Here is a 72,089-nt window from a genome sequence, read left to right as displayed (position 1 = left end):
TCAACGTTGCAATCATAACTTTGCAACATAGCTTAGTCACATCATGGCATTCATAGCATATATACACATACACATAAATGTAAGCAAGAGAGCACTTTAATTATAATTCAATGCTACCTCTTTTGTACTTAGTGACTTGTTCCCTTTAGATTTAGGGTGTCTCCTTGATGATTGGCAAAGTACCTAGCAAACCAACATCAATGCAAACCATTTACCAACCATTCAAACACATTACATAATACTTGATCATCAAACCCCCTTTTTCTTGGATTATTGACCTAATCATTTCCCCTTTGTTTTGGTCAATCTCTTGGGTCATTCTTACATGATTTTCTATGTAGAATCCAAATATCCAATCAGATTTTACAAAATCACATTCCTTCCCCATGAACATGATTTGGCTGAAAGGTATGTAGTTTAGGGTTTAAAATTTCATTTTTGATTCTAATGCTTCTAACCTCATTTTTCTCAAAATAACCCTACACAAAATCATCAAAATCCAATCCCTTGCCCAAGAACTCATCATGGCTGAAACATAGGGTTTAGGGTTTCAAAATTTTCATCTTTAATTCCAATGATTTTAAACACTTTTCCTTGATGTTTCCCTACATAAAAACACATTTTAAACCCATTAGAATCATAAAACACATTAAAACAATCTCTAACCCTAAGAAAAAGTCTTGGCCGAAATAGAGTATCATGAACCCTAACTTGATTTTCTTTCATAAATCAATCTGAAAAACATCCAAACATACCAATCCAAGCACATAATCAAAGTTTCTATCCTTCCGTAGTGTTTTCTCATGTTGGCCGAAATTCAAGCATAGTTTCCCCTTAGGATTAGATATGATTTTACCATTCAAATTGCATAGAAATCAAGTTCACACATACCTTGATTAATCCTTGGAACTTGATAGCATGGCGTTTGAATTGGTTTTGATAGTGATTCAAAGTGAGTAGAAACTTTGGCAGCACTTCCCCAAGTTTTTCCCTATTTGGCTGAAATATGAGAGGGGTAGAGGGGGCATTTATAGACCTTCATGAGCTGCTCAAACCTTGCCCTTAGTCAGCTATTTTTCTGCCTAAAAGCCCTCAAAATTCAGTCAAAATGGCAGAAAATATGGGCCACAAGATCTTTGCTTGCTCCTTAAGAAAAGTTGATCTTATGGTCAAAAATGTGCCACCAAACTGACATGTGATCTTGGGCCTTGGGGAGCACCTTTTTCCTGACTAAATTGGGCTAACTAATGTACAAATTTAGTTGGGAAGCAATGGAGTTGGTTTGGTTCAAATCCAATTACAATCTTCCATCCAATTTACCCCTTTTTAGCCCCATATTAGGAAATATAGCTCGGGGCCTCAAAAGACCTATTTCTTTTCATGAAAAATCCTCATTTATTCTAAAATTATGATTTGAAAATTTTGAGGATTTTTCACAATCTCTAACTATTTATTTCACATTTTTTTCAGAAATCATGCTCTTACCGATAGAATTTCAGAAGTAAATTCCCCATAAATTATTCCCTTCATTTCCAATTCTTAAAAATAATTTTATAAATTCACATATATTCCCAAGGAATTTATTCATATTTTTTATTGAATTATTGAGGCCCTTATATAATTAAAATAATTATATCCTCTTAATTTTCCATTATTTTCCTCCAAAATAATTATTTTTGGGGAAATTTCACCATAATTTATTCTGGGTCATTTTCACTCAAGACATCATATATATCTTGAAAACCTCTAATTTGACCTTTTTCTATTTTTGGGGAATTTTTAGAAAATTTTGAAAAATTTGCAGTTTTACCCCTAGGAGTCCAATATCACTAGTCCAGCTTCCTTCAGGATTCAAATTTTGGGATATGACATAGAAGATGAACTGTTTGTATGTTTGTAGTGGTTGTATGGTAAACCACAACAAATGTTAAAAATTTGTAGTGGTTAAACTATGACTGCTACAACATTTTTGCAATTTGTAGCGATTTTCTGATCAACCACAACAAACTGTTGAGTTATTCAATGCAGACATGACACGTGTCACAATTTTATAGCAGTTTGTCAGTAAACCGCTATAAATGTCAACATTCGTAGCGATTGGCAAGTGTGTGTGGGGAGGTTCTATCGAAATTTTTCTTGAATTCCACTGTAAGTCCAAATCGAATTCCAGCTACCCAGGTGCGAATATATGTTCATTTATTAGTTAATTTGTTTAATGGTTACAGCATTTAAATATTTAATTAGTGTCGTATTAATTTAATATTTATTTTAGTTTTCTTATTTAATTAACATTGATATTGTTTGACTTCATTATTATTAAATTCATATTTAAACATTTTGTATTATGTATTTTGTTTAATTAGTTATATGTGATTTAGATTGTTGAATTAGTTAATTGTGATAATTATATATCTTATTGTGTTCAATTTTTTTAGTTTGCATGTTATTTGTAATTGTTTAATGATTAAATTTGTTTATTTAGTAAGTAATTTTATTAGACATTAGGAGTGATATTATTTTAATTACATTTTGTATTATTTTATTTAATTTTAGAAACTTGAAGTTGGTTTCTATTTTTAAATTTTTATTTATGGTTTCAAATGTAATTGTAAAATGTTTACAATTTACTAAAGTCATGTTTAAACAATTTTCTATTTTGTATTGTTTAATTAATTATTTATGGTTTAAATAACATGGCTCGTCGACACGGTAAAGATCCCCTTGAGCCTACAAAACCCCCTAGCATTCTAAGCAGCCTGGGTCATTCAAGGAGTCGATAGTAAAGGATGAAAGGCCCATGATCAGTATGGAAGATTATAAGATCAATGAGCATTTCGATCTCAACCTGGAGAGTGATAAGGGCAGGTTCGAGGATGATATGGAGGAAGGTATGAGACTTGAAGGAGGAGGAGGAGGAGGAGAACCTCCACCAACAACAACAACAGAATCAGCCGTGACGACTTGGTGGACGATTAGGTAGTTGGGAAGTAGAGGTTATAGGTAAGTGAAATAGGATAAGTGAAATAAGTTATTTAATATTAATAATTAAATGTTATTGATATTATCTAATTATCAATTTAATTGTGCAAACCAAGTTGGTAATAGGTCCACGAGAAGACTAAATGTGAAGGACATGTATTACATAAAGGATACACATGGCACAATTCCTCTGAATAAGCATGTTCAGCCAATTGAGTTGGGAGGACATCTGTTCTACCAGTATCTGGCTTATCTAGGTAGACAGTACATGTTGTTTTCTATCTACAAGCCAAACTAGAAGAGGATGTCACGAAAGAACAAGAATGACGTCTAGGAGCTATTGAAGATAATTAATTAGTATTTGAAATTTAGGATTAAAAATTTTCCTTAAAATAATTATGAGTTACATTATGAGTTTGATTTCTTAGTAATTAAATCATAATTTGATTATTTAATTACGGAAAAAATTCATTGATAGGGATAACATGAAGACATATGATGTGAAAAAGTTAGGGGAGGGTTGGAAGAACAGGAGGGGCCACCTGTACAATGCAGAGAAAGAAGACAAGGCAAGGCTCCTAGAGGAGATGTAGGCAGACGTGCCAGATGGCATCCCTACCAACGACTGGGCATCATTTGTCCAGCTTAAGGTGACACCTAAGCAGAGGGTATGAATGTAATTTATTACATTATTGTTATGTTATTGCCATACAAGTTAACTAAATTTGTTATATTTTTATTGCAGCATCTTTCTCAGAAAAACATTGTGAGTTGCAGCCATCACGATATCTAACATACGGTCAGTTTAAAGATATTTACCTATAATGAGATTGTGAGTAATACTACAAATTTAATCAAATTATATTGTATGTGTACATATATATGTGAATTTAAATAATAAAAATGCTTTTTCGTTTTATTATAAATTGGCAGGGGTGGAAGATGTAGCAGGAGGAGGGACGAATGCCCACCTATAGTGAGATGTTGCCATAGCTCCACAGGCATAAGGATAGCACTCCTATATCTAAGCGGGTTGAGAAAATTGCTATTAGTATTTAATTACAATTTTATTGTTTATTTAGTGTTTCAATTTAATGTTCACATTTTTATTGTTAATATTATGTTAATTTCATTTAATTTAATGTTTAAATATTAAATTGATTAAATTGTTTTGGCAGGAGAAGATGACTCAAGTGCCGCAGAGTTTTGACAGTCTCAAGGGTCAGCTGCGGACCCCACCACCTCACTCAGGGCAGCCTTAGCCAGACTCGAGTACCCAGGACGACAATAGTTTAATTAGTATTAGCATTTTTTTTTATTATTTACAAGTTATTCAATAAAATTAAACATGAATTAAATTTATTAATTAAATTAAAACGCAACTATTAAATTTGAAATTGAAATTAATAAAAACAATATAGTAAAATTAAAATAATATATAATTCAATTCTAATTTATTAAAATAGAAATTATTAAGTTTTCAAAAAAGAATATTTATATTGGATAAATAAAATACTATTTAGTGGCATTTATAATTTGTAATGGTTATAAAATCGCTACAAATATTGAATTTCAAATGAAATTTCTCTCCAGTTCTAAAATTTGTAGCAGTTTCCTCAACTTCTACATAATGACAAAGCCGCTACAAATGTTGAATTTCACATCATCATTTAGGGCCTGTTTGGTTTGAGGGGAGGGGAAGGGAAGGGAGGAAGGGGAGGGGAGGGGAGGTTTTAACCTCACCTTGTTTGGTTTGATTAAATAGGAGGGGAGGGAGGGATATGTAATGATCCCTTGTTTGGTTCAAGAAGGGGAGGGGAGGGATGATAATAATCAATTTACCATTTTACCCTTATATTTTGATTTATATTATTTTTTTATAAATTAATTTAAATAATCTGTAATGAAATAATATATGCTAAAAAATCAAATTAATAATTCTATATTTAGAAAGTTACTTATTAGTTGGATTATTATCTTGTGGGTAATGTCAATAAAATTGTTAAATTTTTCATTTAAAATTGATACCCATACTATTTGTTTAATTTAAAAAAGTTAGCCTCATAATTTAATTTATTTGTTTAATTTAAAAAAGTTAGCCTCATAATTTAATTTAATTTATTTACATGATTGCTGTTAATATGTAATTAACAAATTTCTCATAGTATTGAATAGATTGCTATTTTTTTTTTTTACAGTAAAATGCTTTAATTGATGGAAGATGTTGCACAAACATAATCCAAAGATTATAAAATTAGAACTACAAATACTTACAACTTCAAACCTATCATGCAAATAAATAAAACTCTTGATAATAAAACTCTTCATAAAGAAATATGTCTTCATCATAGTTTATACTATTTTGCTAACAATACAAAAACTTTCAACACAGCATGCCCCTGATAGTGCAAATCAAGTCATCTCTACTACTAAAAAGCTGAAATTGTTAGCACCTACCAAAATATACAAAAAGCATCAGTACCTAGACATTACATTGGGCTTATATCAAAAGTCATCATAATCAAGTCATCATAATACAAAAAAACATCAGTACCCAGACATCATAACAACTATTTAAGAAGAACCATAAAACATCTTCATTATCACTTGCTTCCTTATTGCAAGTGGACATTGAACAGTTGTTCTAAGCTTATCAACATCAGTCATAAGGAACCAATATATGTCAGGTATTTTTTCTGTCTCAATCCCACATTCTTCAAGCATTTTGCAAAGTTCTTCACCGAACAGCTGTGGCACTTGCATCTTTGTAGTGGCAACTTTTGTTATAGCTATATTTCCTTGTAGTATTGCCTCAGCTCCTCTATCTAGTGCATCAGCCACTCGACATATTGCCCCAGTTAGTTCCTTTAAATTATTTTCATGCTCTTTGGATACTCCTTTTGTCCTCTTACTACAAGCACTATTAGCAATAGGAGAATTATCTTCTTCAGGTGATAATCCTTGTCTAGGTGAGTTATTTTGTCCATCTAACTCAACAAAATCATCATCATTTTGTAATGAACATCTACCTTGTGAAACAAGGTTATCAATATCTTTAACAGTTCTAGTGACCTCTTCCTGAGAACGACGTCTCTTCCTCCATTCACGCATTGTCTCCCCCTCATCTCCACTAGCTCTATCCACCCCATATAGTATTAGCATCTTCTCATAATTTGGAAAAGGATTGTTTCTCCACTGTGCTGCCTTAGGTTTAGCCTAAAAAATACAGGACATAAAAAATATTAGCATGGAGATGAATTGTGCATATTAATATTATATATATATGAAACTAGAAGAGTATTGTCCCAATAAGCAACATGTATATCTGCACGTATACCAGCAGCAATAATAATAGTACCAACAGCCTACAAAGTTAGAAATTAAATAAAAAAAGACAACATATATATAACACTTATACCTCAATCAGTGTATCCCAAACTTCTGGCTCAGCATCCCACAAATGAGTTGTTGGGTTCCAAGTAAACCCACTCAAACTTTTAAAAATATCATAAACATCTGAAAAATTTCTCTTTAAAGTCTTCCATCGGTTTTTGACCTTGTCCTTGTCAATTTGCTTACCAAACAAAGCACTTAAATATCTGACAATATTATCATAAGCAGTAGATGTAAAAGTGCCATTAACTTTGCGGCCCTCATTATATTCAATCATAAAAGCATCAATGAGGGCATCATCCATATGTCTTGTCCAGTTTAGTGTCTCCTTACTATTGTTTGGTGCCATCCTATAACATAAAAACATAAGCACATAATACAACAAACTGAATGTCTTAAATTGGAATTAAAAGTCTAAAATAAACAAGTAATACAACAAATTGAATGTCTTAAATTGGAATTCAAAGTTTACACTAAACAAGTAATACAACAAACTGAATGTCTTAAATTGGAATTCTAAGTCTAAACTAAACAAGTAATACAATAAACTGAATTTGACTGTAGCAATGCACATTAAACAACAAAGTCAAACTTTTACTAAGAAAATCAAACTCTAATCCTCAAGGTCATCCCCAAGATCATCACCAAAACCATGCTCAGGATTACTCTGGTAATCTGCCCACATCAGAGTAGAGCCGGGAATCAGGGCCGGCCCGGCCCTCCAAGGCCGGCCCTTCAGGGCTGGCGGGCTTAAAAGGGCCGGCCCTCCAGGGCTGGAATTTTAAAAATATCCCAATTTGCTAGGCCCGGCCCTTAAGCTACAGGGCCAGAGCCGGCCCGCGGGCTTTTGGCCCGTTTAAGAAAAAATACTATTTTTTATATTTATCATATTTTTTATAAAAATAAATCAATGAAATTATTAATAAAAAACATAAATATGAATAAAATTAAGTCACATATAAAATATCATCATATATAAATATTCATCAACATCTAAGAACATCTAAAACATTCATTAACAAGATAACAACATCTAAAAGTTTTATCTATAATGCAATTGTGCAATAAATAAACACTATTATTAATCTTTTGAAACTTCATCATCACTATAATTAATTACTTTTTTTCATAAGTATACTTTTCTTTCATAACAAAAATATCAAGTTTTTCTTCTTTATAAGAATTTTATTTTTAAATTTTACAATCTAACTATTATTTTACTTTAATGTGAGAAACATTGCTGTTGAAACTCATGAATTTCTAATTCAAATTATAGAATCACAAGTTATATAAGTATAAAAATATTCTATTATCAAATATATATATAGTTTAAAAATATCAACGCATATAATATAAATCAAATCATTATTAAAGTCCAAATTAACCCATTTTTTAAAAATTTAATTGGATAAATTATTATCTAAAACTAAATTTACTTTTAAAATGATAATAATAACTAAATATTTGAAATATTATTAACAATGTAAAAAATTAATAACATTAATATTATATAAAAAAATTTAAAAAATAAAAAAAATATAAAAGGGCTTAAAAGGGCCAGCCCGTGGCCCTCCAGGGCCGGCCCTTTTAAACCCTCGGCCCTCCAGGGCCAGCCCTCCAGGGCTTATGTTTCATTTTAAGAGAAAAATATCAAGCCCGGCCCTCATAATTTTAGGGCCTAAAAGGACCGGCCCGACGGGCTCGGCCTGTTTTCCCGGCTCTACATCAGAGTGGCTATATTTTCTCTGATAAGTTCACCTCGAGCAGCCTCATTATTGTCACTACTTGAAGCACGGTTATTGTCATTTGCTGCATTCTATTGAAGAAGTTCCCTATCAACTTCTCTTATAAGATCTTCAGTAGGGTCAGCACTCATAAGGAAGTTATGAAGAATTACATAGGCATATATTATCATTTTTTGAACTTTGATGCCATATGTAGGTTCAGTTGCATTCGACAAAATTGTAAATCTTTTCTTCAAAACACCAAAAGCTCTTTCAGTTGCATTCTGTAACTTTGCATGTCGAAGGTTAAATAACTCCTTATGATTTAGGGGTGGATTTCTTTTTGAATACTCTTTCAAATGATAACGAACTCCCCGATAAGGTGTTAAAAGTCCTCTTGTTAACATGAATCCAGCATCCACAAGATAATATTTACCTATCATAATAAAAGATAATTACTGTATTGGTTTTATAATCCCTAATGAATGTAAACTTAAGCAAAATTAGTAGAACATTTACCTTCAGGAATTTTAAGGCTATCTTCCCTTACTAATGCATTTTTAATAATCCGTGAGTCAGATGCAGTGCCTTCCCATCCAAGAAGCACATAAGTGAACTTTAGGTCAAATGTACATACTGCTAACACATTCTGTGTTGGGAATTCCTTCCTACCACGATATCGAGGAGCATCGACAGAAGGCACCTTGACTCGTATATGTGTTCCATCTATAGCACCAAGGCAATCCTTAAAATATGGGAAGAACTTACTCTCATTTTGAATTTCAAGGGGGATTGTTGACCCATTAGGTTGTACAACAAATTTTTCTTCTAACTCAATGATAGCCATCAAAACTGTATGAAGATAACGACTAATTGTCTCACCAGAACGCCTAAACCAAAAATTGACTTCATGATTTTTAGCACTATGTGTTAATATATAAAGAGTTTTTGCAACTTGTTCTTCCACACTAGACCACCTAGTGGGTTGCAAACCACCATCTCTTTCTAACATAGTACACAATTCTAAGAATGCTCTAGGAGACATTCTAATGATGTTTCGACTTGATGGACAACTACTTATTCTATTCATTATTTCATCACGTACCCTTTCTCTCTTGCCACTCAAACTATAACTTATTTGTGGAGGACAAACTTCATTATCATATACTTGTGCACTAACACATACAAGTAGAGCTATTATTTTTTGACGCAATTCCAGCCATTGCCGCACCAATAAGTAGTATTGAGTTTCCAAGTCCATCTAACAAAATAAGTAAAATGTGCATATTAATAACTGAGCAAAGCCACAAATAATAAAGTCATGAGCTAGTTGTGGTGGAAAAAAAAAGTCATGACCTAGCTATTTATGCAATGATTTTGATTAATGATGATTTATAATCACCAACCACAAGCAAAAATATGGTCAGCAAAAATTGTCATGAAGGTGAATCACTATGCTTGAAGTTAAACCCAAATAAGACTTGTTGATACTTCATATCAATCCATGGCAACAAAATGATTTCTTGCTGACAAATAAGACTTGTTTGTCATGAAGATGAATCACTATGCTTGAATCACTATATTCACACAAATTAAACTCGTTAAAAAAGTATATTGCCATCATCATACCAGGCTCCCTAACTTTGTAAAATAATAACAAGCTAATTAACTAGAGAAGTTATACGAACAGGAAATAACGATGGAAAACTCAAGCTAAGAAATCCCAATACAAGCAACCACCTCATCCTTATGGTGTCCGTAAGCCATTATTGCAAATTGTAATAGAGATTAATTTTGAAGCAGTGTTCTGCTAAAATAGGACTTGCAGCACAGTTTCTAACGAAAATAACAGGGTCAAACTAGGAAGAGAAAATAGCAGTAGATATAGCTAAAAATAAAAGTTTCCAGATAAAAATAGTCATGAAAAAAATTAAATATTCTTATCTTTTACAGTGAGCTTTCGTTTTCATTTAACCGCCTTATCACTGAGAGTTTTTTGTCTTAATCTAATCATACATAAATAAAGGAGTTAGTCAGTATTGAAGGTAGCAGAAGAAGATGTATCATGGAAAGCAGGAAAATTCAAACGAGAGACCAGTAATCGTATTTTAGACCAAAAATTAAAAACAGCAACAACAAACAAATCTAGATGCAATTGAAGAAATATACCGGGAAGAAATTGCTGGACAAGAAGAGAATAGATGATGAAGGCGCAGATCTGGAAACAAATGGTGAGGATGATAGGCAGCAGTGATGTTTTCTGGACCACAATCAAGCCGGCGGTGAAAGTAGCAGAAAAAGAGAGAGCAGCGAAAGAACACTACCGAAGCATCTAGTCGACTTTACTTTGCATAGAGGGACATTTGATGGAATATTATAAAATTAATGAGGGTAAATTAGTCAGGATATTTGGCCTCCCTCCAAAAAAACCCCAATTTGGAGGGAACCAAAATAGGGGGTAGGGAGGGGAGGGAAGGGGAGATTTTGGGTTCCCTCCCCTCCAAAATTTCTAACCAAATGAGGGGAGGGGCTCATTTTCCCTCCCCTCCCCTCCAACCAAACACACCCTTAGTAGCGGTTCATAAAACCGCTACAAGTTTGGAAATTTGAAATTTGCTGCCCTCTCGGTTTGTAGTGGTTATTTAACCGCTACAAATATTTGACCGTTGGCATTAGCAGCAATTTATCATTTTGTAGTAGTTATTTAACCGCCACAAATTTTTGACTCTTGGTATTACTAGCGATGCTTTTCATTCTATAGTGGTTAATCAACTGCTACAGATTGTCGACCATTGCTTTATTCCCTTTTAACTATCTTAAATGTTCCAAATACCGTTTACACTTCCATTTTGAGCTTTTCTCTGAAATCTTTCCCTGCTCTTGCTTGCATAAATCATGGATAAGTCATGGATCAAGTTATCGTGTATGTCCTAATGGTATTTACCCAGATTAACCTTGTTCTTAGAATTTGCTTCTACGCATGCAACTACTAATGGTAAACTTCTTTGTTCATGTCCTAAATGCAATTTCAATAAGTGGCACCCACAAGATATTGTTAGAGACCATTTAATTTTGAAGCCTTTCCCACAAAATTATACATTTTGGTCTTTCCATGGTGAACAACACGATATGATTACTCAGTCAACTCCTGTAATTTCCTGAGTAGGAGTCGAAGCAGAGGAGTCTGACCCTATTAATGACGCTGTGAGTGACGTATTTAGGATTCATGAACATATATCAACTGAAGAAGCACAGGGACCTAAGTCAGAGTTCTTAAGAAACAAAGTGGCTTAAAGTTTTTTTGATCTCATGGATGATGCAGACAAGCCTTTATATCATGGGTGTACAAAGTACTCAAAGTTATTATTCTTGGTAAAGCTATATCATATAAAATGCTTATTCCGTATCACAGACAAGGCAATGTCAATGCTCCTGAAATTATTGACAGATGTATTCCCTCATGTGGATTTCCCATCATCATTTTATGAAGCAAAGAAAATGATTAACAAGCTTGGCTTGAACTGTATGAAAATTGATACCTACTCAAATGATTGTATGTTATATTGCGGAGAGCATGCCATCAGGGGGATTTGTATAAAGTCTAAGACATCTAGGTACAATCCCACACGGAAGGGGAAAAAACAGAAGAAGAAACCTGCAAAGATTCTAAGGTATTAGTTGCTTTAATATTTGCTTAAATTTTTTAAAAATTATGTCATTATTAAACTAATAATAATTGCTTTAATTTTCTTTACAAATTATGTCATTAATAAATTAATATAATTGCTTTAATTTTTCTTTACAAATTATATTGTTAATGAGGTAATAATATCTGTGCTTTATTATTTTTTTAATTATTTTATTACTAAAGTAATATATTTGCTTCATTGGCTTTTTTAGAATTATTTTCTTAATAAACTACTATATATTTTCATATTTCAATTCTTAGGTACTTTCTTTTGAAGCCGTGGCTGCAGAGAATATATACGTCATCAGAAATGGTAGAGCATATGTGGTGGCATGATGTTCACAAGAATCTAGAGGGCAAGTTAAGATATCCATGAATTTCTAAGGCATAGAAAGCATTCAACTCAGAGTTTCCAGATTTTGCTACCGATCCTAGAAATGTCTGACTTCCATTAGCGACTGATGGTTTTAATCCCTTTGGTAACATGAGCACTAGTTACAGTATATGTCCTGCGGTGTTAATTCTGTACAATCTTCCACCTTGGATATGTATAAAAACGAGCTCTTTTTTGCTATCCATGATCATTTATGGCAAGAAAGCACCTGCAAATGATATAGACGTCTACCTACAACCATTGATTTAAGAATTGATCAAGTTATGGATGACTACTGGTATGGAAACCTATGACTCATATGAGAAAAAGCTTTTCAACCTTCGCGCAGTGTTAATGTGGACAATTAGTGATTTTCCCGGGTTGGGAACATTATCCAGTTGGAACATACATAAGGGGTTGGCTTGTCCTGAGTGCAAGTAACTCTGAACCTGTGTGCCTTCCACATAGTTGTAAATGGTGCTTTATGGGTTACTAGCGGTTCCTCGATTCGAAGCATAAATTTAGATTGCAACGGAATTGCTTCAATAGTAAACAAGAAAAGAGAGATCCTCCTCTTCCTTTATTTGAAATGGATATATTTCAACAGCAAGAGGGTGTTAATGTTGAGTTCGGCAAGATTGATGAAGTTGAACAAGCTGGATGACGTTCTCATGGCACATTTGATGGTCAGCCAATACAGTGGTAAAAAAGAAATATCTTCTTCACCCTTTTATTGGAAATTTAATTTGATCCATCACTGTCTTGACGTCATTCATATCGAAAAGAGTGTGTGCGATAATGTGCCATACACATTACTCAACAAACTTGGAAAGTCTAACGACCACCCCTTTGCTAGGAAAGATTTACAGGCCCTTGTAATTCATCCAGATGCTTGGCCTAATGATAGTTACAGGTTTTAACCAACTAAATTCATATTGACAAAGCAGAATAAGGATATCTTATTGTCAACATTAAAGAAAATAAAAGTCCCTGATGGATATTCCAGCAACATCTCAAGTTGTATTGATCTGCAGGCTCAAAAGATTACTGGGTTGAAAAGTCATGACTCGCATGTTTTCATGCAACAATTACTTCCTTTAGCACTTAGAAACATACTCCCTCCTAATATCTCTAATTTTGGTAGAGCTGTGTTCATTTTTCAAAATGTTATGTGCCAAGGTTTTGATACCCAAAGAGCCAAATCAACTGCAAAGTAAAATAATTTTGACACTTGTCATTTGGAGATGATATTTCCTCTATCCTTCTTGACTGTCACGGTTCATCTTATAGTCCATCTTGTTCGAGAAGCAAAACTTGCTCGCCCAATTCAATATCAGTAGATGTACACTATTGAAAGGTGTGTTATATTATCTCCATCCATTTTCCACATTTTAATCTCAATTATAGACAATTATTAATTATTAATTAATTAAACATGCAAATATTTAGGAAAATTAAAATCCTATGTCAAGAATAAGGCATGGCAGAGGGGTCAATAGCAGAAGGTTATGATAGAGATGAGGTCCCAACTTTCTAGTCCACATATTTTGATGACATCGAGACATCTTTTAGTTGCCCCCCACGTATTGGCGACTGTCCACTAGGTCCTTCCAGTTCAAGCGACTTCTTTGCTCTTGTTAGGAAACCAATTGGAGCATTTGAATACTTTAAGCTGACTCCTACCTAAAGGTTATAAGCACACAGATATGTCTTGATAAATTACACTCAAGTTGAATCTTTTCTCTAGTAAGTTGTATGCTAATTTTCTTTTTTATATTTAAAATTTCTTCATCATTGTTTTCTCTAACAAATAACACCATAGGGAAATTAGAAGATTTGTTAGGTGGCAACTACAAATTAATTCATAAACATCCGTTAAGGTTGACAAGAGAGTCCATAGTTAATTTCTGAGTTGGTTTACATGTCGAATACGTAAAGACAACAACCCCCACATAGCTGAACTCAAAAGTCTTGCATATGGTCCGTTTGATGATGCCAGGAGGTTTATTGCATACAATGTCAATGGGTTCAAGTTCCAGAGAGAGAGAGATGATCATTCAAATATAATTTTCTTAACAAAACATGAATTGGGGCGGCTAGTCATCATTCAAATTTAATATCTTAGTACCTAATAGAGTTAAGTTTTCCGCAGAAGTGGTTTCTTTTTCCATACTTGAAAATGATATTTGTGGGCATCAAAATTAAAAGTAAAATATCCTTTTCCTAAGTTTTATAGTTTGAAATTAAATACCCTCTCATCTTTATACTTTTACTTGATAGTCTTCTACCATATACTTGATGCTAAAAGCCTAACAAACAATAATATTTATCACAGTTTCATAGTCTTCATCCCAATAACGACTCAATCTCAATAATAAATTAAAAAAGATGACAACAACTAAATCTCAATAATAGCAGCTCAGTGTTGGCCCTAATAGCAACATGCACAATATATATACATACCTCAACGAGAGAGGATGAAAGATTGGGAACTACCACAAAGCTCAAGCTCACATCGAAGACCCAAAGAAATACCACAAATGAGCTTCACACAAATAGCAGATGACATTGAATGGTGCTAGATGATGGTGAACTTTGGAGGTTAATAGGAACCTCGATGGACAAAAGGAAGAGAGGTTCTACGATGTGAAGGAAGATGAGTATGTATGAATGTGCAGCTAGAGGTCAAAGCTAAGTGTGTGCGCTCGTAGAGAAAGAAGAGGTGAAGTGTTTGTTGAGAGAAGGTTCCTACGAAGCTCTTCTTTTTACCCCAGAGATTTTTTAGAATGGACAGATATTGTTTAATTAAGTAAAAAAAAAAATTATTTCTCCTCTGTTTTAGCAAAACAAACGAGAATATACATACCTTTGTCATCTGGTTGAAAAACAGATGAGCAAACTTGGTTTTCTCCTCTATTAGAGTTTTTCTCGTTTGTTTCTATTAATAGAGGAGAAAAGTGTTTATTCTCCTCTATTTTGTAAAACAAACATTAAGAAGGGAGGTAAAAAGTATAATTTGTTGTAGTGGCATTGATTCTATACTTAATCTTTTGACTTATATGAAAAAATGTACCAACAAGGCTCTCACACATTTTTCTACCCATGCATTATATCTAGACTATGTCTCATATCAAGACTTTGCCAATATAGAAGATCAAAAAAGATAGATCTTTTTTTCCCCCATGTATTCCTCTCACTGGAAGTCTTCTTCTTCTTTTTACCAAAGATCACATTAACTCTGTCCACTTCTTGATAAACTTCTTCTTCAGTTAATAGTATTAGAGCCATTTCATATTCTTGTGAGCAATTAAATGTCTTCTTCAACCTACACAGTAAGGGTAGTGCTGACTAAGAAACCTCCTATGATCAAGGTAGATTGTCCTCCTTTCATATTTGAGTTGCATATAGTGAGTGCCTTCCTTGCATATCAGACATGCTTAATACCCCTTAACAATATATCCTGACAAATTTCCATATGCTAGAAAGTCATTTATCGTGGTGAAGATCATGACACGTAAATTGAAGGTCTCCTATTTATATGTATCAAACACATCAACGCCATCCTCCCATAATTTCTTCAAGTCCTCAATCAAAAGTGGCAAATACACATTGATATCATTTTTCAGCTACTATGGCCCCGAGATAATCAAAGATAACATGATACTTTCTTTTCATACATAACCAAGGAGACAAGTTGCAAATTACCAAGAGAACCAGCCAAGCACTATGTGTGCTACTAAGATTATCATATGGATTAATTTTGTCCATACAAAGCCCTAGCCAAGGTTTCTTGGCTCACTACCGAATTGAGAAAAATTTTTATCTATTACTTTCCATTGAGAAGAATTTGCCGAGTGATGAAGTTTTCCGTCACATATTTTCTTATCTAAATGTCATCTCAAGTTCTTTGCTTCTGTGACATTAGTAAATAAATGCTTAAACCATGGTATTATTGGAAGATACCACAATACATTCAGAGGAAGAGCTTTGGTCATCTCATTATAATCACCACCGTCTTTCTTAACCTTGTATCTTGAAATGCCATATTTAGGACGGTTATTCAACAGTTCATACTCATTTGTGAACAATATGCAGTCATTAGGACATGCATCTATCATTTGTGAACAATATGCAGTCATTGGGGCATGTATGTATCTTCTTACATTCCAAACTCATCAGGCGTAAAAAAATTTCTTTGCCTCGTACATTTCTTTTGGAAGTAAATTCCTTTTGGAAGAATATCACTCAATAGTTTAAGCAATTCCATGAAACTAGTATTAATCCAATCATTTCCTGTCTTTAAGTTCATCAACTTTAACACGATTGTCAACCTTGTGTAATCATCTTTACACCCTGGGTATAAAAGTGTCTCTACATTACTACACAAGCTTCCACATGTGGGAGAAAACTGTGCAAAGGACTCAGACCTTATATCACGAAATATATCCGAAATCCTATCGCCAAAGTCATCATTCATAACTTTCTCCTTTCCAGATGGTGTGGTCTTTCTAATTTTGTAATGCCATATCCAATTTGTATACCTCAAATTTATCTCATCACAGATAAGATGCTCTCTTATCTCATGAATACTCCGCTGACTATTATTTAAGCATTTGACATAAGCCTTTTTTTTTTACTAAGGGCATTTCTTTGAGCAAACTCAAAAAACCTTTCAACCCCATCCTCATATTCTTTCCTAATTATCTTAGTTTTCATCCAACTAAGATCGCTTGTTCTACAAGGTCAATGAGCATAGTTATACTGTCAAGCTCAATTTTAACTGCTTAATTCAAATATTCAAATAAATAAAATAATCAAATGTCAGTCAATAAATTAAATTGACTAACACTTAATTAAAAATTAAAGGGAATGTCTTTTTTATTTTATAAAAATTTTGACAAAATTTTCCCTTAAATATAACAAATCCCAAATTATTTAAACAATGGACAAATCAACTACAATGTAATAAATAAATATAAGACAAACTTGAAGAACTATAACTAACACAACAAATTAAAGTAACAATTCAATATCAAACTAATTCAATGAATAAAGATTCTTAAAGCTAAAACTTCTGAATCAAAAATAAGAATACAAATAATATCCATTTGTCATGAAATTTAAAAAAAAAATTTATCATCAATCAAAGTTCATAATGAAAAAAAAATGGCCAAAACACTTAACAGATTATTTATTTGTAAATTCTTAGATTTATTACAAAAATTTGGCAAAATTTTGAAATAAAATATCAAAAAAATTATTTAAAAATTTAAGAATTAATCAATTTTGAACATTCAAACATGTTTCTAATGCTATGTATATGAAGTAATTGAGGTTTTTTAACTCCAAATACCACCAACCAACATCTCAAGCATATAAGATATGCAAAATAAACAATGCAAGACATCCAAAATATAAAACCAACCAACCCATTTGAAATATAACAAATTTCTATTGTCAAAACATCTAAGACACAAAGAAAAAACCAAAAAGCATGAAAGAAGAGAAAACTAATTCAGTAGGAGACGATTAAGACACGAGAAGAGGCAAAATGGATGGCAGAAGATGACAGAAATCAACCACGATGCTAATGGAGGACCAAACATGACAAGAAACAGTGGGGATTTGTCGGTATTGCAATTTCAGTGGTGGGACAGAGGGGAACCATAGCACATTGAACTATGAAACTGTGAAAAAGAAAACACGCAATAGGATTATGTTTAAAACTTTCCATAGCAGTTATCAAGAAAACTGTCATGAAAAGTACTTTTAACTGTAGTTATTTAACTTAACCACCATTAAAAACACTTTCCATGGTGGTTCTCTTAATAACCGCCGTGGAAAGTTAACTGTTATGCTATTTATTTATAAAAATGTGATCGTCTTTTTTTCCACAGAGTCTTTCTTTTTAACCACCGTTGTTCCTCGACGTTATATGTCTTTTTTTATAGTAGTGTTACTATCATTTTCTTGTCTTTTTTCCTAAATGGCAGATTTTATTCGTTTAATTAAAAAGAAAATAAATACTTCAGTTTTTATAGAACAGTTATAGAAGGTTAGAAATTAACTTAGATCAATCACTTTTTTGTCTAGCTAATTGCTCACTGTCTTACCAATTGAAAATTGTAAGAACCTAGAGAACAAATGACTGACCTAGCTTGCACCATTGTACTATATCTTGAAATTCAGTAATTTTTGATGGCATCTACAACTAGTGTTAATAAAATGGTATCGTTGCTAGGAGTCAAACTCGAGTCACTAGCATGACAAGGCATGCTTCACTGGAGCACAAACGCGTCTCAAGCGCTTGAGTTGATGCTCGGGAAACTTCGTACCTCTTGCAAAGCTCGATCATATATTCCAAGAGCTAGGTATCATAATAGTAAGTTAATTAAGTGATTAGTTAATGAAGTCCATACTACGGTGCATATATATATACACGCACACGTATATAATTAAATAGTTGATTATGATGCTATATAATTAAAGTACATTCAATCTGCATTAGAATTAGAACTGTTTTATTCACTCTTGCCATATTTTTTGTCCTCTAACCTTTTGGCATACAAAATAAATATAACATTTCAATCTTTATTTTTGAGATTTAAGTAACATTACGATGAGATCATTTCATGTTAATCAGAATTTCCCATGTAAGTATTTGAGTAAGGAGAATTTACTCAAAGTGAAAATTAATTTCATGTCACAATTTTTAGAATGAAAAAAATTAATAAATTTAGGTGAAAATAAATAGAGTAATTTTCCCAAACTAATATATTATAATCATTTAAATATTATTTGAGCAAAATCCATAAATAAATTAAATAATATTAACAAAAAAAATAAATAAAATCATTTAAATCAAATAGTGGGGGCACATGACTCCAAGTAGGGTATTAGTGTTACTGGCTTCTCTTCCCATATCACATGCTCAAAGCGTTTTTTTTTTTTTTTTAACTCTTTCAGTCTATGATATATGTTTTTTAAAAGGTATTTTTACTCAAAGCACACTATTTTTCAATGACGATTAAATATTATTTTTCATATATGTTAAATGTTTAATAAGGGTAATGAAAGAGCAGTAATTAATATGATGTTGGATTGTAGTACGATTAATAATGTTAATATCGGTAATTACTTGAATTTTATAATAAATTTAACATTTTTAATTATTTTAATTGGTTTGTGTGAATTAATGAGAATTGATGAACCGTCGTAATACAAATGATATCCAAAGCTTGTTGGCTCTTACTCCCTTTGATTCAAAATATAAGCTTTAAATCTCTAAAAGGGTCCTTTTTTTTCTTTTAACTAAGTTTCAATTTTGATTTGTCTTATTATTTGATACTTTTTTTTTTCGTTTTTACTCCTAATTAATTATATGTCTCTCTCATTTCTTTTTTTTATTTATTCACTCTCATTTTTTCCAATCATTCTTTTTCTCGATCACCCTCTCATTTATGTTTTAGAAAAATAAGTTGTATTTTTTTTTACACATTTATTATTTTTAACCAATTTTAACCAACTTGTTGATCTACTTATTTGAAGTTTATATATTTTTAGCCCCCTTTGGTTTGTCTTATCCTTTTTCCATGATAAATTTTATTTGTCAAAATTGCCGTACGGCAGTCTCACATCCCGAAAAATTTCATCTCGACATAAAAAGCTACAAACTGGGATGAGAGTCAATGTAGAAACTAGATAGAGAGATAAAACAACTTTTGATGTGAAACTCTAATAAGGTCTGGGCTAACATCTTCATAATTATCGGTCTAGGAAGGACAAAACGAGAAAATCTGAGAAAAATTCTAAAAAATTCATGAAAAATGAGAAAAATACAAATTAGAGGTTTTGAAAGCTTAGTTGAGATCAGAAAGGTGGAAATATTATGAAAGTAAATTGTTATGGAATTTTTCATAAACGGAGGTTTTTTTTTAAAAATATTGGGAAATCGGAGGAAAATAATTATTTTAATTAGTTATAGGCCTCAATAATTTTAAAAAAAATATGCAAAAATTATCTAAATATTTTTTTAAAAAACTTTTTTAGGCCTTGGGAACTCAGGAATTTATTTTAGGGAATTTATTTTCCTATAGAGACACCAATAGAGGTCTAATTAGAGAAAATTCAAAATAAATACCTAGAGGGGGCAAAAAATCCTGAAAATTTCCAAATCATGTTCTCATATTAAAATGTGAATTATCATGGAGAGAAATGAATTTTTGGAAGTCTTGAAAAATTATGGAAATAGTAATTGATAAAGTTTCAAAATACTTTGGGATTGTGATTTGGTTTGTAGGCTATCTTTTTACACCAGCCTAAACCATTTGTGGAGTTCATATTGAGCCCAATTTCGTGCAGCTTTTGGACCCTACCATTTGAATTAAATAAAATTCCAAAATTAGTGGATAATTGTTGGAAAAATCTAGAATTGGGACACATGGATGAATCTGAAGCTTTTTGCTATTGATGGTTACCAGATACCCCTCATTATGTGGCATTTGGTCATCCAATAAGAGGGAGAAGGGGGCTGATTGGTTTGTCTATAAATACCCCCCTAAAACACAAGAAAAATGTTAGAAAATTAGGGAAAATAGGGGGAGGTACTGACATTTTATTTCCAGACCACTTGACCAAAATTTGTGAGGAGTTTGAGCAAGGAATCATTCAATTTTCATTAAGGAAGCATTAAGGTATGTTCAAGCCCTGCTATCCCTAGGATTTAAACTAGTTTTGGTTAGGTTTTGGTTTGAAAAATCAAGGGGAAAGGCTGTCCAATTTTCAGTTGAAACATGCAATAATTATGGAAGGATAGAAACCTTAAATATCAAGTGGACTAAGCATAGTTAAATGGTGTATGGATTGATTCTTGGAAGAAAACCAAGTTAGGGTTTTGAATGATTCATTTCGGCCAAGAGCATTCATGGTGAAGGAGTTTGTTTTACCTTGATTTGATGAGTCTAATGGGTTTAACATGTGTTTTGTATAGGGATATACTAAAGGGAAGTGTGTAAAATCATTGGAATCAAAAATAAAATTTTTGAAAAGTCATATACCCCTATTCGGCCAAACCAGTTTCATGGGGAAGGAGTTTGATTTTTGAAAATCTGATTGAATATTTGAATTCCTTGTGAAAAATTGTGTAGGATTGAGCCAAGAGACCATTGATTCTAAGGGAGAAACCTTATTGTTGAAAATCAAAGAAAAAAGGGGGGAAATGTTAAGTTAAAATTAAAATGTTATGTTAAAGTTATTTGGTTGTTAATGTAGTTATATTTATGCTTGAATCAATAGGTTTTATGAGGAGAAATCAAGGAGAAACATAACCCCTTTGACAAGACCGAATTAATCAAGTGCTAAAAGGTAACATTGAATTATAATTTGATTATTTATCTTGCTTGTTTAATGTGATTATGTTGTTTTCTTGGATTGAGGAACTTGTATTGTGGTTATGGTTGATTGGATAACCTTGGTTGTGCTTTGGCCAAATACATGGAATTATATCAATATGGAAGTGTTGATGTTCCTTTCCTAGTATGATGTTAAGTTTGATTTTATGTGGTTTGATTATGCCTTGAGGTATGATAATATGTCACATTATAACTTACTTGATTTACATGATAATTATAGTTTAATTGCTACTGAGATTTCTATGAAATCTCATTCCTCCTATGTCAAATTGTGCTTCAAATAGGAAGCGACTCATCCATGAATCAAGGCAAAGAAATGGTGTTGAGATAATGGAGCTTTATGATTTTCATAACATTATGACAAGTTATGTAATGTATAATGAACTTTATATTAAGTTTGTAATGGATTATGATAATATTGCACAATGTATATGTTTGTAAAATGTGCATGGATGCTGGAATTTTGAGTGATGGATTGCTAATATAAAGTAATGCAAGGTAAAGGAAGAATAAAATTTAAGAAAAAGGTGATTTAGGGGATAGAATTGCCTGATTTATGGGGCAAACTTGCGCCACATGAAATAATGAGCAAATACTAGAATCTGGACTGATATTTTACAGGCTTGTAGATCTCTTTTTTAGTTTTAAATCAAGTGGTAAACCATTAAATTTGAAGTTTTGTGCTAAGAGTTATGTCCTTCTAAAGTTGGGCTAAAATATTAAAAATTCAAAAATTAACCATATGAACAGTACACTTTGTCAAATTTTCAGGTGCTGTCTTAGATGGAATTGAGGCTAATAAGTATTTTTCCTTTAAAGAACTCTTAGCAAGCTTCACGTGAAAATTGGAACCACTTTTTTCAATTTTTTTAGAATTAGTTATGAATTTTCAAAGTTAGTCTAGAAAACTGTGAACAATATACGAACAGCACATAAAAGGAGAATTACAAACTTGAAATTTTTTCATTTTTGAGCCATGATAAATGACTTAAATGGTTCTAATTGACATATAATATGGTAATAAAGAAGGTGTGATAGGCGGCGTCAAAAATTTTCCCAGGTAGAATTCGAGACTTACTAAAAGAACATGAAGCAAGCTGTCTAATTCTTCTTGAAACCAGAGTCTGTGGAAACAAGGCAGATCGAATGGTAAGAAGACTGGGTTTTAACAGTTGGTTACGTTTAGAAGCAACTGGGTATGCGCGTGGTATATGGATTCTATGGCAAGATGATGAAGTGGCAATCCGGTATGTATTTTCTTCAACTTAACTTATCCCTGTTCAATATAATCCTATCAAAGAGGGTCGACCTTTCTGACTTACCTGTGTCTATGCTGAACCAAAATAAGATCTTGAGGAAAAAAAATCTTTGGGAGTACTTAATAAATATCAAAAACAATAGTGGCCCCTGGTTTGTGATTGGTGACTTTAATTCGTACTTACCTATTAAACATAAGAGGGGGTTCCCAGTCGAACATTAGATTGATGATGGATTTCAATGATTGTTTAGAAAATACTCAATTGTTGGGACTGGAGAGCTTGGAGCATCCATTTACTTGGGAAAGAGATACAATCAAAGAGAAAATTGATCAGGGGTTTGCCAACCTAGAGTGGTTTAATTTGTCCCTAATATCCAAAGTTCATCATCGAGCAAAGTTTAGGTCTCACCATCGTCCTCTTCCCGTTGAAACGAAGCGGGAAATGATAAGGGGCTCACTAAACCACCTTTCAAATGCCAAGCAACTTGATTCCTAGAAGAAAAGTTCCCTGAAATTATGGAAAGAAGTTGGAAGGAGGAGACCTGGGAGGATAAGATAGCCTCTTTCACTAATATTGTTCAAGAATGGAATACCAACAGGGTGGGGAACATTCCCTAACCCAAAAAAAAAAAGAAAAAGAAAAAGCAAAGCTACTAAGAAGATTGGAAGGAGTTGAAAAAGCTAGACTCAGAAGAGATTGTCAATATCTTCAATAGATAAAGAGAGTTATGGCAAGATTACAATAAAGTTTTGGCTAAGGAAGAACTCTCGTGGTATTAAAAACCTCGATGTAGTTAGCTGAAATGGGGAGATAAAAACAGTTCTTTCTTTCATAATTCTGCTGTCATATGTAGACCATAACATCATGGTTTATATTCCTAGTATTTAAATAATCTTAGGAAGAAATTAATGCTTGATAAATGAGATTTATTCTCTAGTTAATTAAGTAAAGAGAATTTGCTTAAAATGGGCTTTATGAGACTAAAAGAAGTTAAAAGTAAAGGAAATTATTAAATAATAATAATAATAAAACGAAATTAAAAAAAAGAGGAGAAAAGAAAGAAAATAATAAAAATTGAAAAAATTTGGGTTTAAACTGTCATTATTACTTATTTTAGTATGGAGCTTTAACTTGAATTTACTCAAAATTTTCTTTTTACCATTGGGTAAGAGAATTTTGGCATCTTCTTCTCCCCTTTCTTTAGAATCGTTCTACATTTTTTTCCATTGTAAGATTTTTTTTTTTTAGTAGAAACTGAAATCCCTTCTTAAAAAGTCAACTTCCAAATACAAGATCTAACCTCCTAGCTCAACATTCGCTCCAGAAATTCCCAGTGGAGGTTGGTCCAAAAAGCGATAGACATCGTCCATATCATGAGAAGTTCTGGCCAAAAAATCAGCTAATCCTATATGTTCCCTGTTAGTGTGACTAAGACTAACCTGCCAGTCTCGGTGGAGCAATAATCTAGTATCATCAATCAAATCTTTAAAAGGATGATCGACATCGCATCCTCCAAGATCATATTGATTGCCTCTATACAGTCAGATTTAAGTCATCTAACCTGCCAGTCTCGATGGAGCAATAACCTAGTATCATCCTCTCAAGATATATGTTCCCATTGTAAGATTTCAAAACTTTACAGATCATTTTGGTTAGTAAAATAACTTTTTTTAATTAAAATTTCTTTATGAAAGTTATTTTACTCATCTAACTCTATCTAATAGTGGTATTTTGATGCTATTTAGGAAAAAAATTGAATTTAGATTTGGAGCAAATGTTGAGTTTTGACGACAGACAACCATAATATTATAAAGCTATTTTTAGTGGATCATTTCTATCAGGTTGACTTGAAATTTTAAAATAATTATCTTCAGGAAACAGCTATTTATTTGTGAGAGATATGATATTTATACCATGAAACTTTTGATTAAATTATTTATCTATCTATATTTGAGGTACTATTGAATTTTTAATGGTTTATTTTTTAGATTTAAACTTTTTTTTTTTTGAGCTGAAATTTTTTAGATTTAAACTTGAAATAAGATTTTTTTGAATTTTAAATAATAATTTCAGCTTTGAAAATTTTGAGAAAATTCTATTACATAAATAATTTGATATATTATGTGCTGGTAAAAGGCCGAAGGCCTCTAGGGATTTGCATATGATTGTTATTGTGAATTGTGGATCCATATTGACTTTTGAGATACTTGATGACGATTGATTTTGCAAATGATTGTCCATGTTATTATAGAATGTGGTGCTATAGGCTTATAGTTGAATATTATATTCTGAGATTTAGAATGCCCATGTTGTGAAATACTTGTAAATCTTGATTCGCATCTAGTTAATTTAAAAGAGCTCTTTTAACTATGATAGATATCTTCATTAATTAAGTTGGCTCTTTTCTGTCATGGTTGACCTTTCTTGTAATTCAGATTTTTTTAATAACTGTGGTAGCACTTTCAAAGGTTTTACCAATTGCTGGCCGTTTAGCCAAGTGGTATGTGCGTGTGTGTAGGGTGTGTGCATTGCGGGTTCAATCCCGCCCCTTGTAGCCAAGAAAAAAAAAATTTTACTAAGTTTCTTTTCTATCATGATTAACTTTTTAATGTTAATTAATTCAAAGATTTGGAAGTTATGTTGTTACATAGATGGAGAAATAGGTGTCTCCAGAATTCAAACGGGAAATGGTTTTAATTATAACCAACACAAGATCTCAAGTTACTAGCTAAAAATGACTATCAGAAGTTGTTTACAAAGTAATTAGCAGGCGTCTCAAAGAAGTGATGACGGGATATATGGTGGGTAATCGTCAATGTAGCTTTTATTACGGGGCATCAGACCAATGATAATATCAACATATATAGCGTAAGGGGTAATTCATTTCATGGGGAAAAAAAGGGGTGGAAGGATGGTTAGCAGTAAAAGGACATTTCTATGACAGACTGGAAAGGAATTTTTTTGAAGATACAATTAGATATATGGGCTTTGACAAGAAAATGGAGATTGCCTTAGTACTTCTTCCTTCCAGATCTTTTAGAATGGAGATTGAACATATAACTTTGTGTCTTCTAGGGGAATTCGCCAAGATAACCCCATGTGCCCATGCATATTCACACTATGCATGGAAAGGTTGAATCAATTAGTTAAAGATACAATAAACGCCGGTAAATAGACCCCAATTAAATTGATCACCAGAGGGCCTAAGATCTCCTATCTCTTATGTGCGGATGACTTGATTTTATTTGGAGAAGCATGATACAGGTGGATACCATGTTAAAGTGCTTGAATTTTTTTTTTTGGAAGCTTCAGGACAGAGGGTGAATAAAAGTAAAACAAAGATTTTCTTCTCAAGAAATATTCATTCTTCAAGAGCTATGGATTTGAGTAATAGAATGGCTGTTAGGCGACCTAAAGATTTGGGAAAGTATTTGGAAATACCCTATTCCATGACCATGTCTTTTACAATACCTTTGCTCCTACATTGAATAAGGTCCAGAAAAAGATTATCAGGTTGGAAGAAGAAAATCTTAAACATGGCGGGACAGACTACTTTGATCAAAGTAGTGCTAACGAGCCTTCCTTCGTATTGCACGCAAGCGAATCTCCTCCTGAAGAAATTGATGAATGAATTAGAAAAGAAAAGCAGAAGCTTCCTATCGGGGGAAAACAAGGGGGGAGAGAACTTCTTTTGCTTTCAAGGGAGTTAGTTTCTTGAGATAAATAAGATAGAGATGTAACATCCCTGATTTTGGATCTAGAAGTACCAAAACTAGCCTGAAATAAGTAAGCTACCAAACCCCTTTTAGTACTTTTGGTAGGAAGTGCATAAGTTTCCTCAAAAGAAGAGGAGATTCTCAGAGACTAAATTGCAAAATAAGAGTTTTCTAGCATCATGAGACGGGCAAATTAGAGACTCCGATAGAGTCTCAGGGTAGAGTAAGAGGAATGGGGATGAATATAAGCCAGAAGTCATGCTAGAAACCACAAAAGAGTGATTATTGAGGCTAAACCACAGTAGAGATCTAATTGTAATTTTGTAAGGTTTTAGGCCAGAAAGAATAGTGATGGAAAGTATACCTGAAAATTTTAGAAAACTTTTATAAAATTCCAAAAGGGCGGGAGATGAGATTTTGATGCCCATATGGCTAAAAATGATAAAAATACCGCTGAACCAAGTTGATAAAATTCTCAAAGTTTTAACTAATTATGAATATTAGCTGACATTAAATTAATTAAAATATGAGAAGGCCTCAGATAATTAAAAAAAATAGAGAATAATATGTAAGGAATTATTATAAGTTTTGAAAATGAATACGTTCCCAGAAAGCCAAGACATCTGCCCACTGGCGACAGCAACACACGCTCCCTCCTCATCCTTCCTCAATTTCCCAAGTCAACGTTGCGTCCTCGACCCTATATAACCAAAGCCGCCGCCGCCGCTCTCATCTTCCTCTTCATCCTCTTTCTTACTATTTCTGTCGACATTCTCGACCTTATTTTCCACCCTCTATATCATTAAAGTCTGAAAGAAACAGACTCTACGTCGTCGTCATCTAAAACAGTTGGGATTTCCCGGAGTTTGGTGTTAGAAATTGCAGGTGGCAACCCTTGAAGACGTCGAAAACAAAGGCTCAAATTCAGTGTTGGAAAATGAACGAGGAAGGAGAAAGAAAAAAAATTCTATCCATGGGTTCACATCTAGCCTATAGGGATTCCACCGCCGCTGCCTAATGATAAGAAAGCGGGGAGATGAAGGGAGAGAGGGGAGGTGGGAGGAATTAAGGAAAAGGGAAGAGAGGGTAAGGAAAGAAATCATCAGACTCGGGATAATTTTATTTTAAGAAATAATAAATTAATGAAAATGATTAAATTGACATGTCAATTAAAATTATTTGAGTTGTGACATTTTGATTGGTCAGAGTTCATATTAACGGGCACAAGTATTTCTCTGTCATGCACGTAAGCTTGTGGGAGGGTTGCGCTTCAAGTTTATTCGAACCACTGCGTGGCCCATTTGGAACTTTATTATGTATTGGGCTTAGCCCTTGCTATTAATCAAAAACAAAAAAGGTGGGGAAAAAAACAAAACACGTATCACGTTGGGTGTGTCTTTTTGGTTTTCGGGCGGCAACACAGGGTGGGTCCCACATGCTGCTCATTATTATTATTGAAGTCGGGCCTCCAGTGAGATCAAAGTGACCCAAGATGCGTTAGTTAGCAGTCAGACCCCCGCAGCCCCCTTTCATCGAATACAAGTGACTGAAACAAAGCAGCTGATTATTATTATCATGATATATAAAGACATATACTACCTCCTATCCTTAATATAAGATCCTATTTGATTTTTATTTTAATTTTAAATATAAAATCCTAATTCACTTTGTCTCTTATATTTATACATTTTTTCCAAAGTAACCCTTTTAATAATAAGAGTTCTAGTCAATATACTTAATTAGTAAGGATATTTTAAAAAAGACAACACCTATTTAAAACAAATAACTAACTCAACTTACTTTCTTAATCTCCTCAAATTAGTCAACTTGCTCTTATAATTAGGTCCGAAAGTAGTATTAAATAAATTCAATACATAAGCGTAAACCACATTAGTCATAAATAAACATGAAATTAATCCTGCCAAGATTTATATGTGTATACATACTATATAAACCTTGACATCACACATGCATGTTCTTTTATGATTTAATGGGCATCCTTATTCTTATACATCGAACACACATTTAATTATATACATATAACATAAGATGAAACATGATAATCATGTGTGTGAGTGTATGTGTGTGTGTGTGTGCATTGAAAACTTAATAAGTGGGCGGCTGACCACGAGGAGGAGTGGGGGGCAAAAGCAAGGGCAGCATTCGCCTGGAGATGGAGGAGGAGCACAACACACACACGCAGGACAAAAGGGCCCACCTGGATTAGTACCTGCACCACAATTAATTCACAATCATACCTCAGTAATTCACTTATATGTACAATTTAACGCTAAGTTACTTTTCTTAATCCTAGTGATAGATTTATTTTTAATTTACTGTAGTATATGGTTACCATTTTTTTTTCATGGGACCACCTGAATTACTCTAAGCTTGCCTCTCTACAACTGGAGTTTTACAAACTACTTAATTTGGATTGAAATGGATAAGCATTATGCTTTATTTATGATTGATACAGATGGAACAAGCATTATGCTTTATGACTTGTGAATGAAGGTAGTAGAATTTAACAGAATGTATACTTGTAAAAGATTAACAGCAAGAAGAATTAAGTGAAAAGTGTAATCCATAACAGCATAAATATAAATCTTTAGACTAGTTCAGGAACAAAAATTGAAAATTGAATGGAAACCATGGAAATAAATAATTATTCTTTAGTTTGATTATTGTATATCACAAACAACTAAGAAGATCAATCACAATCTTGTTTTGAGCGAACTAATTTGGCCCCGAAAAAATATTCAGTCTATCAAAATGAGCTTTAGCAAAATAAGGATCAGTTATACACCCCAAGTTATATAAAAGATTCACAGAGAACATGATAGATTGAATTATATGGATGATTATTAACAGAGAATATTATTATATATATGACACTAATTAATCAAGGAGTTTAGCAAGATTGGTTTATTACCTGTGGGCTCTGGAATTTGAGCTGCACAGGGCAAAGTTGGAGCTAACACTATAGCAAATAGGAAAAGAGTCACCAAAGAACACCTCCAAGAACTGCTTCCCATTGCTTATAGATAACAACAATAAGCAGAATGTATAAAATGTTCAATTTTTTTTTGGCCTCTTCTCTTTCAAATCGAAGAAGATGATAAGAATATATGAACATGAAGAAGCTTATTTATAGTGGTCTATGCATGCTTTGCCTGTGCCTCGGTATTTGAATTTAAATGTTGACATTTGTAGCATGGTTCATAAATTTCAATAAAGGATTAGTTTTCTTTTTTCATAGTTAACAACCACCTCGGTTATAACATTGACAAAACTTGCGGGATAAATATACTTGAAGTCTGAGTCTATATAAACTCGATCTACATTTTCAATTAAGAAATCAATATTTTGTGCAGGCGTCACAATTCTTTTTTTTTTTTGGTGAACTCAATTTTATATATATCTTCAATATAAATATTGTCTTCTCACATGATGTGGCCAGCTTGAAAATATGAGGTTTGAGACTGATCAATATATATAAATATAATCTTAATGAACCATCATTTTCTAGGTGAATCATTTTATTACTCAATCAATATTAATTTCTTGCGGGGTTTATAAACCTGAATGAAGAGCTACCATAATTATAATATGAACTCTGTGATAATGAGCTCCGAATACCCCTTTCTCTAGTTAATTAATTAGTTCAACCATGAGAACAAAATTGATTAACAGTACAATTATTCACATGAATTGGTCACATCATGATCAACCCCGCCCTATGCACCCTATTTTTAAATACTGTTTCCTATATCAGGGAATCAGGAACTCTTTGCATGAGAGATATATAACAGTGTATCTTTTAGCGTTACTAATACGCTATTGTCCCTTGCACTGATTGAAAATATTGTGTCTTACCCTCATTAATTAAGTTAGCGTTACTAATACGCAACCACTATGTGAAACACATAATATGAGCATTTTCCTTTAGCTAAAAGGCTACACAATTTCAAATTTATTTATTATTTTCAAAAATTTTAACACAAAACCGTGTTAGTTTGATGAAACGAAATATTTCGTGTGTGACCGAAACTTTGAATCCACGTTTTGACTGCGAAATTGAAACTTGTGTTTTCTTAACTGATTACTCAGAACCAAAGTTCTAATCTAAAATCAATCCACCGTGTTTTTAACGTCAAATACATTTGTAGCTCAAAAATCATTGATCAAGAAAATCTCCCATTTTTCCTCTTTCTTTTAATTTCCCTAAACCTCACATTGCTGCCTATAGCCTCACATTGCCACATCTACAATCCCACGTTGCCATTGTCTATACAATGTTTCCCCCAATCCTTATACTACTACAACTCAGTTCTTAATATAAGATCTACCTAATTTGAGGAGATTAAAAAAGTTAAAAATATCTTAGTTATAGCATATATTACATGATCTTAGTTTTTGAAATACTTATGGGTACCATTAAATTATATATTAGTTTATAACTTAGGCAACTTAGTTTGAAGAAAAATAATAAATATAAGTATTTTAAAGTAATTTTTTTGTTTTCTTAATCTCTCTAAATTAATCAACCACGTCTTACATGAAGGACCAGATTAGTAATATATAATTTTTGAAATGACCTAGTCAGAGAATTTCAGAAATTTTAATCCCTATTAATTATATTTCTTACATCCCTTTTTTCTGCTGATTCGATCGCTCTCTCCACAAATAGGATATTTTGGAAAATAAAATATATTTTTTACATATTTATTTCCTTTAATAAATTTTAACCAACTTTTTAATATTTATTTGTGTATTATATACTATAAGATTGGACAGAGTAATTTAATTAATACTCTACCCATTCTAAATATTAGTGTTAGTTAATAGGATTTGCTTTAACCCAAAAATAAGTATTTATGATTTTATAAACTTCTCTAAGAGTGCAAAGGAACTTACGTTGTCTTTTTTTTTTTTTCCCCCCGCTTTTCTTTAGTCTTCCTACATATCGAAAAGGAGGGGCGGCGGAGGAACAAGGAACTTACGTTGCAGCCGGCTTCGGCTTGTATTGAATAAGATGGGTGATAATGATTATTTTTATAACTAAATAGGTATAGATTTTGAAATATATTTAGTAAAATCTGTGGATAATTTATACCTATTTAATTATCTTTTATAGATTTTCTTCTTTTAAATCAATTATAGAATAAAAGATGATCTTATATAAAATCTACTCAAATATTTTATTATTTTTAATGCAAGAGATATAAAATTATTAAGAGAAGAAAATATCACAAATAAAAGATAAAATAAAAGGAGAGCAACATTTGCTAAGAGGCATGAAGTTCATGGAAGGAGCTGATAATCAATTATGATATAATATAATATATTATAATAAAGGATATAACGGGATGATGAGGCGTGAGGCATACGGATTCAAGGAACAACTCAATTGCAATTGCAATTGCAATAATATAATATATTATATTATATTGATTGAATCCAAGGAAGGAGATAAAAGGATAACCGTGGCAACAGTAACGCAAGACAAATCATCCAATATATTATATTATATTGAAGATATATGGATATGGATAAGAGGCGGTGGATTTAAGGGAGGCACAACCATTATAAATAGGAACAGAGGATACAGCGAAAGGGGAAAAGCAGCAAGTAGAGAGCAATGTGGATCTCTTAACCTCTGAATCTTCATGCAACAGCAGTGAGATTGTTTCTCTTGGAGTTGCCACAATGAGAGGCCGAGAAATCGGTTCCAGAAATAGCAGCGAGGATTTCACAGCAATTTAAGAACCGCTGTGGTATGTGACTTTTCACGGCGGTTATATAAATAACTGCCGTGAAATAATAACCGCCGTGAAAAAAAAAATTTTTTTAGTCTACGTTTCACCCTACTGATCAAAATGAAACGGGAGAACAAAGCCTCAAAGGAAGTCTCTCACCAGTTAAAAGCATTCTGATGGAGCAAACATAGATTCTTTCCTGTCATAATAGCGTCACTTAGTTTCACCTTCAGCCACCAGATTGAAGCCACTAAGATTTAATAAAGATAAAATCAAAGACTCAGATCTGCTCAAAATCAGACCTCTTTAAACTCAGATTAAACATCATATTTTTAACCAAAGAAAATAATCATATCAAACCACAAAAACTATGAAATCCACGAAAAGAATGGAGGTGAAAAACTCACAAATAAGAATGAAGAGGATGAGGCGATGGCGATGGCGACAGCAACAACGACAACAACGGTGATGAAAGAATATGGCGGAAATGATAGAAGCAATGGAAAAACGCCAACAAATGTAGGAGAATGAAGAAAATCGAGTGAGGATGGTATGGGGGACTATGAGCTCTGACTCTAAAAAGTGAAAACTATCGCGCGATGGATTTTAAAAGGGAAAATTACTGTAGAGTCCCACAGAAGAGAATTTACTACCAGAAGGTCCCATGAAATCCCCAAATTCCTCCTAAGTCCCCAGGGACCTCTGGGTAAATAATTTGAGTTGTGATATTACGTACTTGCCCTCAGTCATTGATAAAGGAAAGAAAAGAGGGAGAGACGCTGATTGGCTTCATTTAGTGCGGTTGTTTGTTATGCATGCAGAAGGAAGAGAAGCTTCTGAAAGAAAGAAGGGAGTTATGCGCTGGTACTCCATCGCAGGCAAGCGACATTATTTCTTCATCTTCTTGGTACGTCTCATCATTAACAACATTTCTCTTCTTCTGTACACAACCAGTGTCAAGTTTAATGTTGGTCTGAAAAGTTGATTGGGTGTTGATATGTGGGTATTAAAGATGTGATTCAACTCACTAGAAATATCAAGGGAGGCTCATTTTAGTCATATGTGGTTTTAATCATGTTAGGTGTGGTTTTACTATGTGTGGCTAGGGTTAGAAAGCAATGCTCTATTTTTCGGTGAATGAGGCTCTGTTTTTCGGTCACTGATGCTATGTTGCTGATGAAGAAGAGTGGAAAATAACATATATTTATTATTGTAACCCCTCAAATGCGATGGTTAAATGTGTTGTTAATGGGTACATCGAAGGTTGTTAACGGGTACATCGAAGGTTGTTAACATAACTGTATGACTTGTTATTAACAACCAGTCGCAGCTTTAATGCTGGTCTGAAAAGTTGATTGGGTGTTGATACGTGGGTATTAAGCATGTGATTCAACTCTCTAGAAATATCAAGGGAGGCTCATTTTAGTCATATGTGGTTTTAATCATGTTAGATGTGTGGTTTTACTATGTGTGGCTATGGTTAGAAAGCAATGCTCTGTTTTTCGGTGAATGATGCTCTGTTTTTCGGTCAATGATGCTGTGTTGCTGATGGAAATGAGTGGAAAATAACAGATATTTATTATTGTAACCCCTCAAATGCGATGGTTAAATGTGTTGTTAATGGATACATCGAAGGTTGTTAACATAACTGTATGACTTGTTATTAACAAGTGATTGTGGCAGGTTGATATCAAGGATGGCAACTTCTAGTGCAAAGCAATTGTTTTGCTACCTCCATATAGGAGGACAATTTATTAATGGTGTAGAAGGTGAAACGCAGTATGTTGGAGGTGGTGTGAAAACAAGAATGATAAAGGAAGGGACATCATATGGAGAATTTAGAACAATGGTGGCATCAATTGTGGGAAAAGAAAGTAATGGAATGGTTATGAAATTCACAGTAACCTTTGATGAGTGTACATTTGTGGACCTTGTAGATGATGAAGGAGTAGAACATTTGATTAACTTCAATGGCGACAGTGGTCATGTATATATAGGAGAAAATGGAGATCAAAATTCACAACTAACAAGGGATGTTGTAATAGAAGAGCAACATGTGTAAGTTGTGTTATTTAAATTTCGAAGTAATATTAGCTATTGTCAACTGTTGTGCATAAGTTGTTATTATAGTGATCGAAGGTTGTCATTAACGACCCCTTGACCTGTTCTGTTATGTAGGATGGAAGACTTGTTCGGAGGTTCAGATACATTGTCCATGTCTCCACCTAATGTGGTTAGTGAAGACCCACTATTGTTGCCATGTGGTTCAGAAATGATGCCAACCCCAATTCCGGAAATGAATTCAACAAAGTGGAAGGGTTTGGTTATCGGAGAAGGACAGATTTTTCCTAATGCAGTGGCTCTTAGGCAAGCACTGTATAGGTACAGTATTGCTGTGAAGTTTTCATACAAGTTTGTGAAGAACAATCAACAAAAGATCATTGTGAAGTGTATGGCGGAGGGATGCCCGTGGTATATGGGTGCATACTCAATGGGACAAAGACAAGATTCTGAGTTGTTAATAATTAGAACCTTAAGAAGTGAGCATGTGCATTATGCACAGGACAGCTTGGTTGTATCTCACTCTAGAGGGTCAAACTTAACATCATCAATCATGATAGATTCTTTGAGGTGTAATATAGACAAGAATGCTAATGAAATTAGAAGAGATCTGTATAGAGAATATGGGGTGCGACTGAATTATAGTCAAGCATACAGGGGTAGAGAAAGAGCATTGAGGGAAATACATGGTCGTGCACAGGATTCATACATGGCGATTCCCTGGATTTGTGAAAGGCTCATTGAAACTGATCCAAACACAAGTGCTCGATGGGAAGGGTTGGATAGTAACAGATTTCAGAGGGTGTTCATTGCTTATGGATGCTCAATTAATGGATTTTTAGAAGGGTGTCGACATATACTTTATATAGACGGCTGTCATCTAAGTGGTCCTTACAGGGGGACATTGATTTCAGCTAATGCATATGATGCGGACAATGAACTATTTCCATTAGCATATGCTATAGTTAGTGGGGAGACATATGATGATTGGGCTTGGTTTCTCCAGAATGTCAAAGACATCACAAGATCAGTGGAGACAACGATAGTTTCAGATCGGAATAATGCCATTATAGGTGCTATGCGAACAATATTTGGTGGCGAGAGACATGCTTTTTGTTATAGGCATGTGAAAGAAAATTTTAGTGCACATTATTTAAAAATTAACCGAGGCAGGGGACGAGTTTCAGGTACTTCAAAGGATGTTGCATTGAAAATGCTGGATGGAATCGCCTATGCAAGGATTGAGGATGAATATGTTGCTGCAATGGGGAAACTTAGATCATTCTGTCCACAATTAGCTGATTGGGTTGACACTCAAGGAGATGTAGATCGGTGGGCTTTAAGCAAATTCCCGTTTAAACGATGGGATAACATCACCACTAATGTTGCGGAGTCGTTTAATGCCTGGATTTTGAAGGAGAGGAAGCACAATGTGTCAGTTCTCATACATGAGCATATGGAGAAATTAGCCAAGAAGATGGTTGCAAGCAAAATGGCAATGGAAAATTGGACAAATGGCGTTGGGCCAAATATTGAGTCCAAGTTGCAAGAAAAAGTAGCAAGAGCGGAGAATATGCATACTGTATATTATGGAGATAACCGAGTTCAAGTTGATACTACATCTCCTACTGGAATAATTTGTGTCACTGTTGATCTCACAGCTCAGAAATGCACTTGTTTAGCATGGCAAATGAGCGGAGTACCTTGTGCTCATGCCTGTGCAGCGATAAAGCTACTTCATGGTAGTGTTTATGAATTTGTAGATGATTGCTATAAGCTGTCAGCCCAAGAGAAGATATATGCAAGTAGTATGAGGCCAATTGCGACACATGATTGTCCTCGTCCCGAAGCTCTCACCGTTACGCAGATGATGACGGGAACATTTTTACAGCCACCAATCACTAAAAGACCCTCAGGGAGGCCAAAGAAAAGAAGGATTGAATCTCAATTTCAAAGTAAAAAACTTTACCACTGTGGAAGATGCCATGAGCCAGGCCACACTGTGAAGACTTGCCAGAACCCCAATCCAAGTTGAGCTTTGCTGGTGGCTTGTTGATATTTCGTTTTGTGAATGCTTGTGACAGCATTTTTTTTGTAAATGTCATAACCTACACCTCAAGTTGTCCGTCATTATCCACACATGCAACACGTATGCTTTTTTGAATAGGTTGTAAATTTGGTGTAGTTATGTTGTACATATATATATCAAGTGGTAAATGACACCTGGTTGTAATCTGATATAACATCATTTCTGTATTTTTGATGTACTGGTGAATAGGTTGTAATGGACTTGTTATCAGACGCCATGCAGGTTGTCATTAGCAGTCTCAATTATGTTACTGATATAAAGTGACAATTTCTCCTACTTCCAGTGTTCAGTGATTTCTTAAGACATTCGAGCTGTGTTAAAGTCATAATATGATATGATTTGGTTAGAATTAGATCTCATGTGGAGGTTGTGGTATCCCCAGCGTCAGTTGTCAGGGGCAATGTGAAGGTTGTTAACCAATTCTGTTCGGGTTGTCAACAATCCCTGTTGAGGTTGTAAATGAATTGCTGCAATAAAAATCTGCTGTAATATGATTTGGTTCTTTTAAAGCTGTTAATGACTTTAAAATGCTCCCAATTTTTGCTATTAAGGTCGTTATATGTGCTCATAATATAATTAAGTTAACAGCTGTGTTATACCCCGAGTGAGTTTTAACCACTGCCAATGTTGTTAATCATTTCTGTTACGGTTGTGAACAACCCCTGTTGAGGTTGTAAACAGATGTGGCAGAGAGGACTCTGATATATGCCTATCATGTCACCATGGTTACCATTTGTTTATCCAGTCTTATTCAGTCTGCATTTGTGGCCATGATGAAAACACATGAATGCCTTTACAAAAACTTGATAACCAGTAAAGGATATCAAAACACATTACATATCTTAACATCCAGGATTCATACATGCTCAAAGAAAAGAATAAAATGTGAACTTGACGTTCAGATGTCACTATGCTGTCAAATAAATAAATGTAAATACAACATATGCTTGTCATTTATTTCTTCCTCTTGCTTTGGGGGTTTCCTCGCAGCAAAGACAGCACTTCATCGCCATGCAGGTTGTTCCGATGAGTCACGAGCCACCACAAGCATCCAACCTTCAAGTCATGGGTTTCTTCAGGGGAGTACTTAGGCATTGTGTAGCCGTCATCACCATACTCAGTGCCGTCCCATGTTTGTAACCAGCTCAACACATGAACCCCACAAGAGTCCCTACAAAGGAAAAACAAGTACTTTAGTGAATGAACATTAGCTCCCAAAAGTTGAGACACAAGTACTTGTTGTGCTGAAAAATAACTCACGTGTCAGATTGCACATGAACTTTTGCCCATGTGACTTCCTCGTCAATCTTGTCCTCCTCCGCAAACAGTGATGGCTTCAGCACACGAAGCACTTGGCAGAAACAATCTCTCTGCAAAAAAGGGACAAACAGAAGAAACAAGTTTGACAGTTGTGAATGACAAGTTATCAGGAAGCATTAACAACCTTCGCTGTAGCCAATGACAAGTAATCAGCAGGCATTAACAACCAGGACAGTTAAGCAGACAAGCAACCATAACGCATTAACAAGTTATAGAATGAATGTAAAGTTGTGCATACAATCCCTCTCGCCATGAATTGCTTAGGATCTATCTGTCCTCTCTTTTCCCTTGCTTCCTTTGTGGTTTCTTCCCTGTTTTCATTGCTTCTTCTTCCTCTCTTTGTAATCTCAACATCGTCAAATTGTCCACCAACGAGTCAAGGGCATAGAAACGCATGGTTCTTACATCCATCACGTAACAGAACCAATGGTAATTGAAAAGGGTGGGGCCAAATATGAAGTCACAGTCTCCAATGTTATATCCTATGTGCTCCGGTAAGATTTCATGTTCATGTTTTTCCAGGCTCCACCTAAGAGGATTAGCGGCCATTGTTTGCATTAACTCGGGTGAAAAAATGTGCCTACTGACACGACCGTGGTTCTCTTTTTCATCTCCCACCAAGGTTCTCGCCACCATAGACATGAACTATATCACACATACAAACAGTTAGTCATGATCATAATGACATTCGCAGTTCTCTATCTATATAAACAACTGTCTTACCCTGTCGTTCATCCATTTCCTGTCTTGTAGGCAGCAAAGCTCAGCACGTGTCAAGAAGTACCCATACATCTCTACAATGTACCTGCAGCAAAAGGAACAATGAGCACAAGGGTTGTATGTGTAAAATTGTTGTCAGTCAGTTGTCCCAATTACAATCAGTCCCAACACTTACTTGGCACCTTCATCTTGATCACATCTTCTCGTGCACATTTGGAATAATTCCTCTTTCTCGTCAGCTTTTCTCTTGCCACGGCCTTTTTTCACCTCCTCTAACCAGGGAGATTTGATTGCACGGCTTCTCACCCGTGTTGATCTTCTTACATCCATTTGCCCTTGTGCTTGCTGGTCCATTTCATCCTTTCCCTCCATTTCATCGCCTACACCCTTATCCTCTTCTGCTGCTGCATCACTAGACTTGTCTTGTGTTTTTTCTTCTCCATCATCCTCTGATCCAGAGTGACTCCCTTCTCCTTTCTCCTCAGGTTGAGATTGACTCTCTTCTTCACGCGAAGCACTTTTGCCCTCTTCTTTATCATCTCCTTCTGGTTCACTCTGTTGTTCCTCTTGTGACAGAATTGAATCTTTTGGGCTTCCTTTACCTTCTTCACCGGTTTCTTCATCTTCAGTTGCCTTCTCTTTGTCATCTTCGCTACTTACTGCTTCCACCACATCTTCCTTGTCAATCTCATCCGTCAACCTCAACTGCAGGGAAACCAACTCTTCTCCAATTGTCGACACCAACCCTTCAACCATGGTCATCAACCTTTCATACGTTCTCTTGATTTCCTGCAAAACAACAGTAATGAAAGTTATCATTACTCCAAATTCTACACAGCACCAAAATAAGCTTCACATGATTTACTTACAGGGTGGGTTAGCTTTATTCCTGTGTTGGATGCACTTGTTGAAGCCCCACCGACACTCGGAACGCCATGCAGTATGCCTCTGTCGCTATTCTTTTCTGATTTCACTCTTGCCTTCACTTTTTCCTCATCCCAATAAGTAATGGCATTTTCATTTTTTGCCGCCTTTTCTTTTCCGAGAGGAAAGTGTTGTAGGCAATAAATCTGCATGTGAAGTTAATGATAACTTAGATATACAACAACAACAACATCCAAACAGGCCACTGACAACATAAACAGCGGAAAATCACAACCTACACACTGCCCAATAACAACGTACACAGTGACCAATCACCACCTACACATAAGCGTATCACAACCTACATTTGCGCTATTCACATTCACAACATGTACAGCAGCCAGTGACAACCCATACTCAACCGAATGACAACACGAACAGACTGCAATTACAACCTATACATAACCAGGTGACAAACCAACACATCCTAATGACAACCTGCACACAGGACAATAACAACCTCCACACCAGCCAGTCACAACATATACATAACCAGTTCACAGCGTACATTTTCCCAACTGACGACATAGAGTAGTAAATAACAACATACACAGTGACCAATCACAACCTACACATAAGCCTGTCACAACATACATTTGCGCCATTCACAACATGTACAGCATCCAGTGACAACCCATACTCAACCAGAATGACAACACGAACAGACTGCAATTACAACCTATACATAACCAGGTGACAAACCAACACATCCTAATGACAACCTGCACACAGGACAATAACAACCTCCACACTAGCCAGTCACAACATATACATAACCAGTTCACAGCGTACATTTCTCCAACTGACGACATAGAGTAGTAAATAACAACATACACAGTGTCCAATCACAACCTACACATAAGCCTGTCACAACATACATTTGCGCCATTCACAACATGTACAGCAGCCAGTGACAACCCATACTCACCAGAATGACAACACGAACAGACTGCAATTACAACCTATACATAACCAGGTGACAAACCAACACAGCCCAATGACAACCTGCACACAGGACAATAACAACCTCCACACCATCCACTCACAACATATACATAACCAGTTCACAGCGTACATTTCCCCAACTGACGACATAGAGTAGTAAATAACAACATACACAGTGTCCAATCACAACCTACACATAAGCCTGTCACAACATACATTTGCGCCATTCACAACATGTACAGCATCCAGTGACAACCCATACTCAACAGAATGACAACACGAACAGACTGCAATTACAACCTATACATAACCAGGTGACAAACCACACATCCTAATGACAACCTCCACACGACATAGAGTAGTAAATAACAACATACACAGTGACCAATCACACACCTACACATAAGCTATCACAACCTACATTTGCGCTATTCACAACATGTACAGCAGCCAGTGACAACCCATACTCACCCGAATGACAACACGAACAAACTGCAATTACAACCTATACATAACCAGGTGACAAACCAACACAGCCCAATGACAACCTGCACACAAGTCAATAACAACCTCCACACCATCCACTCACAACATATACATAACCAGTTCACAGCGTACATTTCCCCAACTGACGACATAGAGTAGTAAATAACAACATACACACTGTCCAATCACAACCTACACATAAGCCTGTCACAACATACATTTGCGCCATTCACAACATGTACAGCATCCAGTGACAACCCATACTCACCCGAATGACAACACGAACAGACTGCAATTACAACCTATACATAACCAGGTGACAAACCAACACAGGCCATTGACCTGAGTAGCAGCCACTAACAACCCATGCTAAACCAAATGACAACATGCACACCATACAGTCACAACCTACACATCAGCTAATCACAACCTACATTTGTGTCATTCACAACATGCACAGCAGCCAATGACAACCCACGATAAACCGAATGACAACACGAACAGAAGGCAATTACAACCTATACATAACCAGGTGACAAACCAACACAGTCCATTAACAACCTGCACACAGTACAATAACAACCTTGACACCAGCAAATCACAACCTATACATAAGCAGTTGACAGCGTACATTTCTCCAATTGACAACAGAGTAGTAAATAACAACATACAGAGCAACCAATCACAACCTACACAGCACATTGACAATAAACTAACATCAAAGTAAATGAATCATACCCACACTTACCATTAAGAAGTACATGCAACCTCCCACATTTTTCGTCCCATCAGCTTTTCCTTTCTTCTTTCCTTTCTTGAACTCTGCAATTGAGTTGCAGAATTCTTTCAAAACTAAGCTGCTCCAATCATAGTGTCCTAAACTATCCTTTGTCACCACCATGACTTTCAACACTTTATCACTCACCCATACACTAGAGCCAGGACACAAGAGGACTCCTAGTGCATACATAACAAAAAGGAATTCAAACTTTTCTTTCTCTTTTCCTTCAATCAACCATGTTCCTATTGTTTTGTATGGCACTTTCCCATAGTCACTCCTTAATTTCTTGAACGTTTCATCTTCATTCTCCACATTTATTTTAATATCTTCCCCCTTAAATGGTAGACCCATCAATTCATTTACATCTTCGGGCCCCACTAAATGCGTCTTCCCTCGAATTGAAATTTGCCTACTTACAGGGTCAAACACACGGATCAATTCACCACAAAAATCTCTATAGATCTGTGAGCAGCATATGTCAACCAATTTATCAAAACCAATTCTTTTCAGTCTTTCCATCTTATCTTTACTTTTCTTTAATTGCTTGCAGACTTCCATAAATTGTCCCGGAGCACAGCGTGTGTGAAAGGGAACATATAATTCTTCCCTTTTGGTGGGACTCTCATTTCTTTAGCCCTTTCACCATATTGTTCTTTCTCCTCTTCTGTTAAGTTCCCCCAAGCCTTTTTCACAGAGTTAGTGCCCTCTTCAAAAGACTTAAACTTCTTCTTGTTCTGCTCATAAAACTCTTCAGTGAATAATATGTATCCGGAGAAATTCCTAGCCCTTTGTCCATCTTTGCTCTTACTCTTTTTAGTCATTTTGTTCGACTGCAAAAAGAAAAAAAAAATACTGTCATCAACATATATTTTAAAATAGTAAGTATCTTCAACACCACCAAATTATTCACTAATCAACAAAATCAAAATATATCCCTTTGGATGACAGAAAGCAATGAACGGCAGTAAATAATATGGATCACAAATCAATCCACCAGAATGAATTTCCCTTCATTGGTTATAGTATAGAGGCAATAGGTGCTATATCCAACAAGCAATTCCCTTTCTGACCTTATGGCCAAATTAACATTCCACCATGGAGCCCACCATAAAAAGCCAAACAAAACCTTTATTATTTTATTGCCGAACAAATCAATTACATAAAGTTCTCCCTTTTAATTCAGCAATATTAACAATAACTGATTGCTGCATTTAAAAAGCTCTACCAAATCAAATTTTTGACAATTTTAACCAGTGTTCTTCAAACTGATCTCTAATATAACTTAGTACCAACCAGCCCCAACTTTTGCCCCTAACTTTGATTCGCATGTCAGATCATTGTAATATCAACATACTTCACATTTCTAATATCAGAGTGAAAATACAAGTCACGGTTATCACTGGTTCCATATATAAACACACGAAACAACCGAACATTCCAAACCACTTCAGGTCATCGAGCAGCTTTTACGAACAATCAACAATTCAAATGTTCAAACATTCCAAACCAAACATTTTTCAAAATATAACCAAGAAGCTTGAAATTGTCAAATATTCTAACTGAGAGAGACTACTTGTCTGGAGATTGAGGCGTTAGTAGAGAGACCACCGGACTGTACCAGAGAGTTCACGGCGTCAGAGCAGACGGCAACCGAGTGCGGACCAGAGAGGGATGGAGTGTTGAGTAGAGTCGGCCGGACCGTGCTGGAGATTGAAACCGTTCAATGCGTCGGAGCAGAGGGCAACGAAGGGCGGACGACAGACCGACGGACTGCGGACAAGAGACCGACGGCGTGCAGACCAGAGACCGATGGACCGCGCAGGGGATTGAAGGCGTCGGACTAGAGAGTGACCGAATACGGAGCAGCGACCGACAATGTACCAACCAGAAACTAACAGACCTCGCCGGAGATTGAAGCTGTCAGAGCACACAAGGATAAAGCACCAATGACACAGCGGCGGAGTGTGAGCGGGCGACGGAGTGTGAGCGGGCGGCCGATTTCGCGAAGATGAAAACCGAAACAATTTTGAGTGTGCTTCGATTACTTTCTCTAATCAAAAGGGCAAGAAAGTAATTGCAAGTTTTAAATTTTTTGCTATAAGGTCCCTTGGGACCTCATATACATTTTCTGATTTCATGGGACCTTCTGGTAGTAAATTCTCTTCTGTGGGACTCTACAGTAATTTTCCCATTTTAAAATTCTGATAGACTTTTTACGGCGGTTATTTAAAAAACCACCGTTAAAAGTATTTTTTACGGCGGTTTTTTAAATAACTGTCTTTAAAAGTACACCTATAATTATAGAAATGCCACCGTCATATTTTTTACAATATTTTTTCTAATAATCGTCCTAAATTAACGTCGTGAAAACTCTTTTTTATAGTAGTGTGTCTTTTTTAGAAGGAATGTTTTTATTCTTTTTATAAGACTCTTTGATAGTTTCAATGAACGTTAAATTTGTTTCATATATGTTCATATTTAATAAGAATAGTAAGAGAATAAAAATTAATATGATGTCAGATTTTAGTTTAATTAATAAAGGTTATATTAAAAATCACTTAAATTTTATGACAAATTAAATATTTCAACTGTTTTTATTTATACGTTTGAATTAGTTAGAATATTTTTATAATAACGATGAGATGGAGTAATCCAAACACATACACCAATGATAACACAAAGCACAAGATGTAATATTTTTCCTCATAAACTTTAGAGACAATGCTATGTATACAACAAAACACATATGATATGTTGCAGTGAGCGTCAGAGTCCCACTGCCTCCTTTTATTTGATATAAGTGACTAAAACAAAGCAGATGATTATAATTATCATCGCATAGAAAGACATATATTAAATAAATAGTCAATCCATAAGAAATAAGCAAAAGCACATGAGTCATGAACAAACATGAAATCCTGCCAAGATTTATATGTATATATGGAACCCTTGTAACACCTTGGTCTCAAAACCATTTTCATATCAAATATAAGCAAATGGAATCATTCATTAAGCCTTTAGGTTGGTAAATTTTACATTTCAAGACATTTCTTCTTGGGTCATTATTCACGTAACCCTAAAATTTGACCAAATTTAAAAAATCATAACTAATTTTAGAAAAATCGAAATAAAGTGATTTCAAGTTCTATTTAAAGATTTTAGAGAGATCTTCAAGAAAAAATTTTAGGTTATGGTCCATCTCATATGTGCCTAGTTTTCACACAAAAGTGCACTGTTCATTTAGTCATTTTTTAATTTTTTAGAATTTATGCCTAATTTTGGATAAGTATAACTTTTTGCACAAAACTCAAATTTTAATAAATTACCACTTATTTTAAAGCTAAAAATAAGATCTATTAGACTGCTAAGTTTTAGTCTCCAATTCATCCAATTACTCAAAATTTTACAAGTCAAAATTTAGGTGTAATTAGGTCAAACTTCAACCATTTCAAAACCAAATATTGCACTATAACATCATACCAATCAACGTAAAACCATTCTTTAACCATAGTGTGCAGGCATAAAAGCACCAAAGAGTTAGCGATTCATAATCACACATTATACATAACAAAGTTCCAAAATATAAAGGCATATCTAAGGTCTTCAAGCTAAAGTTACCTCATTGCCTTTTCCTTTAAAGCTTCCATCCTCTAAATGGTTATGGTTCAAACATAATATAGTGAGATTTCAAAGAATCCCAATAGTAAAGAACATCAATTATAGCATTAAAATGTAAGGTAAATTCATATTAATGTAAGCATTAAATCCAAGCATTAACATGCCATAAACATACCATCAATATACCATGGAAAGAAAGCACATTTTATACTACTTAACAACTCAGCTAAACACATTTGCCAAGATATCAATGCAAGGAGTTGATCACATTTCCACTTGCACAACTCAACCACATAATGGCACATACACACAACACAAACAACCAAGACAAATTAATACTAAACTTGAAAGTTCTTGCTATCTTTTAATAGACTTGATTTCTTGATTTCCTTCTCTTATTCTAGAACTCTTCTTTGCCCAATGCCAATGCCTATCAATCAAACAACAATAATGGCATTCCAATTAACTTTAACAACTCCATTACAATTTTAACCTAAAACCTAACCCTTTAACTTTTATTTTAGGGCTGTAGCATCATCCCTTTTAATTTAACTTCCACATGCTTTTTCTACGTGATTTTCCATGTAGAATCCAAATGTGAACTTAGATTTATTGAAATCCAATTCCTCCTATTATTTCTCACCTTGGCTGAATGGTATATCTTAGGATTCAAAATTTCATTTTTAATTTTAATGTTTCCAAACACATGTTCTTCACATATTCCTACACAAATTTACCTCCTAAACTCATTGGAAGCATCAAATTAATAAAAATCAAACCCTAGCTCAATGAACCCTAGTTGGCCGAATTGAACTCTTTGGTTTTACAAGTTAGGATTCTTTCCAAAACAAAGTTTAAACACCATAATCTGAGTATTTTCTATCTTCTAATCCATAAACAAACTATAAACCATCCATAGCTCAACATTAACCAAATTGGGCAGCATCAAACTCTAACCATTTCATGCTTCAAACTCCATCAAAACTACATTTTAAACCATTATAAACTACTAGGCATCTTAAACGAGAAGGGAAATCCAAGCTTTTACCTTGATTTGGCACTCAATTTATCCTAAGATTAACTTAATTTTCTTCTCCTCTTCCTTCTCCCTTGATTGGCCAAAGACTCTCCCTTCCTTTCACCCTTTAGCAAAACTAACATATGGGAGGAGGAGTGTTCATATATTTATAAAATGGCCAAAGTTCACCTCTTGGTAATTTTTCATTTACCACAAGATTTTAACCCATAACACATGGCATAATCCTGGTCCATCTTCCTTCCATATCTTGCCACATAATTCCTCTTATATGTCCCCTAATTGAATGTAAGATGCCAACTCAATGGACACCTAATCCACCATATGCAAGAATTGTTATTTTTTATTTAATAATTCATTCTTCTAGGTTTACCTTTCAAAAATTTGTATTATTCCAATTAGGTTCTTCTCCTCTCAAATTGACACCATCTCCACCAGAAAAATAGGAAGAAATTTTTTATCACCAAGCTTATACTCATTACATTGTATAATCTCCCATTATCAATTGAATTTTTCTTGGATCTTGTTAAATCCACTGCTTTCAAAACTTTATTTTTGCACCAATAGCTTCCTTTTAATGAGAACATATTCTCTTAATTTTATCATATATTATTTCAACCTCTATCTCTTTAAATTAAAATTTTCCCAAAATCAGCCTTCTACTAATAGAAATTAAGCTTTAAATATTTTTAAAGTTATCCTCCACATTTTCAAAGGCTAGAAACAATTTTAAAATTTATAATAATTCTTCAAATAATTTTCTAAATTTTTTATGAATTATTGAGGCCCTTAAGTATTTTAAATAATTTAATTTGACCAGTTTTTTCTTAAGTAGCCAGAATTCCAAGAAAATACTAAAAATTTCAAAATAAATTATTTTTTATTCTATTTTCATCCTTCAGGCTCCAAACACTATTCCATTCCCTTTATTCTATTTTTCATGATTTTTTGGGGATTTTTGGAAATTTTAGATGTTTTTTCCTATTTTAATCAATATTGACGGGATATTTTGAAAATGACAATTTGGTTCCTAATCTGATCTCAGTTCAAAAGTTACTCCGTCCATATTCTTACTATACTACTTGGCCCTTGGTCAATCCTAGTTCTTTCATTTTCCTAGTTAAAATTAACAGGGTATGGCAGCCTTGACATCATGCATATTCTTTCATGATTTAATGGGCATCCTTATTCTTATAGATTGAACACATCTAATTATATATATATATATCTATATATATATAACATTAGATGAAACATGACAATCATATATAATCATGTGTGTGTCCGTAAATTTAGGAAGTTGGAGGCTGAGCAGGAGGAGGAGGAGGGCAAGGGTGAGGGCAAAAGGGCAGCATTTGCCTGGAGCTGGAGGAGGAGCACAACACTTGCATCTTGGGCGTACGGGAATGGAAATTCCTGCAAACCACACCAAATAATTAAGCCCAACCATATTTTGATCTTCTAAAATTAAGTTAATAAAATGCTATTAAAATGTACCACCTCCTATTCTTACTATGAGAACTAGATCTCCCACGTTTATAATTTTTTTTTTAAATATTCCTATTAATTATACATGTTAAGATATTTCTATCAATGATACTTTCAATTTTTTTAATAAGATCCTTTTATAACTAAATTATGCGGTTTAGAAGAATGTAATCCGAAAGAAAAAAATGAGGAAAGATAATAGAAAATTTATTAGGGCAAAATTGGTAAAATGCATTTAATGTTCAGATACCCCTAAGTAGGATCTCATGAAATAGACCAAAACAATACAAATTTTGGATCTCATAAAGAAGACCTGAGTGAGTAATTACAATGCACATAACTAATAAGGATGTTTCGCGAAAACTAACATCTATTTATTACAAATAAATAACTTAACTAATTTCTCCTTAATATGAACTTAACATGAAGGGATAATGGCAATTTGCACGACAAACTAAATCTTATACTTAGGACTAGAAGTAGCATTTACAAATAAATGATCTAACTTTTAGACTAAAGACTAGAAGTGGTACTATATATATGCATGATGGAACGGGAAGAAATAGTTAAAAATAGGATTTAATTAATTACTTGGATGTGGTGGCAGCGTCGGCGCTGGTTCCTCTGGCCCTGGTGCCGGTGCCGTTGCTGCTTCGCATGGCAGCAAGGTTGTGGGAGACGAGATCATGGCACAGATGAAAAGAGTAACCAAAGAAAGCTTCAAAGAGGCCATTTTGTTAACAAACAGGAGTGCATGTTCGATGGTAGGCATGTAAGCAAGCATATATACTGGTTATGCTCAAGTTCATGGCTTCGCGTTTGCCGCAACATTTGAATTTCAAGTGTTGAAAGCACTTACTTGTTACAGTCGTACTTTTCTCTGGCAAAAAAAAAAACGTCTGGCTTCACATACTTCTCAGGTCAATTGGTCCTATTTATAAGTTAATTTTAACATGTTTTACACAAATCAAGAAAAATTTTAAACTTCATTGATTCTCATTTAAAATTCAATAACTTTCTAACTTTATCCCTATTTGATAGATATTATACCTCATGTAAATAAAGTCAACATAATAATAAATGAAAGGTAAAATTATACATTTATACAAAAAAAATTTTCTCAGTGCCTTGGAATAGGACCAAAAAATATTTTCTCTCTGTCTTCTAAATAGGATCAAATTTTTTATTTTCAATCCCATTGGCATACATTATGTAACGCTGACTTTAATCCATTTTATCATACGTTTCTAATTAATTCACAGTACTAATAAAAATAATTTAAAGCATTATATTTCTCATAGAATTCAAGTAATTTTTAATATTATTTTTATTAATTAATCATACTTAACTCCAGTGTCATGCTTCCTCTTGTCTTTATAAGAGACTGCTATTTTGGTTCTTAATATAAGTTATTTGTAATACACTCTTGTATACCAACGAATGCATTAAATTGACAAGATTTTCTAATTTTATTCTTATTAAAGTTCTCTCTCTATATTTACAAATTATTCCTATATCTCTTCATTCTTTGTCTCTTTCCAATGAGAATTAAGTAAGAATAAACTTGAAAAATAAGCATTAACTATATTACAAATGACTTATATTTAGGACTAAAACTTTTCCGTATAAGGGACTTATAGTACTAACTAATTCACATGTACTAATAAAAACAGTTAAAAGCATTAAATTTGTCATAAAACTCAAGAAACTTTCAATATTAGCTTCATTAAAAACACTAAATTCTAACCTCATATTAGTCTCTAGTCTGTCACTACCCTTATTAAATATGGGCATATGTGGAACAAAGGGAAAAAAAACTTAGATTAAATTTCTTATATTTATTATGTCAATTTCTCCAATCATAAATGGACATATATCCTTTTTTAGATTTATAATTAAATACTAATATTTTAAAAATAGGATACATGATCATAAATGATTAAAAAACATGACATAATAGATATAAGTAATTTCACATAAATATTGTAAGTATTGTGCTTTATAAAATGGGCTGGGGGGAGTACCTTATTGATGTTCCATACGCATAATGCAAAAAATTTCCAAATTTTTATGACCGACCTATTTGTACTTATTACCTCCACTTATCCTAAATAAGTGTAATTATTAATATATAAAAAATTGTGACTTTTTAATAACCTTATCATTTAATTATTAAAATTTATTATATAGAAATAAAAACGTCTCGTATGTCATGGGGATAAAAAATTTAAATGAAGACAAGAGAATTGGGGAAATCCAAAATCCTTAAATAAACTTTAAATTATGACTGGAAAATGGATAGAAAGAGCTATTTTGAAATTCTAATAAAGCATTATTTATTTGTTGACAACTAGCATTAATTAGTGCAGTGAAAAGCGGGGAAAGGGTCGTCTTTATATTCTTTGAATTCAAGCCCCTGAGCCAACTTGATAGATTCTTTTTTATAATTACAACCTAGTACTTACTGCCTCCGATTCTTATCATAAACTTTAAATAACTAATTCATAAATAATAATTAATTAATTAAAATTAGTTAAAAGCAACAAATATGTTAGAAACATAGTTTTGTTTTTCAAATATACCCTCATAATAAATTAGAAAAATGATGAAAGAAAATGAATGGGAAATGTGATAAGAGAGTATAGCAAATAACAGAGAATAAATAATTAAGGGTGAAATTCAAAAAATATATTAAATACTTAAACAAACTCCAAATTGAAGCTTATAAAATGAATCACATTCCTCTCCAAATTTAAAGCTTATAAATAGGACAAGAAGAAGTACTAATCAATTTTCACTTGGAATTCTGTTCTTTACTACATGAAGGCATTACTTTTATTTTTTATATATGCATTCCGGACCAACAGCAAATGAAAACATTCAAAAAAATGTATTTAATTTATTTTTTTTAATAATCTTTAAAAATATAATAAGATGCATGTACTACAGGGAACGTATTTGTATAGACAACTATAATATTTTTTTCAAAACTATATACCCCTCGTGTATTTAATATAAAACCCATTTTATAACGTAAATTAGGATTTTATATCAAGACAGGGAGGAGGAGTAATACTATTATTACCCCAAATTTAAATATTACAAACTTATATAAAAGTAGCTCATCAATAGAGTTTTTTTTTTTGGTTTCATTTACAAAGCTGCAAACATTCCCCCAATTTACTTATAATCTAATTAATAACGAAGATATATAATGGTCCACTCAATGTCTCAGGCCACCAATCACAAAATTCTTTTCAGAGAATATACCCTCATAATAAATTAGAAAAATGATGAAAGAAAATGAATGGGAAATGTGATAAGAGAGTATGGCAAATAACAGAGAATAAATAATTAAGGGTGAAATTCAAAAAATATATTAAATACTTAAACAAACTCCAAATTGAAGCTTATAAAATGAATCACATTCCTCTCCAAATTTAAAGCTTATAAATAGGACAAGAAGAAGTACTAATCAATTTTCACTTGGAATTCTGTTCTTTACTACATGAAGGCATTACTTTTATTTTTTATATATGCATTCCGGACCAACAGCAAATGAAAACATTCAAAAAAATGTATTTAATTTATTTATTTTTTAATAATCTTTAAAAATATAATAAGATGCATGTACTACAGGGAACGTATTTGTATAGACAACTATAATATTTTTTTCAAAACTATATATCCTCGTCTATTTAATGTAAAATCCATTTTATAGCGTAAATTAGGATTTTATATCAAGAGGAGGAGTAACACTATTATTACCCCAAATTTAAATATTACAAACTTATATAAAAGTAGCTCATCAATAGAGTTTTTTTTTTTGTTTCATTTACAAAGCTGCAAACATTCCCCCAATTTACTTATAATCTAATTAATAACGAAGATATATAATGGTCCACTAAATGTCTCAGGCCACCAATCACAAATTTTTTTTTAGCTCAACTTGATTTACGGGCGAGGGAGTTGAGGAAATGAAGCCAACGACGGGCCGGGTGAGATCAAAATAAGACTTAGAAAAGACACTTCAGATTTACCGTCTTAAAAATAGCGTTTCATTTAAAAAAGACATATGATTGTAACCAGCATATAAATTTTTGGAAAAACCCTCAAAAGCTAGTATTTGAGGTTGGAGGCCCTCCCAAGCATGGAGCTCATAATGACAATAAAACACCCCTCCAGAGCTCACCTTCTGCTGACTCCACACCGCAATACTCCACTTAGCCTCTTGTGAGTCAATCCATTCAGGCTTTAGTCAAAACCTTCCTAGGTAGTTTTTTGCTGTTGGTTGGCTCTTAATAAAAGTACTAATGTAATAAACAAAAGACCTTAAAAAAAACTACACCCCAAAAATTAACTGTTGGCATTGGAGAGTCTAAAACTTGTTTGGTACAAAATATTGAAAATAAAGGATAAAGATTGTGATTGTGATTGAAAAAATATATTAAAAGAAATATCTAGTATGAGAAATTACTTGATACTTAGAATTGAAAAAACCCATATATGTGGGGTTGGAGATGTGATATTCCTCAATCCCACTCACATGTGATTGCCTAATTCCGTACAACAAGAAATCACTCTTATTAAACACTCTAATGATTTTTTTTTAATCCCAAACTCAGTCCTTACCTTTGATTCCCAACGTTTCCTCTCAAGCGGGACCTATAATGTTGCTCTTTTCAAGTGATCCTCTCAATGTGAAGCACATCAGAACAACTATCTCTCTCTCTCTCCACGTCTAGACTCTAGAATTACTGGAAGAAATTTTAAATCCGCGTGTAAAACTAAACTAACCCAAATCCCAAGCAACGGTGCGTACGTCATAAACACATTTTCAAAGTCAACTTTCTCAAAGTCCCTTGGAGACCTGATTAATAAGCTTGGTGGAAGTTGGCCTAAGTCCATTGTTACACAACAATTTGCTGGAGATAATATCCAATAAAATGAAATATCCAGCAAACATTATCAACTTTCAGGTATTTATTTTACCAATGACTTTTTATGCGTGTTTAAGATTTCCAAATAGTACCCAACTCTACGTAAAATGCAGAGAGATGCCAGGAATAATAATTCTTTACTTGCCCATTTCTTGAAGGAATGATAAATCGATCATCAAAGTACAAATATAATAAGTGTACGTGTTGGCTCTAAGCTTGAGTAAGTGATCGGGATTTCAATCAAAGCCAACCAAATAAGCCAGCTCGGCTAGAATAATTGAACAGAAACTATGAACGATTTTTTCTGTTTACAGTTTAAATGGAACATATACATATATACTATATAAATATAAATTGAATCTTTTTTTTCCTGCCTGAATATATGTTGAATCGTTTGTGTATAATATTTTCAATTGAAATTTTGATGTGTTGATGTTGTACATGCTGTTGTTATACTAGTTATATATGGTTGCAGATTTTCAAAAGAGGAAGGATGTGGTCACAATTTAAAATAAAAAAATCATTTATAAATTAGAACTGACTTCATAATTCAATTATGGCATCAATTGCTTTAGAAGTTACGCGAAAATTACTAACGTTTACTGCGTCCCATATGGTGTCATGAAAATGCACAATTATATAACTGACGGATCACATAATATTTTGCTCGTACTAATAATGTTATATATTTTAATATTTTATTGATATCTAATATTATCTATTGTCTTTAATATAAGAGCAAGGCAACTAATAATTTGTGAATATTAATTAAGAATATTAGTTAAATTAGTTAATTGTAATAAATAAATATTATTTTCCCTAAAACATCATTGTTAATCATGTATATTAGAATAAAAACCCTTTAACATGTGCAATCACTATAAGAACTACTCCTCCGGTCCTTATTATAAGACTCAATTTGACTTTTTATTTGGTCCTAATTATAAGACCCAATCTATTTTGTCTCTTATATTTATGCATTTTTTTCCAAGATAATCCTTCTAATAATGATAGTTTTAGCCAATATACTTAATTAGCAAGGATATTTTAGGAATGATAACACTTATTTATTATAAATAACCAACTTAACTTACTTCCTTAATCTCCTCAAATAAGTCAATTGGGTCTTATAATTAGAACCGGAGGAGTATTTTGGAAAAAAAGTGAGTAAACAAGCAGACAATATGCCCTACACCCACTCCATTTTTTTAATTCTTGGTTTTTTTTTTTTGGGTTTAAGCTAGCTTTAGTCACTAAAACAAGTGATTTTGGGTTTCTTAAATAAGGTTTTAAGGACAAGAAATCTTTATGTGAATCAAAATAAGATTGAATTTTAAAGACTAAAACTATTGGTTTCAAATTTTAGGAACCAAAATCAACATGATAGCAAACTTTAGGGGCTAAAGATGATATTGACAATTTTTTTTCAAATTATTTTATTATTAGCTTACTGAAATAAAAGAAATTCCGGTATTTTTGCGACTATAACACAGTGCGATTTGTATTAATTATGATTAATATTTTGATTAAATTAACTATAATTTAGTTAAAATTCAAATATAAATGTGAGATTAAGTGGGGACTGGGAAGTTAGTTAATATAGGGAAATCCCACGAACGAACATGTAAATTACTCATTCTCCATCACAAGCAAACACTTCATTTTTGAGCCAATAGATAACAGTGCAGTGAGAAGAATGTCAATCTCCCCCCTTGTATTTAACTCAATTGACAGAAACAAAGCTATTATCACTATATAAAGAGAGTTTATTACATAAATTCAATCTGTGAAAAATAAGTAAAATGAAACCACGCATTAATCTTAACCAAACATGAAATCCTGCCGAGATTTTTATATGTACTTTATAATTTATAATTACCTTGCCGTTATTCATTTAATTTTATGATTTAATGGCCATACTTATTCTTAAAAACTGAACACACATCTAATTGTCTCTCTATATATATATAGCGGTGAATAAAACATATAATCAGCAAAGGCAGGGGCAGCATCTGCCGGGAGCTGGTGGAGGAGCACAACACACACATTGAGGGCATATGGGAGTGGGAATTCCTGAAACACAACATTAAATATATATATAGTTAAATATATAGAAGCAAAAATTATTTATGATTGATCAAGAAGAAAGGAAGGGGGGACAGGATTTACTCGGATGTCGTGGAGGCCGTGGCTTTGGAGATGGAGGCGCCGCCGTGGTTGCTGCTTTGCACGGCAAGGTCATGGGAGACAAGATCATTATGAAGATGAAAAGAGTTGCCAAAGAAAGCTTCAGAGATTTGCCCGCCATTGCTTTGTTATGGAGATTTTTTTTTAAGCTAATCAATTTGAATGAATATAATGTATAGTTATTTAGCATATTTATAGTGCTAGTTTATAGCTGAGGCTCATGGCTTCGTGTTTGCCGGAGTATTTGAATTTCTAAGAGTTGAAATAGTTTGTCAGAATCCGTTGGCAAAGAAAAAGAAGTTTGTTAGAATCAGAATTTTGAATTCCCGCCCCCCCCCAAAAAAAAAAAAAAAACACACAGAATTGGAATTTTCAAAGTCAATGCAATCTAACTTGACGGACTCCGATCTGTACATTCCCTACGGGATACGTCAATTGTGATTTGACTCAAAAACATCATGCAAAATTTCCACATTTTATTGACCGTAGACCTATTTATAAATATTTTAATAACAATAATTATCATTTTCAAAATTATAATTAATCATTACTCCCTCCATTCAAAATTACATAAGGCATCTCAGCTAACTCCCACCCCAGGAAACAGTTAACATCATTAAATAAAAATTTTCTACTCTTTTCATGTTGACCCTTATTTAATATAAAAAAGGATAACTTAATCACAAATAAATATGAAAATCTCATTAATTTCAAATATTCTTTAATGAATTTTTTTTTAAAAATGCCATTAATTACTCCTTGGAAACAGTAAAATGCCTTATATTTTTAAATACAAAAAGAGTAGAAAAATGCCTTGTAATTTTGAACAGATGGAGTACTTGTTGACAGCTTAAAGTACTCCTTTTGATAATTAAGATAATTCGGTTTTAATTATTTCACATAAATTAAGAAGAAAGTTTAAATTAATTTAAATTGTTAACTAAAATTGTCCTTATTTCTAAAATTCTCTTTTAGTTAAAATCAATCGGCTTTAATTATTTTTAATTTCTTTCTTATCTCACCTCTCTACAATGAAAAAAGAGAAACAAAAGCGTCTTCTTTGCGTGTAAAATGTTCCTTAAATTATCACCGTAAAAAAAAAATGCTCCTAAAATTAAAGCCACTTGACAACGAACTAATTAATCCTCATTGGGAATTCCATCTTTTATAAAATGACTAGTAATGATTTAAAAAAAACAATTTGTTCCTTACAAAGCAGAATAGCAAATCAAGACATCGGAAAAAGTATTTAACTCGTTTATTTATGTTACTATTTTTTAAATATAATAAGTCGTATACAACTAATAAAATTATTTTTTTCAGGAAAATATAATACTTTTTATATAATTATATAGTATTTAGTATTATTAAATCAAATTCAAACGTTAGCAAACTTGAGTACAAAAGGTAGTTTTTTATTGTAATTTTTTCTATTTACAATGTTGAAACATGCCACCTTTTTTCTTATAATTCAATGACGAAGATATAATATGGTCCATTAAACCCACCATCACAAGCCAATGAACCCCAATTCCGTTTGTGAGGGAGTTGAAGAGAAACGATGCCAACATATGACCCCAAAAAAAAACAAAGAAACAGAGAGAAATTTTGGCGAGTCTTTACTCAAAAGTCAGCCCTGTTAAATGAGATTTTGGAGAAGAAAAAAAAAAACCTATTTTGGATGTACTTATATTTTTTTATTTTCAAATTGGTATTTATATGCTTTTTCTTAATTAAATCTTTAATTTTGTCTTACTAGCATTGTTAACACTTGCATAGAGATTAAAAATGTTAATAGAACAAAGTTACAAGAGCTAATATTGCTAGAAAAATGAAATTAAATGATTTAATTAAGAGAAAAAACATTATAGGTACCAAATTAAAAATTAAGAAAAAAATATGATACCTCCAATATGATTTCCTAGAAAAAAATTACGTATAATGTGAAATAACATTTCTAAATAAACTAATAAATTTAACTTTTTCATAGTAATTTCAAGAAATAACTTTTTATAACCAAACTTTGCTAACGACAAACTCAAACATATTGCAATCATATAAACTAACTTACTATATAATAATGTCTTCTGTGATAGAAAAGAGTAGGACACAATCATAAACACTATCACAAATAAAAAAATTTCCTTAACTCATTCACATGCTAACCATGTTAGAAAGGATCAATTTCATCTAACATGATTATAAGACAATATATTGCACAACTCAAACTGAAATAGTAAAAATTAAGTCTCATCCATATTTTATAATAAATTCATAATAAATAGATAACATGTGATTCTAGGCCTTTGGCCAACTATCAGCATGCATGCCAAAATAGAACAAATAAAAGAATACAAAAAAATGATAAAGCATGAGTCAATTAAACACGGTTTGTTTTAAGGTGGGGTGGCGATATGCAGGAAACAATATAACTCATAAATCGAGGAGGTGCTACAAGTCGTTAATATAGCTTTCCTCCTCCAAGCCTTTTTTGACGTCCCTCTTCTAAAGCTTTCACCTGAAAGATGTTGAACAACAAGGGTGAGACAACATCTCAGTAAATAAATCCCTACCTATCACATACACTAGCATGAGCTAACGAGATGTTAGGTGAGATACAAACTAGTAATAGTCAATAGACATTTATTTAACGGTTAAACTCACAATAACCATATAAGTCAAATCTTTCTGCCAATCTCATGCAGCTGATAAATTTCAAAAGAGATAACATACTTTTCATTTTATTCAAAAGATATAAATATCAAATGAAGATACCATGTCATATGCAATCCATAAACCCAAATCCATCTCTATATCCTTCTTATTTCCGCTGACTGGACCCATGGGCTAAGTTCTTTCTATTTGACTGGCTACTCTGACAAGCTCACCACACGAGTGATATGGACCTGCAAAAGACCTCAGAGCACTCGGTGGACCATGGCAGGGATGCTCACGGGATGGGACGGGATCGGGACACCCCCATCCTGAGTCCCGTCCTGAAAAAAAAAAGGAAAGGACAGGACATAATTTTTGTCCCATCTTGGTGCCGTCTCGGTCCCGATCAGGACGGGACCGACACATCCCACCAAGACCCCACTTGTTAAAAATTAAAAAAAAACACTTAAACCAAAGGGAAAAGGAGAAAGAGGGAAGCAACAAAAAATTTCAATTTGATCCTTTCCCAATCAAATGAGGCATACTTTAAAAAAAGTAACATTAAAATTGAATGAAGGAACTCAAATCACTAATCGATCCCATTGCCATTTAAAGGAAGGCCAAAAATAATAATCAAGGAACAAATTTTTTTTCAACTCAAGCATAACACACGAACAGAAAACCAGTCCAGACAAGCAAATTGTTTCAGCGAGCAATTGACCTATGGGTGTCCTCTCCCTTTTGATCTTTCCATTTGCTTGAATCAACTCAAAGCCCATGGTGAATCTTCTTTCCTTCTCCCCTTAGCCCCAGACATGAAGAAGAGAGCTGCCATATAAGGAAAGGAGGAGAAATAAAGGAGAAACATGGAGAGATGAGCGTCAAGCAGAGAGACCCAAATGACTGGGGAGTGAGTATTAGGGACGGTAAGCACTAGGATAGATGAAGAAACTTACATTCCCGAGTAGGATGATTGGATCTAGAATGGGGAGTGTGGTGGATGGCGATTTGCAATAGGAAACCGACGCAAATCGCAAGGCAGAACTGGAGTTGATCGTCCACGTTGGGCAAGAGAAGCCACTAGTCGACGCCATAGTGCTTAGATGCTAGGGAGAAATAGAGAACTGGAGAGTAGAAAGGAAGAAGTAGAGACCATGATTCTGCCATTCTGGGGTTAGAATTTTTGAGAGAGTGACAGAGCAAGAGAGTAAAGGGAAAAAAATAAAGGAAGGAGGAAGACTAAATAAATATTAAATAAAACAAAAAAATAAAAAATAAAAATAAAGGAACCGAGATGGGACGGGACGTCCCGATGGTTATCCCACATCCCGTCCCGTCCTGGTCCTTTTATTGTCCCGGTCCCGGTATTGTCCCGTCTCGGTTCCATTCGGGACGAGTCCGTCTTGTCTCTAAATGATCAGGACGGGTACGGGATAATCAGGACGGGTACACCTATGAGCACCCCTAGACCATGGTTCCCCCCTCGAAGAACTAGTGGAGTGTCACAGTCCCTCGAAGAACTAGTAGGACAATAATAGTAGCCAACCATAGAGCTCCGTATGGAGGTCGATACCACGTGGTAAGTATATAAATCTCAATAACTTCAATCATCTCCTTCCCCCACCCAAACTAGATACACGAGGTTCAAAATAACACATTTATATGCATAATCAACCGAATTTCAGAATAATACCTCATAGTCATAATCATTCATTTCTAACAATACAAACGGTTTCAATCGTCTTCAAAATAGTATCCCATAAGACAGTTCATACAAAACATAATATATGTACACAAAACTTGGTTATAAAATCACTCACCAATCTCATACCAATGCATGTAACAGATAGAAATTTAGTTACCTGGTCTCCTAGCTAACAGTCAAGTACAAACGAGGCCTGTACTTGAAAATGCTACAATAGGGTTTATATCTACAATTGAAATTTAAAACATTATTTCTATGGTATTAGAGTAAACTACTCACAAATTTTGAACCTTTAACGCTCCCTCTAATACCTTCAGCTATTACTTAAAATTCTAGCTCGAAAGGTTTTTTCTAAGATTTGGGGTAAGAACATATATATAATAATTTGTATTCAATTTCTAAGTTCCCTTAACTTACTTTATTTTTAATTATTAAATTATATCATTTGAATCACTAAGTTCATAACCTAAATAGAGAACTCTCAATTTATAGCTTATGTTCTATCTTCAAAGAATTTAGACAGACAATCTCAATATGAATTAATTTATTCTTACTGTAGAAGTCTAATTATTAGTCCAACCATTGAATTTAATATCTTACATGTCACAAGTCTACTCTCTAAATTTCGGGTTAATCCAATATTGAACAAATTTAAAACACTAATTTATTATATAGTATTCTATCTACCAAATCTAAATAAATAAATAAATAACGTACCTAATAACTTATAACTCATAGATTGAATTGACGATCCAACTGTTGAAACTAACGAGTATGAAGTCTAGGACCAGCTGACCAAATTGCAGCCCGATCCAATGGTTAACAAACTCATAAATAGCACTTCACTAAGACTGTCTCAATTTTGTGAGAAAATTATTTAATTCATCTTTAACTCTCCCCTACTAATACTTATATATAAGCTCCTAGAGCTCCCTCTTCCCATCATTTAGTCAATGTAGAGCTTCTTAACCTTGTTATTTTATCCATCTTCCTATCATTTAGTCAATGTAAGACTTCTTAATATTGTTTTTTTATTCATTTCATCATATATATATACACATACACATATATATACACATACATAAAATTAGAATTATTTTAATTAAATACATATATTTAACCTCTACCTATTCTATAAAAATTTGTTTAAATATTAAAGATATGAAAATTAGGATGTTACACTGACAAGTGACTCCATCTTTATAGTAACCTAACCTCACTCCACCATCACAGTAGACTCAAGTGACCCAACCTTCATAGACACAGCCTACTCAACCATTGAGACCTACTAAACAACCACCAATTAAGAGATGTGTCTACAAGTCTAGAGCTATCTATGGGATGGGAATAATAATAGATGAAGAGATTGGTATGCATTCTCGAGAGGTAATTGAGGAAGAGAGCCCATAGCTAATACCTCACAATGCTGATCCTCAAACAAAATTTTTTATACCAAATAAGAATGAAATGCGAATGATTAGGGCAACAACATCTAATGAATAACCTGGTGGGAGGAGGATTCAACTCAATGTCCAAGGTTCTGTTGTTGCTCAACCACCAACACTGCCATTTAAGTCCTAAAGGTTGCAATGAAAGGGCCAACCATCAATCAAAACCTCCTAACTCCAAGCACAAACACAAAGCATGATTAGAAAATCTAATGCATAGGGTACTTAGTTATTAGGTGTGGAATATTTTGTACTTCTGGCTTTGTATGTTGCAAAGACTATTATCACTTACTGTATATTTTGTCCATGAGAATTATGTTCTCACATGTTTAAGGCTTTGTATGTGCAAGGACCATTAACCTCTTTTGGGAGCATTTGTTGACATGTACAAATCTCCACTATGTTGTCTTTAATATGTGATATATGTGCTTGCTCCTTAATTTTCAGGTGTTTAGCTATGTGAAAATTTCCCCTATTTTGTCTATTTATATGTAATATATCAAGAAGTATATTAAATCAGGGAAGATATTGTATACAATTCCATTTGATCACTCCCATTCATATTATCTTTACAATTAACATATCTATAATATGCTCTTTAAGCAAAGTAACCACACCCACCCTGTCAACGTTTGCCTAAACCATTATCACATGTGAAATCAAACCAAGTTTCAAAATTTTATTCCTTACCTAGTCAAAGTAACAATACCCATAAAACCTCTTCCTCGAGTTGGCTTCCATCCATGCCGTCCATCTGGGTGCCACTATCCTGTGATGGCACACTTCCTTCGCCCATCATAATCATCCTCATGACTGAGTTGTCTTAGCAAACACACCCTCCTTCTTAATCTTCCAGTTGTAGAAGATGACAATGATGCGATTCACAAATAGCCCCTGCTTCTTCCTTCGTCACTTTTGATGCTTCAAATGAAGCAGTCGATGCTTTAACGGAAGCAGGGGAATAGGTCGCCACTTGCTTCACTCGAACCAAAAGCACAAAACATGGGTCGCTCTCCGTATCGATTTTCTTATGCGCTGAGGATAATAGAGTTAATAATCTGTCACCAACCTTGTTCGATTCGAATTAATGGAACCATATAAGATTAGTTGACTCTTAAATGGAGATCCATCGACCTTGCTTGCGTTTTCAAACGATCAGATGGAGAGAGTCATCATAACACGCGTAGAAATTGTGGGACCCATTGTACATAAACTAATAGACATTTTTCTCATTTAACAGAAGTGGCCATTTTGCATGCTCTTGACAACTTTTTGCATATTTTTACACCCAAGAAAAAATTATGGTACCTAATACCCCTTGATGTAAACTTTATTATTAAATTTACACTTTAACTCTTTATTAAATTATAGGAACTAATGTTTTAGAGAGAAAGAAACTTGAAGGGCCAAACCTATGATTTGAAATTTGAAGGATCAAAACCAAAATAAGAACAATTTTAAAGGACCAAAAATTATATTAATCCTTCAACATCTAAAGTCCTAAGGCATTTTTCAAGTAGTAGTCATTATCCTAAACTAATTTTTGGTCATCTAATGTCCTAAAATGTTTTTGGAAGTGCACTTAGTTATCCCAAGTCTCGGGTATTTATAACTACTGAAAAAAAATACTTTAAAAGCAAAATTGTACAAAAAATTATTTCAAGTTATTAAATGCTACCGAAAAACTACTTTAAAATGTTAAATGCATTAAAAATTAGTTTAGAACAATTAGTGCTATTGAAAAAATATTTTAGAGTGCTAGGTGCATCATAATCCTTTTTTCCCAAATTGAAAAATCATGAAATTAATTAACTTTGCCATAAAAGTAGAACCAAAGTGAGTATATTTCATTACTTAATGCTCTTGATGATCATTCATATAAGATACAAATGACCAAATTATGTAGACCAAAATATTAGCTAATGACGATAAATATGTTAAAAAAATGAAATTTATTTTTCAAAAATAACATTATTTATTGAGATGGTAACTAAGAGAAAGATTGAGTGATCAAAAAGATGAGTGGATAAGTGGAAAAAAAGATATGAAATAGACATGTAATTATTTGGGAGTAAAAATAAATGTGTGCGTTAAAATTTCAAAAATTATTCAAAGTGTAATTTATAAAAAGAAGGGAAAATTCTAGGAAAAAATCCTAAAATTATTATTTCCCAATTTAGGCACCCAAAGGTTGAAAATAATAGAGAAAGAAATAGTGTCTGATCTCATATTTTACAAATGTAGTTAAATGACTAAAATATCTTTGTATCAAACTTGTCATTGCCGATACATTTATTGTCACTGGCTATTCAATACTTGTCATTATCAATTCACAACTTGTTAATAAATAACTTGTCCTTGCTAATACATTTCTGTCATTCACTATTCAAAATTTATCATTGCTAGTTCAGAACTTGTTAATTAATTTTTGGGATAATACAAATTTTGGTCCCTCAAGTTTGTCTTCATTTTGTTTTTGATTCCTCAAATTTCAACCATCAGTTTTTGTTCCTCCAATTTCTTTTCTTTTATAACATTAGTCTCTATAATATAATAAAAACTTGGATCACCAAAACTTATGGTTTGAAATTTGAGGGACCAAAACCAAAATAAGAGCAAACTTGAAAGATCAAAAATTATATTAACCTTAAACGTTTTGATTAAGGACATTTTAGTCATTTAACTATATTTGTAGAATATCATATCAGGCACTACTTTCTTCTCTGTTATTGTTAACTCTTAGGTGTCTGATTTATAATATCACATTTTTCAACTTTTTTATTTGTCATTTCCCTAAAAAGAAGTGACCCTGCTTAAAAAATTGTAACTTATAAAATAGACTAGAATGAACATATAATACTTTCCCATGTCCTATTATATGGCATCTCCAATCACTTCACCAGAGTTAAAGACAAATGGTGTCATTAAATTTGTTTAAAAATGAGAAAAAATTGGAAGAATCCCACATTAAAAAAAAACTTAAAATTACTAAATCCCAAATTAGGATTAATTCTCACATTTTAATAATAGACTTTGACAACACTTGACTTGTAAATAAAAATAAATTTTTGTAAGAATTTCTTATTTAAAATTTAGTAATTTCAAGTTTCTTTTTGTAAGATTTTCTTCCAAAAAAAAGTATATTTACCCATATTTAAAAATATAAATTACATTTGAGAAGTGAAAAAATGAACATTGCATGAAACTTTAAATAGATACAATCTAAAAAAAATGTAATTAACATCCACTTCGTGATTATAATAAAAAGACTCATTCTTTCTTTAAAAAAAATGTCTTATAATAAAAACAAGAGAGGAGAGAGAATACAATTAAAAGTTGCCAGATAGTTACGGTTATATTTGTATTAATTAAAGGATTGAGATACAAAAATACTTATAAACTTCTACTAAATGTGCGACTGGTAAACTCTTTAAGTGCAAAAATGCTAATGAACTTTCTTAAATGGGACAAAAAAAATACCATCTCCTCACTTAAGCGAACTTTTGTTACTTTTTAAGGAGAATTGCAATTAGATTCCACCCAAGGAAACTAAATATAAAAAGGTCTCTTAAAATTATGAAATTATTCTGAAGTCTCAAGGGATCTTTTTGTAATAAATTTGATTTGTTTAATTACCAAATTACTCTTCTTTTTTTCTAAGTTTGTATTAACAACTGAAAGAGCAGTGGTTGACAACTTAGGGTGCAAGAATTGACAACTATTGCGGCTGGTTTGACAACTCATGCGTTATATTTTGTGATATGCTGAGAAAATGTGTTGTCAAACTAGTCACGATAGTTGTCAATCCTTACACCCTAAGTTATCAATCACTGTTCTTTTAGTTGTCAATGTAAACTTTTTTTAAAAAAAAAAGATAATTTGGTAATTAAACAAATAAAATTTATTATAAAAAGGTTTCTTGAGATTTCAGAATAATTTTATGATTTCAAGGAATTTTTGAGATTTCAGAATAATTTTATGATTTCAAGGAATTTTTTTAATTCAATTCTCTTAGATGGACCTAATGCGATTTTCCCTACTTTTTATCTTGGTGGGCCCCACATGATTGTTTCTAAATGATTATTTTATTTTTAAAAAAAAAATTCCTCCCACGCTCTCTTCTCCCACCCTGACACGTGCTTTCTCTATCTCTCTCTCTTATTTTTAACTCCTCGACTCTCTCGCCCTCTCTCCAGCTCCATTGCCCACTGTACATTCAGAATCCAAAACCATCGCACTCAACATAAAAGCCACGCAGCCAATCATTTCCTCATATTATCAAATTAAGAAGCCCCCTTGCTTGGGCGCTCGATTCTTTAAAGTATGCCGTGTTAATTAATAATCTTTACCAACGACAAGAAACTAATTTTTACCACTCTGATTTATTTTTTAATTGTATGTTTATATATATTGTATGCATATCTGTGAAGATCCAGACTTTAGTTATCTTAAACCAAGTAATGAAGCAAGTTATGGACTGTGGTCACTTCTCAATAGGCAGAGGCACGACAAAGAATGACAAAAAAATTCGATGCAAAAATAGCTGCCAAATGGGGAATGTTAGACTGGCTAACTCAGGAACTAAAAGCAACCAATTCAACCAAGAGAAATAGCCGGAATTTTTTAGATCAAGAGTTCATCATCATCATCTCTGACCAATCCATTCCCATCAAATTTCAAGCTCTTATAAAAAGGACCAGAAGGAGTACTTATTTGACCATTATATGTAATTAGAAAATTCTCTCTTTTGTTTTCCTATTTAAAACTCTCTCTTCTGCTCATAACAAAGGGTAAAAATGAAAAACTATCATTAATTACCCTATCAACCTCTTATATTTTGTACCAAAATTTTCTTCTAGAAGACTTCCTATATTTTGGACCAAAAGGAGTATAATGAGACTGACTAATAATTAATTATAAACATGGGACTCTGACAGAAAAGGGGAAAGGAGGGGTACCAAGAGGATCTGGATCCATATTACTACGTTATCCAAGTCAATAGCCAGTTTGTTTTAACATTTTTATAGGGAAACTAAAAGTTTAGGTGAGTTGAGTTTTGGGGCTTATCAGGGTTAGGATATACCTCAAGACATAACAAACACTTACAGAGATACTTACAGATAGTACACAAACAAAGTTGACAGGATTTAAACTCATAACCTTATGAGTTATAAATCAATTCTTTACTAACTAGATCAACTTTTGTTAGTAATTTATTTTTTTATTCATATATGCTATTTATATCTTATTTATTTTTTAATATCTGAAGAAATTTTTAAAGAGGTATTATTTGAAGCTGTAGAATAAAATAATCCAACCGAGTATATTATTAGAATGATTTTGTAAGACTGTTTATATCTGATTCTTCTTTTATTATTGAGTTCCTTTTTTCACTTCGGGATCCAAGATAAGAACACCATTGGAATAACATCATATTTAATGCTATACTTGGTTTTATTGGGGAATACAATACCATTTTTGTTCTTGAGCTTCTAACTTATCTAGATACTTTTCCTAACACGAGATGTGAAATTAATTCATTTGTTCACATTGTCATTGCGTTCTACTTCCATGAATATATGTATCTTAGTGCTAACAAAATGCATCTAGGATTGCGAGTTGAAAATATTGAATTGTTTCACAAAATCGATCATGTCACTTGTGTGATTTGTTGAATAATTTTCACATGTCAAGATCACTAATTTCAATATTTGACGTAGAAGCAAAATTTTTATGCGGTGTATGTTAGCTACAAGATGTGGGATTTAAAATTTGGAGTTGATTGTAGTAAAAGTATTATTAACCTCAAATGTTTGGTTTTGAAGAGGATGAATATTAGTTTATGTAGACACTTAGGCCTAAATTAAAGTTTCAATCGTGCATACAGGAAGCAACACCAAAAGTGTGAAACCCATGAGAAAAGCCTCTTTTTCTTTTTCTTTTTCACTTTTTTCTATTATTCATTATCTTTTAAAAAATTATAAATATTTATATTTTTTGGCTCCAAATTTAATTTAAATTGAATTTCATTACTTGACCTCTAAAGAAAATGCAAATAAAAATAGAGATACTGCGTACTAATTAAAAATTGTTTGAGCTCTCTAGGCGTTGTTATTTCAGGATAAGCAAGTACTTAAACATTTTTTACATATATTCTATTGAATGTATTGAAATACTCTCATGTTCATATACTCCTCCGGTCCTTATTATAAGACCCAATTTGACTTTTTATTTGGTCCTAATTATAAGACCCAATCCATTTTGTCTCTTATATTTATGTATTTTTTTTCAAGATAATCCTTCTAATAATGATAGTTTTAGCCAATATACTTAATTAGCAAGGATATTTTAGGAATAACAACACTTATTTATTATAAATAACCAACTTAACTTACTTCCTTAATCTCCTCAAATAAGTCAATTGGGTCTTATAATTAGGACCGGAGGAGTATTTTATTAAAACTAATGAAACATTTATGCTTTTTCAAAAACTACCCTTCATAAAGTGAGAGAATTAGACTTGTATAGTTATATTTGAGACAAAAATTAATGACTGCAAGTAAGGGGAGTCTTGTTGGCCAAAAAAAAAAAGTAAGGGGAGTCATGGAAAGTTACAACATATTTTGAGGGGGGAAAAATCAATATTCTTAACTTATTTTAACACAAATGAAGCCAAAAACTTTTTAAAATTTTCTTAAAACATGAAGTCTTCAATTCAAATTATATCAGAACATAACAGGTGTGTCAGTTATTAGCTAAAAACAAAAAGTGAATGGAATGAATATATTTTATAGGTCCAAGTCTTGAAAAGCCTTTTTCGGTGAAATTTTGGAAGGGAGGATTTGGACTCTTTGGGTCCAGTAATGTAACCAAGCCAAGTTATGAACCTTTGATTATTGGGACCTATGCTGGCAACGGTGGGGAGGGCCCAACATTCTCTTGTACCATCGAGGACCATTGTTGACGGAATGTCTATAATATAATCAGATAGAGTTAGTCCACCAACAAGTGTTAGTCCAAATAGAAGGAATTTAGACACTTTAAGCATTATATTCTGGATTCCATCCTTGAAACGATGTGTATGGAGAAAAACATTGTTGGGAGGAGTCCCTGCTACAACGCCTAACAATATCCTAAAAAATTAGTCTTTTACCATTCGATAGAGTATTACTGATGTAAAGATCTTATTAGCAGACAATCGATAAGTATTTCGATTAGTGTTCTCTAATCTTAAAGGCATGTGCCCTACCCCTAATAGTCCCAAACCTAACTTACTTAAACTTTTTTTATATGAAAAAAAGAAAGAAAGAAAATCTATAACATATTGTCATATCAGTCTTTTTGATGAGCAATCTACAAGTATTCTTATAAACCTTTTCTGGACCTGAAAGTATATCTGACTTTATTTTAATATAATTTAACTTTCATTGTAAGAGTTGATGACTCTGTAACAAGTTGCGGATGATGAGTAGAAAAATTATAAATAATAAAAAGATTAATGATATTTTTACCAAATTAATGACAAAATTTTAGAAAAATTATATCATATTTATTTAAATTAACAAATTTATTTTATTTTTTAATCTAATCCAAATTATTCCTTAAGTAATTCTCATATTAAATATCAGAAAAAAGCAATATATAATCAGAAAGAATAATATGTACAGATATGCGTGAACGCACAAGTATGGTTAATTTCTTCATCAAAAAAAGCATGGTCATACTTTGGAGTTTGGACGAATTAAATAATAGTGCCACTTGTGGCGTGGCCAAAATATGGAGTCATAATATTTGACTTTTTGTTGTTTGCATTGATAACTCCACTTATCCCATTAATTACGTTTTGTGTCTCAAAAAGTGGAAAAGCATATAATGACAATTATAACAATTTGTTCACTGATATTTTTGTAACGTTTCTCCCCAATCTCCATCAACTTCTTTTAAAAGTCCTCTTCTAATTCAAATTTCGGATGGATTTGAGTCATCTCAAGTTTTGCTGTTTTGGTGATATAATTACATTTACATGCAAGAACGTATGTCGTACGAAATTTCACGAGTTTTGCTTCCTTTTTTTTTTTTTTAAACAGAACATCTAGTCCATGTTATTTGACCTTATCTTTGATGATTTCTCTTACAATTAATTTAGGTAAAGTAATACGAGATAAATGGAAGTAGGACCTACGAATTTGAATTTGAGACCTTTAATATCAAGAGTGTCCCACTTCTTTGTGTTTTTGTCTTCTTTATATTTTAATACAATTGAAGGCAAATTTGAAAATTTGTTGTCCTTGATTTGACATTATGTGTATATATAACATGGAGTATATATAAAAAAAAAAAGTTGTTTTTTTTCCCTCCTGCTTTGTTATACTACCTCCGCTGCTTAATTGGGAATAATATAACTAATTTGAGTAAATTAACAAAACTAATTAAGTTAGTTATTTATAATAAATAGGTGTTATTTTTTAAAATATCTTCGCTAATAAAGCGTATTAGTTAGAACTATCATTATTACAATGACTACCTTAAGAAAAAATAGAAAAATATAACAGATAAAGTGAATTAGAGTCTTATATTTGAGGCCAAAATAAAAATCAAACAAGCTTTTATATTAAGAATAGGAAGTAGTGTATATATATATTACAAAAAATTTCTTTTTATTAAACTTAATCCTATTAGTTGTTAACAACATACTCCTCCGGTCCTAAATATAAGGCCCTTATATACACTAGTATAAGGGTCTTATATTTAGGACCGAAGGAGTACTTTATTTCCATATAACAGGAAATTACCTTTGTTTCATTTTTCGCGAATGATATCATACACTTGATCATGTACTAGCTGCTTATTACAAGGATTTATGAACAATTGTATATAAATTAAAGAATTCAATTAAAATGAGATCATGAGTTTAAAATTACAAGAATTAGTTTAACTAATTAAAAGGCTGGTAAGTTAGTTAGGAAATACCAAAGCAAAGAACATAAAAAAATGCATTGAGCTTTGACAACCATGAAAAGTATCTTTGGATAAGAATCTGGCAGTCTATTATATATTGATGAGGTTATTAATTATATTTAAAAAGTAAAAATATAACCTAAAAATAAGACATATTGATCCTGACTTATATAATTAATTATAAATTTTACTTTATATAGTACATACTCCCTCTGTTCCTAATTGGGGGACATAATTTTAAAGTCCTACTTGGTCCTAAATATAAAGCAAATATGTATCAATTAATTGTTTTCAATATTATCCCTCTTTAATTACAATAAATTAGCATGCTTTTAATTCCAGAAAAATACTTTATTTGTGGTTGTTAACTTTATTTAAGAGGAAAATTAGAAATTCACATTGTTTAACAATTTTAAAGATACCAACTGTCATTTCTTAGTAACGAGGAAGTTGGTTAACTTTACATTATAATTAGGATGGGAAAAGGATTTATAACTCATTTTTAACATATTCCATATGAATAAAAATAAATAAATTTTATTAATTCTATTTTAAGTAATTTTTCAATTTTATTTTTGTTTAACTCTCCATATTACTCTACCCAAACGTCTGAGAGTACAAAGGTTGAAAGGATAAAATTACATATTTAAGCAAAAATTGCATGGTGTGACTTATAATTTAAAATTTTCTATTTTTATTTATAAATAGAATTAGAGAAATGGATTTTTTTCTTGCATATTTACATATAATATAATACTTCTCTAATTTTATTTATGAGTCATTTTTAATATTTTTTACCTAAATTAAGAAAAATTTTAGATCTCTCAAAAACATGAATTCTATCTTAAAATTTAACAATTTTTTAACTTTAACATATTCAATATATGTACATTTTTTTAATAAAATAAAAATATATAATATATAATAAATGACAAGTAAAATAATGTATTCATGTAAATAAAAATTGACAGTGACTTAAAATTTGTTCCCACCTCATAAACATACGCAGGACAAAAAATTTATAATTCATGGAATCTTACAGAGATACGTTACTCGTGACTTTCTATGGATTTATTAGATGCATTAATTGTTCTCAGTGCTAGACATCAAAGATAAATTAACGTATTTATTTTGAAGCATCGCTTTTCTCAGTTCAAATCCCTTTTTCAAGCACACTCATACAAACAAATATATTAATGCTAAACTTGAGTCTAAAATCTTGTTTAAATATGATGGGTGAAATTATTAGAGCAACTTCTTGTTAATTATTCTTATTCAATTAAATTGTTATATAAGCTCACAAAAACATAATAATTAAATGATAAATATCAAATAAGTTTTATCCAGGTTCAATATTATTATTCAAAAAAGAGAAATCCAAAAGTTATTTGCAAATTTTAAGAATGGAGGGAGCATAAATTTGAAACAATTCATATATCACAAAATATAAACAAATGAAATTACTAGTACGCACAGCACTGCTCTAGTTCTATTTATGGAATATTTTTACCATGATTCGCGCATACCAGAAAAATATTTAAAGTGCATTATCTCTCTTGTAAAATATATCAATTTTTTAATTTTATCTCTATTTAATATATATTTATATATATTTTGAAAAAATTACTTATACTATAATAAATGAAAAACAAAATAGTGATCTTTGGTCCTATTTATAATGTAAAGAGAAAAGATTTTTCTTAGTCATATTTATAAATTACTTCATTAAATTTTTAGAGTAAATGTAATATTTTGTTTTTCATTTATTATAACGTAGATAGTTAATTATTTAAAGGTATATATATTAAATAGGGTAAAGTTGAAAAATTGTTATATTTTAATAGAGTTAATGTAGTTTAAGATTTTTCTTGGTCTATGTAAAAATATTAAAAATACCTTACAAATAGAATCAAAGAAATACATTCAAGCTAAAAGTTTAATGAGATAACATATAAATAGAACAAAAAAATCTTCTCTCTATCTTGTAAATAGAATTAGAGAATTATCTACTTTGGTCCTCTTTAATTGTCACTTATAGAAGGAGATTTTGGTCCTTTTCATTTGTTACTTGTACTAGTTTTAATATTGCGATTTTAATTTTATCCCTATTAATTAAGGAAGATAAATGTAAAGGTGAAAAGAGAGGGAATCAATGATATACTAACTATTTTTTTATAACAAGTATACTAACTATTTAACAAGGATAAAAATACAAGTTTTTATGGATTTAATAATCTTTGAGTTAAAGTGTAAATATACTTATGAATTTATACCAAATGTATGTCTAGCACCATAAATAAATCTTGGGTGCAAAAATACACATGATGATTTTGAAAAGTTACAAAAATGTCACTACTGTTAATTATTGTAACATTGACCTTTTGTTTGACCGAAGATGCCGATGTGAACGCTGACATGGATGCTGAT

At 32.7% G+C, this 72,089-nt stretch overlaps 3 protein-coding genes and 2 long non-coding RNA genes across 5 annotated transcripts; 1 reads left to right on the top strand and 4 right to left on the bottom strand.

The window, feature by feature from the left end:
• Window positions 1–5,553: 5,553 nt before the first annotated feature.
• On the bottom strand, window positions 5,554–6,751 carry LOC114760079 (uncharacterized). The gene is made up of 2 exons (XM_028949337.1): window positions 6,398–6,751; window positions 5,554–6,195 (listed from the first exon to the last, which is right to left on the bottom strand). Exons 1-2 carry the CDS (start codon window positions 6,737–6,739, stop codon window positions 5,554–5,556), a joined length of 984 nt encoding a protein of 327 aa, XP_028805170.1. The 5' UTR covers window positions 6,740–6,751.
• Window positions 6,752–8,188: 1,437 nt separating this feature from the next.
• LOC114760071 (uncharacterized) lies at window positions 8,189–9,107 on the bottom strand. The gene is made up of 2 exons (XM_028949326.1): window positions 8,616–9,107; window positions 8,189–8,532 (listed from the first exon to the last, which is right to left on the bottom strand). The coding sequence occupies exons 1-2, from the start codon at window positions 8,941–8,943 to the stop codon at window positions 8,189–8,191; spliced, it is 672 nt and encodes a 223-aa protein (XP_028805159.1). The 5' UTR covers window positions 8,944–9,107.
• A 23,626-nt stretch (window positions 9,108–32,733) lies between these two features.
• Window positions 32,734–36,397, top strand: LOC114760061 (uncharacterized). Its single transcript, XM_028949316.1, has 4 exons — window positions 32,734–32,820; window positions 33,123–33,208; window positions 33,985–34,359; window positions 34,480–36,397. Exons 1-4 carry the CDS (start codon window positions 32,734–32,736, stop codon window positions 36,395–36,397), a joined length of 2,466 nt encoding a protein of 821 aa, XP_028805149.1.
• Window positions 36,398–37,541: 1,144 nt separating this feature from the next.
• On the bottom strand, window positions 37,542–38,054 carry LOC114759979 (uncharacterized). Its single transcript, XR_003741995.1, has 3 exons — window positions 38,010–38,054; window positions 37,712–37,821; window positions 37,542–37,622 (listed from the first exon to the last, which is right to left on the bottom strand). It is a non-coding gene; the product is annotated as an uncharacterized LOC114759979 (long non-coding RNA).
• Window positions 38,055–38,372: 318 nt separating this feature from the next.
• On the bottom strand, window positions 38,373–38,704 carry LOC114759973 (uncharacterized). Its single transcript, XR_003741994.1, has 3 exons — window positions 38,667–38,704; window positions 38,495–38,576; window positions 38,373–38,416 (listed from the first exon to the last, which is right to left on the bottom strand). It is a non-coding gene; the product is annotated as an uncharacterized LOC114759973 (long non-coding RNA).
• Between the last annotated feature and the right edge of the window lie 33,385 nt (window positions 38,705–72,089).

Source organism: Neltuma alba, unplaced genomic scaffold (genome assembly GCF_004799145.2).
Source record: "Neltuma alba isolate B1F8T4 unplaced genomic scaffold, ASM479914v2 tig00001633_pilon, whole genome shotgun sequence".
Classification (NCBI taxonomy): domain Eukaryota; kingdom Viridiplantae; phylum Streptophyta; class Magnoliopsida; order Fabales; family Fabaceae; genus Neltuma; species Neltuma alba.
The sequence above is the reverse complement of the archived record's forward strand: the minus strand, read 5'-3'. Positions and strand labels throughout refer to the sequence as shown.

Coding starts and splice junctions, on each gene's coding strand:
- LOC114760079 (XM_028949337.1), bottom strand. CDS start 6,739: ATGTTTTTATGTTATAGGATGGCACCAAACAATAGTAAGGAGACACTA. Junction 6,196..6,397: donor TTTGGGATACACTGATTGAG/GTATAAGTGTTA, acceptor TGTATTTTTTAG/GCTAAACCTAAGGCAGCACA.
- LOC114760061 (XM_028949316.1), top strand. CDS start 32,734: ATGGCGATGGCGACAGCAACAACGACAACAACGGTGATGAAAGAATAT. Junction 32,821..33,122: donor ATGGAAAAACGCCAACAAAT/GTAGGAGAATGA, acceptor TTATGCATGCAG/AAGGAAGAGAAGCTTCTGAA. Junction 33,209..33,984: donor ATTATTTCTTCATCTTCTTG/GTACGTCTCATC, acceptor TGATTGTGGCAG/GTTGATATCAAGGATGGCAA.
- LOC114760071 (XM_028949326.1), bottom strand. CDS start 8,943: ATGGCTATCATTGAGTTAGAAGAAAAATTTGTTGTACAACCTAATGGG. Junction 8,533..8,615: donor TAGCCTTAAAATTCCTGAAG/GTAAATGTTCTA, acceptor TTATTATGATAG/GTAAATATTATCTTGTGGAT.